The 72089-nt window shown below is 38.8% G+C and overlaps 1 protein-coding gene and 1 pseudogene across 2 annotated transcripts; both read right to left on the bottom strand.

Moving 5' to 3' along the window:
• Positions 1-26864: 26864 nt before the first annotated feature.
• On the bottom strand, positions 26865-32729 carry LOC133712972 (replication protein A 32 kDa subunit B). Of its 2 annotated transcripts, XM_062139085.1 has the most exons (9): positions 32569-32729; positions 32342-32452; positions 32153-32250; positions 32027-32068; positions 31732-31809; positions 29148-29226; positions 28948-29007; positions 28779-28858; positions 26865-27233 (listed from the first exon to the last, which is right to left on the bottom strand). In XM_062139085.1, exons 1-9 carry the CDS (start codon positions 32668-32670, stop codon positions 27083-27085), a joined length of 801 nt encoding a protein of 266 aa, XP_061995069.1. In that variant the 5' UTR covers positions 32671-32729; the 3' UTR covers positions 26865-27082. The 2 variants fall into 2 exon arrangements, with proteins under 2 accessions (XP_061995069.1, XP_061995070.1); XM_062139086.1 differs by lacking the exon at positions 26865-27233 and having other exon boundaries at positions 28775-28858.
• A 20751-nt stretch (positions 32730-53480) lies between these two features.
• Positions 53481-66318, bottom strand: LOC133711654 (cell division control protein 48 homolog C-like; annotated as a pseudogene).
• Positions 66319-72089: the final 5771 nt, after the last annotated feature.

The following is a 72089-nucleotide window of genomic DNA, read 5'->3' as shown; positions in this document are numbered from 1 at the left end:
AGCACAACTAACTCTGTAATCTTCGCTTAACAAGTAGAAACTTTTATGAGTTAACAAATAACAAAAGGGTGCGGCTATTGTCACCCTACCATTTTCTTTGTTCACCGTACTTACTCATTATACCCTACATTTTAATTTCAAATATTAAATTTACTTATTTAACCTATTTCTCTTTCCAAAAATATCCTTATATGACATATCCATAGAAAATAAATATTTTTAACGAAAATCTCTCATTTAATGTATACTCATAAAAAATTAAAATTTATTAAAGTTTCCTAATAAAATCATAATCTGATTTACGCCTTTTTTTTTCTTTCTTTCAATTTCAATGTTTTTTTTTTTTTTTTTATCAGGAATTTCAATGTTCTCTATTTCAATCTATGTAAAAAGATTAATAAATTTACAACTATGATCACTTCATTGATTGAATTTTTTTTTTTCTTGGTGTTTTAAATTTTTACTTTCGGTGTTCACAAAGATTATTGCAAAGATTTTGATGAAGTCAAAGGTAATAGTTTTGTAAATTAACAAATTAACAATAAGGAGGCAACAAAAAGACAAAAAAATAGTAATAAATTCAAATTTGGGTTGAGAAGATAAAGATGAATGTTATCTAATGAGAAATTAAAGTAGTATTTGTATTTAATTAATTACTTATATATTTATTTTTTCTTACATATTTGAATTTTAGAAAATTAGTGTACTTATTAGTCATTTTGCACTTGGGTAATATAGGCTTTCAATAATTCAAATATTTGTAGAGTGAACTAAGAAAATGGTAGGGTGGCAACATCCGCGTTCCCCTGGTCAGCTACTGACCAGGGATGATTTGGTCACTCACCGTCCGATTGAAATCGGACGGTTGACAGGTAATGTAATACCCCGAAAAATCCAAATTAAATTCCATGGATTTTAGAAATGATTTCACGATAGTAGGAGCGAGTACGAAGCTTGGAGAAGTTGTGGAATTAGTTCGAACGATTTTATTTTCGAAAACGAACGTTTTTAGGGGGTCAACAAAGTTGACTTTTTATACGTCCAAAATTTGGGAAAACTTCCTTCATGAAAGTTGTAGAGCTCGTCGATACGAGTTCGTGGACATGTGGAACGCATTATTCGGAGTTCGTATGATTAAGTTATGAATTTTCGAAAATTGGGAATTTTCTATAAATAGGAAATTTTCTGATTTTATTTTCATTTAAGGACGAAAAAAGTTCTTTTTGCGGAAAAGCCCCCAGCTCTCTCCGTTCTCTCTCCTCTGTTTCTCGTCAGACCCGGCGGGTCGTGTTCGACCCGACCCGGCTGGTTCTCTTCCCTCCGGCCTCCTCCGGCCCCGGACCCGGACTCCCCCGTGATCGCCGCTCCACGCCCAGCCGTCCCCTCCCATCGCTTCGTCGAGCCGCTGCCCCCAGACCTGGATCGAAGATGCTCAGCCAAACGGATTCGGACCCGACCGGATCTCCTACTTCCGGCGACTACCCGGCAGATTTCTTCGACTTTTTGGGTTGTCCTCCTTCCCCTGATCATCCCCATATAAGCCTTGCATGACGATTTTGAGTGTAGACCGCTAGATCAAGGTTTGACTTTTTGGACGCCTCTGATTCAATCTAGGATCTGATCGTGCGGCCGAGATTAATCCAACTTCAACGCTTGATCTAGGACGATCTAGACCTTGTCTCAGGAAAAGTCAGGTATTAAAGTGGTTCAATTCTGTATTTTGAAGAAGTTTGTAGTTGACAACTTTAGCATCTGAGGTGGTTGGCCGGCGTTGACCGCCGCGTTGACCGCCGTCTGACCTCCGCATGTGGCGGCGCGTCGGACCATATTTTGAGTTTATATTATCTGTACGATGATCTATGCATCCATACGAGCGTTTTGGTATATTACAAGGTTATGTTAGAAAAAGTTGGTAAATAGTGAATTTACGTTTTGACGTTACTATTTAACGTTTTTACGTTTATCTTCGGTTTACGATCTGCGAAGATCAGACCATCGGTTTTACTTCAAATTTTAATATGTTGATCGTATGACTGTCCCGGTGACTTTGTGTGGTCATGGGCGAAGATCCGACCGTTGGATCTTCGTATAAATGCAAAACAGTGATTAGGGAGGCGATTCGTGAGAATCCGTCCGTCGGATTTTCGTATAAATTTGTGAAGATGTTAGTAAGGACGATTCAGGAAGATCCGACCGTTGGATCTTCGTGACGATTTTTGGAGGGTAATCCTAAGGGCGATCCGTGAGGATCCGACCGTTGGATCATCATTTAATTTCGATCCGACCGTTGGATTGTCGTTTGAATATGTTTTTGAGTTATTGGCTAAGTTAAGGTCATGTGTGATTAGGTGATTGACGGTCTCCCTTGGGTGAGCGATTTCGGTGTGTATTGTGTTAAATTGAAGACGCAGCGGGAATATCGAGGTGAGTAAATCGCACATGGTTCATTCACGAACCGAAATTCGGTGATTTTATTTAATTGAGAAATTGTGGAAATTGTTTTACGAAAATAAATATTTGTTTTAAATTATATGGACTTGATCGACTACGGTCCATAGGTAAGTAAAATGTATTTAAACTATAAAAATGAATTTCTAGATTTTATTGCATGTGAACTATAGTTGGTATTAGTGGTCACTCTTGTGTGGGTGACTACGTATATATATATTTACGTGGAATATATATTGGATGGTGTGATTTACTGAGTTATATTTTGAGCATTACCCTTGGAATATGTGATTTATCTTAGATGTTGTGTTGTCTATGATAATGGGTAATTGAGTAAAGTGCGATAGTTGAGTCGTTGAGATGAATTAAATGAGGAGTCGAGTGAATTGAGAAAAGCAGTCATTCGTAAGGTGAACCTTGGCCCAGGTGACACTTTACGATACAGTTAGAGCTCTAGTCTGTCTGCCGTCATACTGCTTGGGGGATAAACGAGTTATCATATGCCCTTGGGTATGACATGACATACTGAATGGGGTGATTAATATAATTAATCATAAGCCTGTAAGTATGATATACTGAATGGGGTGATTAATATAATTAATCATAAGCCTGTAAGTATAATATACTGCATGGGATGATTTATATAAATAAATCATAAGCCTGTGAGTATATATTGAGTAAGAAGTTGTTTATTATTGAGTAGTCATGATGAGATGTGAGTTGATTGATGCTTGAAGTGATGTTGTACACTTCAATTCTTATGCAAAACAAAATTAAAATGTGCTTGAGTTGATTGTGTTACTTTAAATCGTGCAATCCTTTCATTTACTCATACGAGCTTTGCAAAAAGCTTACCGGGTTTGTATTGTTGCAATCCCGGTACACTATTCAAACGGTGTAGCGGGTAATCCTGCAGGTCAGGAGAATCAGGACGGTGATCGTGCGGGTTAGAGAATTTGTTTTAGTTTTACAGCAATTGTAATTGTGAGGTGAGTTATGCTCATTTGAGCCTTACAATATAATTTGGTGAGAGTGTGCTGTAATAAACAAATTTGAGATTTGGTTTATGTAATATCGAGCGATGTGAGGTGTGGTTGTTTTGAGAAAAAAATTCAGGTTGTATTTATGTGAGTTGTATTAATTCATGTTTCGGATTTGGATTTGTTATTCAAAATCCGGGGCGTGACAGTTTGGTATCAGAGCGTAAGGTGCATATTTGGTGATGTGTCAATACCTTCCGAGTGATGGCCCGGCTGCAGCGGATCCCCATCGTGTGCTCTTCGGTATTGGCTAAGTCATTGGGTATGCGTGAGTGTTGGGAGTTGTTTAGGCCGCTAGGTCGTTTTAGGAACGTGAATACCTTCCCTATAGTATTGACTTGGTTAATATGAATTTGTATTTGACTTATACTGTGTTTTAAGTGTTATACAAGTATTAGCCAAGCATACTATACTCCTTAGGTGATGGATATTCGAAGGGGTTGTACTCAGAACCTTACAGTTGTCTTGTAGGTTCGTATGGGAATAAGTTCAGTGGCCGCGAGTTACAATCCTTGAGGAATAGGAACCTCTTGATTCAACTCTGTTAAGTCAACGAGGATTGTTTTATGGAAATGAGGTTCTTTTGATTGTTGAAGTGTTTGGTTGAAGGCATGATGTGGATCTATGCACGTACCTAGGTTGGATACGAGTATAAATTGATAGAGATTTTTCCTTCTTAAGTTGGATATACAAATGTTTTTGGATGGGATGTACGTATCAAGGATTAAATATCTTGTTTTGTAATGAGATGTCCTTGTGGAGTTGGTTAGTAGGGTTGAGGTTAGGGAAGAAATTATTGCGGTTACTTCTTCCTTGTGCTTGTAAGTTGTTAAGCAGGGTTTAAGGTGCGAGACAAGAATTTTATTTTGTGCTCGATGGTTAGAGATGAGAGACCATTGTTTTGGGTTGCCGTTGAGTACTATAATTCCTTCAGAATTAAGATTGTCGGTAGAATTGGAATTAGTAGTAGTTTTGGTGATTCGGAATTTGAATTGAGTTCGCGAGATGTGTTTTATATACGTGGTTGATGTTGCTTGCATCATTTTGGAACGATACGTTACGATTCACAAGGAAAACTGAATTTGAAATTTATTCATTTGAACACCATGGGTTGATGACCTGACCGTGACTTGTGAATATAGTTTTGTTCAAGTGAATGAAATTAAATTTTGAGGCCTATGTATGGTGCAGGAAGAAGCATGGAGGACATGTTAGAGTCAGGCAAGGGTTTGCCTTTGGTGATTGATTTTAGGTGATATAGTTAAACGCAATTTCAGATATTGATTTTAGTGACTTTGTTAGGTATCCATAGTGGTTCAAGTGAATTACTATGTGATATGGAGTTTGATTCGATTTCTGAATCGCTAAATGTTAGGGATTGAATTGTGGTGAGTTTTTGTTGAAGCAATTGATAGATGGAATTATCGAGATTCTATAAGAGTTGTAAGAGTAACTCTAAAGACGTGGGTTTTTCCTAGCTAACTCAGGATGTGTTTAGCTTTATAAATCCCTAATCCTATCGATGAAATTGTTTGTGTTTGGTTTGACTCAGAGGATACTAGCTAGACCTCGATGCGACTTATTTGATTGTTGGATTCTTTTTGAGTGATTGTTTTTATTGCATCATTATGAAAGAAGTGTGCAGTAGAGTTGTTTATGGTTTTGAAAATAGTATTGGGTGACCAAGGTTCGATCCTTGGTGTTGTTGTTGGTTAAACAAAAAGAAAAGAAAACATGCACACCATCTTATTGATTTTATATTACAAAAAAAAAAAAAAAAAAAAAAAAAAAAAAAAAACGAGGACTATGCTATACTAAGCCTAGTCAGCAGCTCCGGATGGATTTAGGCTGAGCTCAAGAGAAACGTTTGAGCCACTGTGGTAACCGCCTGAGCCACCAGAATAGTAACCAAAAGCGCTACCTTCCTCGGAAGTAGCCTTCAGGTTACCAAAGACGTCCTCGCCGTGCACAGGGAACAGAGGAAGAGTTTGAACCTCCTGGTGATCTCCTCCTCGTTGTTGCAGGGATGTTTGTCCTCCTGTTGTGCCAAAAGAGTTGTACTGGTATTAGTGTTGAAGTGTGAGGAAGAATACGAAACAAAATTTAAGTAAATAAATCCTTCATTACCAGTAGAATAGGTGGAACCAAAGTTGAGATCAATGGATCTACCATCATCAGTAGAACTAGTGGACCCAAAATTGATGTCAATGGATCCACCAGCTGGCCCAAAATTGATGTCGATGGATCCACCAGCACCAGTAGAACCAGTGGACCCAAAATTGAGATCAATGGATCCACCAGTACCAAAAGAACTAGTTTCCATGGGCACTGGAGCAGCCTGATTACACCTATTCATCTGCTTCTCTCGAGCCCTGACGTTCTGGAACCAAAAGTAAATGTTCTTACCCTCAACATGTCCATACTGGTTCAGCTGGAGGCAGATCTCGTGAATGTGCTCTGAAGTTGGGCACTTAAATCCCTTGACGTAGTAAAGATCCTTGAGGATTCTTATTTGTTCTGGAGTAGGAATCCACCTGGTACGGCTTCGCCAGAAATCCATGTTGGCACTACTTCCAGCTGCTTGGGTGTTTCCTCCCTCCTCTGTTGGTTGCTGTTGTTGTGGTTCCATTTGTTGCGGGGTTTGGAGCTCCATTAGTTGCAGAGTTCGTGGCTCTTGGGTCATGGAGTGAGAGGATGTGAAAATCGAGGAATACATGGTTTAGTGTTTGAGGGAGATTTTGTTAGAAGGATTGGAGTTGTTGAACTGGTGATTGGAGATCTGAGATTCTCAGAGGAAAGATGAGATCGAATCTTCAAATGGAAGAAACGATCTGAGAAAGAAGGATTGAAGATTTGGAGGAAAAGATTGAAGATCTGAGAGTGAAAAACTGGGGATTTGAGAAGAGAAAGGCTGAAGAGTTGAGAGAGAAAGGCTTGAGCTCGGAAGAAAATTTCTTTTCCTTTGGAGTGAACAGTCGCGTCTCCAGAATGCACCTATTTATAGAACAAGGTGAGCAGATCTCCACCGTTGGATGAACGATCTCAGAATTTGAATCCACGCGTTGGATTAAAGTCGCCCCGAAACCCGGAAAAGCTGTTGGCGCGTGGAGAGCGTGTAAGGGGACCGAGGGAATCTCGAGGCGCTGTGGCAGACAGCTGTAGCCGAAAGCAGATTTGACTGCCGTAAATCACGGAAGGGATAAGCCGTGACACAAGTGGGCCGTACTTGGGCCTGTCTCGGATCAAGGCATCACTGTAGCTGTGGGTGGAGGCCTGATGGGTCGAGTTTCAGAAACAGTTTTGGACATGATGGGCCGAGTTTCTGAAACAGTTTTGGATGAGTTGGGCCGGATTTCTGTAACAGTTTTGGATACGTTGGGCTGGGTTTCTGCAACAGTCTTGGATGTTTGGGCCGAATTGTTGAAACAGTTGAAACAGTTGGTTTAAATAAAAGGATTGGTATGGATAATAACGTGAGCAGCCGTGCTCGAGTGGTTGAGTGTAAAGTTCGTGTACAAGAGGTCTGAGGTTCGAACCTCGCCTCTCGTTTATTTTTATTATGTTCGTTTATGACATAATAAGTATAAAATTTGTACACATTATATTAAGCACAGCTTGTGCTCCAGTGGCTGGGGACAAAAGTTTTGTGCAGCAGGTTGAGGTTTCGAACCTTGCCTTCCCCGTTATTTTATTTATGTCGCTTATGACATAATAAATATAACACGTGGGCATATATTAATGAAGGCAGCTCTTGCTTCAGTGGTTGGGAGCAAAACCTTCGTGTTCGAGGTCGGGAGTTCGAACCTTACCTCTTACAAATATTTTTGGATCTCGTATATGCTTGATATACGGACGTATATACGGCATGTACGGTATACATACGTATATACGGTCTGTATGGTATGCATACGTATATACGGTATACCTATGGTATGTACAATTTCATACCGTAGCCGAGCTAAAAAGTTGTGGGCCAAATAGTAAGCCCAAATGTTAGGCCCGATTAGTAGGCCCAAATGTTAAACCCAAATTGGTTTGGGCCGGTTCGAAATGTGGATGGTCCGATTTCTTCAGGCTCAATTGGCCAGCCCTAGTGCTTAGCCCAGGGATTGAGCAAGCCCAAGTCATCATCATTGGGTGACATAATTTATTGGCGTGCTTTTGGGGATGATTTGTTTTGAGTGATGCATCTCTATGGTTGTGTAGAATAGTGCATGCTTAAGTTTTACTATAGAGATTTACCGTGATGCTAATGGAGTAGCGAAACGCTTTGTGGGAGTGTTTACTGTGCTTGTATGCCAGTACAGAGTGATGATCTATGTGAAGATCTATGTGATGATCTATGTGAAGATCTATGTAAGGATCTATGAGATGATCCATGTGATGATTTTGTGTAATTGATATGGAGTGATGTTGAGCAGTTGTGTTGTGCGTTCACGTTTGTGATGAAAGGATTTAGTGGCCATAGGAATGTATTTTTATACAAAGGATTGTGGCTTTGTAGATTACTACAGATTTGGAAAAGATGGAGATTTTATGATTAGGTCAACCTTAATCGAGAGGAATTGACTTACGCTCAAATTTCGGGACGAAATTTCTTTAAGGAGGGTAGATTGTAATACCCCGAAAAATCCAAATTAAATTCCATGGATTTTAGAAATGATTTCACGATAGTAGGAGCGAGTACGAAGCTTGGAGAAGTTGTGGAATTAGTTCGAACGATTTTATTTTCGAAAACGAACGTTTTTAGGGGGTCAACAAAGTTGACTTTTTATACGTCCAAAATTTGGGAAAACTTCCTTCATGAAAGTTGTAGAGCTCGTCGATACGAGTTCGTGGACATGTGGAACGCATTATTCGGAGTTCGTATGATTAAGTTATGAATTTTCGAAAATTGGGAATTTTCTATAAATAGGAAATTTTCTGATTTTATTTTCATTTAAGGACGAAAAAAGTTCTTTTTGCGGAAAAGCCCCCAGCTCTCTCCGTTCTCTCTCCTCTGTTTCTCGTCAGACCCGGCGGGTCGTGTTCGACCCGACCCGGCTGGTTCTCTTCCCTCCGGCCTCCTCCGGCCCCGGACCCGGACTCCCCCGTGATCGCCGCTCCACGCCCAGCCGTCCCCTCCCATCGCTTCGTCGAGCCGCTGCCCCCAGACCTGGATCGAAGATGCTCAGCCAAACGGATTCGGACCCGACCGGATCTCCTACTTCCGGCGACTACCCGGCAGATTTCTTCGACTTTTTGGGTTGTCCTCCTTCCCCTGATCATCCCCATATAAGCCTTGCATGACGATTTTGAGTGTAGACCGCTAGATCAAGGTTTGACTTTTTGGACGCCTCTGATTCAATCTAGGATCTGATCGTGCGGCCGAGATTAATCCAACTTCAACGCTTGATCTAGGACGATCTAGACCTTGTCTCAGGAAAAGTCAGGTATTAAAGTGGTTCAATTCTGTATTTTGAAGAAGTTTGTAGTTGACAACTTTAGCATCTGAGGTGGTTGGCCGGCGTTGACCGCCGCGTTGACCGCCGTCTGACCTCCGCATGTGGCGGCGCGTCGGACCATATTTTGAGTTTATATTATCTGTACGATGATCTATGCATCCATACGAGCGTTTTGGTATATTACAAGGTTATGTTAGAAAAAGTTGGTAAATAGTGAATTTACGTTTTGACGTTACTATTTAACGTTTTTACGTTTATCTTCGGTTTACGATCTGCGAAGATCAGACCATCGGTTTTACTTCAAATTTTAATATGTTGATCGTATGACTGTCCCGGTGACTTTGTGTGGTCATGGGCGAAGATCCGACCGTTGGATCTTCGTATAAATGCAAAACAGTGATTAGGGAGGCGATTCGTGAGAATCCGTCCGTCGGATTTTCGTATAAATTTGTGAAGATGTTAGTAAGGACGATTCAGGAAGATCCGACCGTTGGATCTTCGTGACGATTTTTGGAGGGTAATCCTAAGGGCGATCCGTGAGGATCCGACCGTTGGATCATCATTTAATTTCGATCCGACCGTTGGATTGTCGTTTGAATATGTTTTTGAGTTATTGGCTAAGTTAAGGTCATGTGTGATTAGGTGATTGACGGTCTCCCTTGGGTGAGCGATTTCGGTGTGTATTGTGTTAAATTGAAGACGCAGCGGGAATATCGAGGTGAGTAAATCGCACATGGTTCATTCACGAACCGAAATTCGGTGATTTTATTTAATTGAGAAATTGTGGAAATTGTTTTACGAAAATAAATATTTGTTTTAAATTATATGGACTTGATCGACTACGGTCCATAGGTAAGTAAAATGTATTTAAACTATAAAAATGAATTTCTAGATTTTATTGCATGTGAACTATAGTTGGTATTAGTGGTCACTCTTGTGTGGGTGACTACGTATATATATATTTACGTGGAATATATATTGGATGGTGTGATTTACTGAGTTATATTTTGAGCATTACCCTTGGAATATGTGATTTATCTTAGATGTTGTGTTGTCTATGATAATGGGTAATTGAGTAAAGTGCGATAGTTGAGTCGTTGAGATGAATTAAATGAGGAGTCGAGTGAATTGAGAAAAGCAGTCATTCGTAAGGTGAACCTTGGCCCAGGTGACACTTTACGATACAGTTAGAGCTCTAGTCTGTCTGCCGTCATACTGCTTGGGGGATAAACGAGTTATCATATGCCCTTGGGTATGACATGACATACTGAATGGGGTGATTAATATAATTAATCATAAGCCTGTAAGTATGATATACTGAATGGGGTGATTAATATAATTAATCATAAGCCTGTAAGTATAATATACTGCATGGGATGATTTATATAAATAAATCATAAGCCTGTGAGTATATATTGAGTAAGAAGTTGTTTATTATTGAGTAGTCATGATGAGATGTGAGTTGATTGATGCTTGAAGTGATGTTGTACACTTCAATTCTTATGCAAAACAAAATTAAAATGTGCTTGAGTTGATTGTGTTACTTTAAATCGTGCAATCCTTTCATTTACTCATACGAGCTTTGCAAAAAGCTTACCGGGTTTGTATTGTTGCAATCCCGGTACACTATTCAAACGGTGTAGCGGGTAATCCTGCAGGTCAGGAGAATCAGGACGGTGATCGTGCGGGTTAGAGAATTTGTTTTAGTTTTACAGCAATTGTAATTGTGAGGTGAGTTATGCTCATTTGAGCCTTACAATATAATTTGGTGAGAGTGTGCTGTAATAAACAAATTTGAGATTTGGTTTATGTAATATCGAGCGATGTGAGGTGTGGTTGTTTTGAGAAAAAAATTCAGGTTGTATTTATGTGAGTTGTATTAATTCATGTTTCGGATTTGGATTTGTTATTCAAAATCCGGGGCGTGACAGGTAAGTGATGAGATTTGGGATGAGATCTGTCAATCGTCCGATTTCAATCAGACGGTGAGTGACCAAATCATCCCTAGTCAGCTACTGACCAGGGGAACGGGACTGAGGGTGGCAATAGCTGCACCCATAACAAAAAAGATTGAAACCCTAAAAAAATTAGAAAATAAAATATTATGTCGCCACGAGACGCGTCCCACCTCCATGAATCCTACACTAGCTTGTCCGCAAGTCCTTCAAATACAGCTGCCACTGCCAAAAATTGATAGACACCACTTCTACGAACCAAAAAAAAAAAAGACAATTTGTCCAATTCCGATGATACAAAGAGATACCAGTAAACCGCAGGCATGGAAGTCCAGGAGGAGGCTGGTGCATATATTGCAATTTATTTCGATGTGATTAATTATCCCCAAATTTAATTTAATTTTCTAATCCTTAGTTTGTTAATCTTGCACTTTGAAATTAGAAACCCAATTGTTCGTGGATCTCTCTAGTCGTTTTACGGTTTCTAATTTCAAACTGCAATATTTTTTTTTTTCATGGAATAATGGAGAGAAGACGACTAGAATCATATAAAAAAAAGTCATTAGTGGTCCAAATTAAATAAAATCCCTCCATCGTTGTCAACCTCCTGTGGATTAGAAGTTTAGAATGGATCTTCCTCTTGCTCTTCGTGGATGACATTCAAGAGGCCAGGATACAAATTATATAGAGGCATAGATTGACATTCATACTTGAAATGAATCAACAACAGCGTAGTTTATAACAAAATGAAATAATAAATATATTGTATTTCTTCTTTCTATTACAAGTGGGATTCTCACAGTACAATAATGTATAACAACTGAAACTAAATGTTTACACCTTTGAATTGAATTGAAATGTGTACAAAGAATAAATGATTTATAAATGCAAATGTAATATGTTTATATAGCCCACACACATATGGTAACAATTTATTTATTTTTTGGCTACCAAGAATCAAAGTATGTTTGATCAACTTACATATATCTACACACACATGCACGACAGAAGTAACAAGAACAGGCTACAGAGACCTGAAAACATGGCGTAATTGCCATGCCTGGTTTTCGTTTTCATTTTCATTTGCCCCGTACCTGTTGACCAGATGGTGGAGAACAGACACTACCGTTTCCTGAGCTACCTTGTACCTTCGAACCCTTGTCAAACATGTCCTGAGCGGAAGGCATGCTTAACTGTAAACTTAGTTTTGTGATTTAAGCTGTGTCTTAACTCAAAAGGATGTTGGTTTTGGAGATAAATAACTCTCTCTCCGATATGTGATCGATATTTATAGCTAATCGAGGGTTGCTAGTAACTGGCCGGCATGGGGGATTAGTTCAAGAACTTGAGGGGAAACTTTACTATAATGAGTAAACCTAATGAACAGAAAGTTCAATTTGCTTTTACGATAGCGAGTTTTAATAATGAACGTACCCAAACAGTCATAACAACCAGTTTTCAAGAGATATGGTTAGTTATCTGGTTTTCAACAGTTGAATGCAAATTATACAGAATTACATAATTTCTTGAAAAACTGCTTCTCTTAATGGTGCCCGCTTTCCTTCTTACTTCTCATAATCTTCCTTGGGAAGATCAGTTATTTGAATTTCCTTTCAAAACTAGTTGAATTGGTTGATAAAGATGACCGGAAAATACGGATTAGCCCACAGCTGCACTGCACACGAATCCATCCTTGATCAAATCCACAAGTACAAGGTAGGGAATTGATTGGGACATACTAAACTAATGAGATCTCAAATGACGTACAGAAGAAATGTTGAAGAGCGACCGACCAAAGAGAGTGCAGCAAGTTCTTTCTACTCGACTACCCTTCACAGACCCAGAAACATATTCATAAAAGACTCGGGAAAATCTATAGTAGTTCTTGCAGGAATTGCTATGCGATTCGGAGGAACTTGCATAACTTTGCTCAGATAAATTCTAAACCGCGTTTAAGCCGCAAGGTTTGACGGGTCTGAATCTCATTTTCATTGCCTCCTAATGGTGTGCAGAGCTTGCTTGGTATCGTATATATGGCCTGCAGATTTCGTGTCCCAATTGTTCATTGTTTTCTTATTTATTTTATTTCACTCGGGCAACTCTTGAGACCAAGATCGAACACCTGCGACGTTTCCTTGAATATTTCTGATAGTCTTCTGTTAAAGCTGTTTCGGGGAAATATTTGAGGAAATTTTGCACCAATTTTTCAGACGGTGGTTGAGTCACTTGAGTGCTGTTCACGCAAGCAAGACCGTCATAAACTGCCCCATAAGATGGAGCGCTATATTTTTGTACACGTATTTCTATTTTAAAAAGTCTTCGATTCTCAAGGCCTAGTGGCTACTATAGTGGGCTTGGGACTCATGTTTAAGTGAGCTTTTAGCCTACATTCTATGAAGCATTTTTTAGGGTTTTTTACCATTTACCCTAATTCTAAGGATTTTTTTATCCCTTACACTACTTACTTATTTTTCTTTCTCATTTACCCATAATAACTCTAACAAGTTGTTCTCTAAGAGAGCCCTTCTAATGAGGACCACTAAAATGAGGACTAGTTAGGGGATCCACTTTTCGATTACATTCCGGCAAATTAATCGTTAGATGTTTATGTATATATGTGTAGATCACTTCTGAAAACTTTCCACCAAATTACTAATCGTTAAGGTACTGAACTAGATCAAATCAATGGACGAACTAAATCTATCAAACATGAACCGTTCATTGTCATAATTGATAAATCATGATTATGAATATCTTAACTATTTTCAATTTGGTTGAAAATTTTCAAAAATGATTTCCACATAAATATCTAAACATCTAACGGTTGATTTGCCGAAATATGATCGAAAAGTGGGTTTAACACAAAGTCCTCAACTAGTCCTCATTTTAGTGGTCCTCATTAGAAGGGCTTCTTGTTCCTTAATACCAAATTAATTTTAAATTTTTTTAAGACTATTTTGCCCTCAATCTTTTGTCATATAGAGACAGAAAATGGAAGAGAGAGAAGTCATAGGAGACTTCGTCAGAATCCGATCACCGGAGACTTTTATTACCCTCTAATAAACGTTTATTGCCCCCCAATAAAAGAAAACTTTTATTGGGCAGCAATAAACGTTTATTGGGGGTAATAAAGGTTTATAAGGGAGTATGGGGACTAATTTTCCTAAAATTAGATAAATAAAAATTTGTTTGAGGTCGAAAATAAGGAGATTACTGCAATTCAAATTGTTTTGTTGGGAGTCAATAAATGTTAATTGGGGGCCAATAAAAATTTATTGACCCCAATAAATTTTTTATTGAGAGTCAATAATCAGTTAAAAATATCACCAACCAAATTTGACATATTCCATAATCCAACATTCGCTTAAATGTACAAAAATCCTTACTGTTTGCAAAATTCTTCACAAACCCATATATAACCGGAAAAGAAATGATTGAATTCTTGCATGACAGATTATACCAAATAGAACAACCACGTGGTTACCGTTCTGGGTTTTTCAAGTCATTTTTCACATGAAAATGAAACTCATGTGTCAAATTAAGATCTCCCATGCATGCTTTGATTTGGTAGCTCTAATCAAGGATACAAAACAATACAAGATGAGTACGTTTTAACAACAAATTTAAGCAAGCAAACACAAGAACATGCACACATCAGCATCTGTTCATTTAGTAACAAATGACCATCTTCCATGGACAAAGCCTAAGACTTTCTACCGATTTAAGCGAAGGTCTAAATGAACAGATTAAGCATCAACATCTTTTCATTCATTAAGCAAGTCAAATTTCAAACTTGAGATTACTGACGAAAGTGCCTGCTTATCTCTATTTACACTGCTTATATATTAACAGCGGAAATTAATTACATGTAAAGCATGCAGCAAATAACCTCCAACAAAAGAACTATGCTTTGAAGGGCAATTAATGTACTGCTAAATGCCCACAAACAGCCAAAGCAACTCCTTCAAAAGAAAGGAGAATGATGTCGCTTGGGATGTTCCGGAGAGGATGTAGGTAAGCTCCAGCAGCTGAAGCAACAAGTGCCAAAAAGATCTGATGGAAGTGAAAGCATCCCATCGTTGAAGGAGGTGTGGCCGTTGGAGGCAATGGTAGAGGCGGAGGTGTTCGCCGGTCTTTGGTGGTAGAGGCGGTGGTTCATGGAATCGTAGTGATCACTGGACATGCTCCTCCGACCCAATTTACCGGGCAAGCTCCTCCACGGTTCCAACGATTCTAGAAGGCTCGACGCCAAGACCGGAATCATCTTCACGAGACCGGAATTGGGTCTCAACAATTTTAGAAGCTCCTCCACGGCTTCACGGGACAGGAAACAGATTTTGGGGAGAGAGAGAGACCGGATCGAAGGCATGAGAGACAGAGTGGCATAATGCAGTTCTTTAATTAGGCTGAGGGAAAATTGTCATTTTATGTTTAAATTGGGTAAATGGGAATAAGAATAGGGGGGTGAAATTTGCACACCCCTAATTGCAAATGGCACACCCTTTCAATTTTTTAATATTATTTCATCTCACAATTTTTGTCACTTCCTAAAATACCCTAAAATCAGATTTCTTTTTTTTTTTCTTCCTCTCTCTCTCTCTCTCTCTCTCTCTCTTCCAAAACCACGACCATCTTCTCTCTTTCTTTGTAATACCCGAAAAATTTAAATTAATGTCCGATGACATTTTGGAAATGATTTCGTAGGCGTGGGCACGAATACGAAGCTTGAAGGAGTTGTGGAATTAGTTCGAACGATTTTATTTCGAAAACGAACGTTATTTAGGGGGTCTTGAAAAGTGACTTCTTATACGTACAGAATTTGGGAAAACTTTCTTCATGAAAGTTGTAGAGCTCGTCGATACGATCTCGTGCATATGTGGAACGCAATATTCGGAGTTCGTATGAATAAGTTATGAATATTTGAAAATTGGAAATTTTCTATAAATATCAAAAAAATGTTGACTTTTTTCATTAAGGACGAAAACATGTTGAAATTGCGGAATAGTCCCCGCGTTTCCTCTCCGTTCTCTCTCTCGTGCGTCCCTCAGACCCGACGGGTCGCGACCGACCCGACCCGGTCGGAACGGTCACTTCCCGGACGCCACCGCCACCGGACCCGCACCAGACCGGCACGCCGTGCCGAGTGTAGCTGTTCTGTGGCCTCGCCCCGCCCCGCCGCTGCCTCCAAGCCGAGATCAAAGCCCGACCCAAGTGCAAAACGGACCCAGCCGGAAAACCAATTTTCCGACATCACCTCGGCCGATCCTCCCCATTTTCGTGATCTCCTCTTCCTTCTGATCATCCCCATATAAGCCTTGCATGACGATTTTGAGTGTAGACCGCTAGATCAAGGTTTGACTTTTTGGACGCCTCTGATTCAATCTAGGATCTGATCATGCGGCCGAGATTAATCCAACTTCAACGCTTGATCTAGGACGATCTAAACCTTGTCTCAGAAAAAGTCAGGTATTAAAGTGGTTCAATTCTGTATTTTGAAGAAGTTTGTAGTTGACAACTTTAGCATCTGAGGTGGTTGGCCGGCGTTGACCGCCGCGTTGACCGCCGTCTGACCTCCGCATGTGGCGGCGCGTCGGACCATATTTTGAGTTTATATTATCTGGACGGTGATCTATGCATCCATACGAGCGTTTTGATATATTACAAGGTTATGTTAGAAAAAGTTGGTAAATAGTGGATTTACGTTTTTACGTTACTATTTACGGTTTTTACGTTTTATCTTCGGTTTACGATCTACGAAGATCAGACCATCGGTTTTACTTCAAATTTTAATATGTTGATCGTATGACTGTCCCGGTGACTTTGTGAGGTCACGGGCGAGGATCCGACCGTTGGATCTTCGTATATTTGAGAAATAGTGATTCGGAAGGCGATTCGTGAGAATCCGACCGTCGGATTTTCATATAATTTTGTGGAGATGTTAGTAAGGGCGATTCAGGAAGATCTGACCGTTGGATCTTCGTGATAATTTTGGAGGATGATCCTAAGGGCGATCCGTGAGGATCCGACCGTTGGATCGTCATATAAATTTGATCTGACCGTTGGATCATCATTAAATTAGAATCCGACCGTTGGATTTCTGTATATGTGTGGTCTATGAATGATTTCTAAGTTAAGATCGTGTTTGACTAGGTGGTTGATGGATTGATTGGTGAACGATTTCGGATCGTTGTTTTTGAGCTGTTAAGAAGACGCAGCGGGAATTTAGAGGTGAGTAAACCTCACGTGGTTCATATTACGAACCGAATAAATTTAATTACCTTATTTTGTCGTAATTGCGTGAAAATATTTATGAAATAAATATTTGTTTTAAAATCATATGGACTTGATCAACTACGGTCCATGGGTAAGTAAAATGATTTTTATTATACAAAATGAATTTCACGATTTTCTTGTGTGAACTATAGTTGGTATTAGTGGTCATTCCTGAGTGGGTGATTACGTATATATATATTTACGTGATTATATGTGGAATGGTGTGACATTGAAGAGTGTGGAATTTGGGATGATTAAAATACTATGAATTGAAATTTGACTTATCATATTTATATGTGATGATCATGATTGATGAGTTCTTGTTAATATTCATGATTTACATTGGAGTATGTATAGAGTTGGAGAATGTAGGATTCTGAGGACGAGGTGTCCGAAGTTTGACGGTTATGGATAACCGGAGTGTTTGTGTACTGAGGACGGGGATGTCCAAAGTGCGACGGTTTATTATTAACCGAAGTTGTGTACCGAGGACGGGGATGTCCAAAGTGCGACGGTTTATTATTAACCGAAGTATATGGTGCTGAGGACGGGGATGTCCAAAGCGCGACGGTTATAGTGTTAACCGAAGTATTTTGCCGTTGCTTGACCCTAGGCCAAGGTGTCAGAGGTAACGAGGCAGTTAGAGCTCTAACGTGTTATTGGGATGGACCAGAGTGGTGTTATGTGGGTTGGGTGTTTACAGGACCAGTGTGGTGTATTGTGATTTGAGGATTGTGAAAATGTATTCCTTGTGGTTTTCCATGAGTGGGTTGTTGTCTCTTTGCAGACGTAATACTGTTGAATTTTACTTGAATTGTAATTTAATAAATCAACAGTTCTTTCTTGTTTACTCATACTGGCTGTAAAAAGCTTACCGGGTTTTGTGTTGTTGCAACTCCCGGTACACTATTCAAATTGTGTAGCGGGTAATCCTACAGGACAGGAGAACCAGGACGGTGATCGTGCGGTTAGAGCAATGGTTATAGTTTTACAGCAATTGTAATAGTGAGGCGAGTTAAGCTCATTTGAGCCTTACAATTTGATTTGGTGGGAGTGTGCTGTAATAAATAACTTGAGGATTTGGGTTATTGTAAATTTGAGAGTTGTGAAGTGTGGTTGTTTGTGAGAAAAAAATTCAGGATGTTAGTTGTAATTTGTTATTATTCATGTTTCGGATTTGAATTGATTATTCAAAATTCGGGGCGTGACATTCTTCTCCATGTACATCCTCCTCACACTCCCTCACCACCTCCCCCAGCCGCCGTAGACCTGTCAAGGCCGCAGCCTGGTTGCTCCGGTAAGCCGCATTGGCCGGCGACAAAGCAATTGCCCGATCATAAAAGCTCAAAGCCTCTGCAAAATTGCCTCTTTTGTAGTGCTCATTCCCAACTCTCCACCTCTTCTGGATCCACACTCCCCATTCCTCTCTTCAACTCTCCGCCGCCGCTTGTTCTGGAGCTCACGACCTCCGCCGCACCGACACTTTTGGCCGCCGCGCCGCCCCACATTATGCTCCCGTGGCCTTAACAGCCCGTCCCGGAGCCCAAAAGGTCGGTTCTGGAGCTCCAATTCGGAACCATACCCGCCTTGAGGATTTTTCCAGGTGGGCATATGTTCCCGATGGGCAGAACATTCGATCTCGGCGACGAGTTCACGGTGGAGGAGCTCTGACCCTAGTAAATTAACTGCTGGCCAGAGCCGGAATTGGATCTCGTATGACCCGTTTTGGAGCTATTCCGGGTATTTGTAGGACTGCTCTCGCTGGACCCGGAGAGCTCGCCGGAGTGATTGTTGTTGTTGTTGGGCCCCGAACGGGACCTCTTCACATTAACCGCACCGATCCGGACGAACTGAAGCTGCTGCTGATGGTTTTACAGAGACTCAGCAATGTGAGCCGGCCAGCGAGGTCACTCCAAGAGCAACAATGGGTGCAAGCAGAGACGGACAGACACAAACCCAGAAGAAGAAGAGGCAGAGGTGAGGGAGAGAAGGAGTCGGGTGCAAAGAGAGGATTCGAGGTGTCCAAATCAACTTTCTTGGTACGCTACCGGTGATCAGAGTCTGGTCCTATTCGTCGGAGTTGGGACGGTCGGAGTCCGAAGAGGAAACCGATGTCGTCCGCGTCGACGTTTTGGTCTGGATTTTTCCGATCTCTGAAGCTCTGAGCCCAAAAGGAGAAGAGAGAGAGTAGAAAGTGAAGAAGAAAAAAAAATCTGATTTTAGGGTATTTTAGGAAGTGTCAAAAATTGTGAGATGAAATAATATTAAAAAATTAAAAAGGTGTGCCATTTGCAATTAGGGGTGTGCAAATTTCACCCCCCTAAGAATATGTTGGTGGTGTAAGTAGGAATATCTTGGCCCAATTTGTGCATTGGGTCAAGGCCTCTAATTTTTACACTTGGTTTAAGTGAATCTCTGAGTATCACAATTATTCCATTGATAAAGGTATACATTTTTAATTTTAATCTTGTATAAGAAGACTAGCCATGATCTTTCTCTTTGAATAAGTGCGCATTAATGTTCTAGGAATGGTATTGGTTTAAACTACTTGCCCATTAATGTAGGACACAACTATATGATGCTATTCTATGTGTTATACAATTAGCCTATAGATTAATGAATTCTTCTGTTTATTAAAAAAAAAAAAAACGAAGCTCAAGTTGTTCATTAGTTTGCTCCCACGTATTCTTGGAGTTTATTTCAACTCAACTAATGGGTAGAGTCTTCAATAAGGTCTTTATTTGGTTCACATAAAATGAAACTTTGGTGTGTTTAATGAGTTGAATATATATGCAAAATGAAAATTTTAATCGCACATCTTCAACTACTATTAATACACATCTATATGCCTTTTTTGTTCTTTTATCTCCATGACTTCCTATTTTACTACTGGTAATAACTAAATATACACCTCCATCCATTTAGTGGCAGCTTTGCATCCACTACCACCACACTCCTTCATCAGCCCACTCTACCTAACTTCGTCACAACTCCATCACTCAATTTCCGTAGCACAGGAACTTGGTTCCAAGAACAAAAACCCCCTAGTTTGAAGGGCAAGGAGAAAATTCAAGTTTTATTTTCTTTTCAGACTTAGCCTATTTACTATGTTATTTCATAGCTCACAGGCTTACTTTAATAAGTGAACATTTGATGTTTTAATGAGTGGTGCCTTTTATATGCCATTTTTCTTATTTGCCTGTGTTCATTGCAATAGAAAGGTATGTAATTTTGTTAATATAATATTAATAGACATCAGTCCAGAACGGATGTAAAACTAAAATTAGACCTATGTCTTAGTGGGTGTAGAGAAAGATCAAAATTTTTACACATTGGTTTTTAGCCGATGTCCAAATTAAGTCTATGCATCAGTAGCATACGTAATAGTGATGTCCATTCTTATTAAACACTTCACTTTTCATTGAAGTTCACATGTTATGTATGTGAATGTATTCATATTCTCCACATAACTACACTTTGAAATCAAATTGAATAAGCTATTTTTCTCAAAAAACCGATTTAGTTCTCTTGTTATAACATCACTTTCATATTACCTATCAATTTCCATTTGGATATTTGACATCAGTGTTTGGTAAAAAATCGATGTTAGGATTCTTTTCAGACATCAGTTTATAAGGGTACAAGTGTTTTCTTTTCCATTTCATACTTCAGTTTTTAGTTTAAGATCGAATTCCTTTCAATCTACACATGTTAGTTCCAAGTCAGAAGTTGCAGTAGTTGTCAAACCGAGAACACTAATACTTATTCAATTCATTTCTCACAGTGCATACACAACAACATTCATAGGAGAATACAATTATTTCTCACTAGCATCCATTAAAGAAACATGTCCTAAACGACTTTCCAGCTTCTCCTTCTTAGGATGAAGCATTGTTCCTCTGCCAAAAGAGCTATCCTACTTGTGGTTTACAAAATCTAGAACTTGTTAACATCTTTGTGATCGTCAGAATTTCCAGAACAGACAAACTTCGACTGTTTTTTATCTGATAGGATCACAAAATCACAGGTCACATAGTCAATCTCATTCAAGTAAACCAGCCATCTCCTGCCATTTTTATCCTTTATGTTCGAAATGGTCATGCATGTTTCTAACCACATACTGAGCTTGGCATTCTGTTTTGACAATACATCCAGCCTGTTACACAAGAAACACTAGTTTTAGCAAAGCAAGTTAGATTAAGATTTAAACAAGAACATCTACCGACATCTAAATGGATATTATTTTATATTATTTCCTAAAATGCTACAATATTCTGAAGCAGAAAGGCCAACGTTGACTTGTATCATTTTAGCCTTTATCGCCCTAGTTTCTAAAAATGGTATGTAGCATCCAAGTAAATAACAATAACAATATCATTTTCATAGGTAACCTCAACCTCTGGACTAATAATGGCAGAAGAAGTTTTGATATCCAATAACTACAGGTCTACACTATTCATGGATATATTAGATAACAAGTAAAAGACTTAAGACATGCATGGATTGCTGAGACTAGATAATTTTTGTAGTCGAACTTTTGGCGTTAGGGCAAGTTCACCTGTTGGGTCACCAGGTCACCCACTATTCACTACTTTTTAGTGTTAATTTCGTGCCCTAGGTCACGAGCACAGTGTATTTTGTGCCCTGGGTCACCCTGTACAGTGTTCTGGGTCACCATGGTGACCTGCACAGTGTATTTCGTGCCCTGGGTCACGAGCATAGTGTATTTCGTGACCCAGAGAATGAAAATATACACTAAAAAGCAGTGAATAGTAGGTGACCCGGTGACCCAACGGGTGAACTTGCTCTTATAAGGACATCCAGAAAGACAGTTTACATAGGCTAAGCAACCACCCATCTGTGGACATTTCATTCCATTTGTTGTTTCAATGTCAAAATTCACACTAAGCTTTATTGAAGTGTCAAATGTTTCTCCAGCTTCTTCCAAAAAATTTCACGGAAGGAAACTTGACGGGAATGCTTTGTATTCTCAACATGTCTACAGCAGAAGCCTCACAACTACCCCAATGCCTTTCCCATTCCTTGGCCATTTTGGATTCCGTCTAGCATGAACTGGTGCTGGCATCATAACTCTGGCATTCACTAATGAACCTCCACGGCTCCACCAAGCCTACAAGCCACTGTTGCTAGAGAATCATTTTGCTCATACATCTATAGTAACAAATGCATATTAATTCATCTCACTCACAAATATGTAGTCATTTGTCTCTATATTTTGACATATGAGTCACAAGGTTTATGGTTTTGGGAAGACTGTTACATATTTCTAGTACAACTATCTAGTATATCTATAATGGTAAGCATTAAGAAAAGAGTAAAAGACACAGTGAAATACAATAATAATTGCAACAGATATATCCCAAGAACTATGGCTTAAAAGAAATACATGAAGAGAGATTAACCTGAAACAAAGCATCTTTTGGTCCATAGCTAACACCTAGGTTTGGTTCTCCATCCTAACAACCGAAAAGATTTTGAAGTGGTCAATTGGGAAGTCCTGAGCTTCCCATTTCTGACCTTTTTAAAGTAGACACACCCTTACGCCTGCCATAGCTAGCCGACAAGCAGCAACATAACCGCCATAAACAGACCCCATAACAAGTACATTATAATTAACTTTCCTGTCCAGAACTACCATCATCATCTGTGTCAAACTTTCAGATTATCACCACTTGTTACCAGTATTCATTAGCAGTATGCGAGACTTGCACAAATGCGAATCTTAAGTAAAATTTGCCTAATTACATAATTATAATTAGGGAAATAAATTAATTGAATATACTTGGGGGAAACTATCAAACCTAGAGCTCCGAATCTCCAAAGAGGTCGCGATTGGAATGGGTTTCCAAATAAGGGACTCTCTCCCACTGTCGTCGATCTTGGACTACAGCTGTTGACTCACTGCAGCCACCATCTTCTTGGCCGGACAACGTCCAGCGACGCCTGGAAGCATCACCGCACACACCTCTGGGAGCCTATAAGCTACCCTACCCCGACTCCAACCTCGACTGCACGGCCTAGTTAAAACCCACATCCAACGCTAAACTTGAACGGCGATAGAAGAAACCCTAAATCTAGATGACCTAGTGGCCTCCAACTTTGACGCTTAATTAGGTAGGTCATATCAAGACGAAGAGGGAGAAGAAACAACACTGTGAAGAAGGGAGAAGGGAGATAGTGTAATACCCCGGAAATTTGTTATTAATTTCTTGAAATTTTATGGAATTAATAAAGTGTTTATTAGTACGATTTCGTGGTTTGAGGGTGGAGCGAAAATGTTTTGGACGACTAATTACTCGAAAACGTATTATTTCGAGGGGTAAAAAGGTTGACTTTTTATTCATTGAGTTTCTCCGAAAACTTCCTTCACGAAATCGTAGAGCGCGTCGATACGAGTCCGTTTCCATGAATATGTGGTACGCGAAAATCGAAGATCATATGAAGAAGTTATGGTCAGCGGAAGTCATTTCCAATTTAGGAAATTTTGGTATAAACAGAAAATAAATTCACTTTCCAATTTTAGAAAGTTTTCGAAAAATTCCAGAACTTTTGGTCTCTTAGCCAAACCCTCGACCCGTCGGCGAAGAGCCCGACCCAACCCAGAATTATCTTCCGATTCCGGCGTCCTCCAGCTGTGCCACCACCTCCAACTGGCTCAAAATTTCCTCCTCTCCTTCCCCCAGCCACTAGCTTGCTCCGAGTTGCATCGGAGATGAGAGATCGAACGACAAAAATGGAGGCAGCGACGGACCTGGAGCGATCTCCCTCTTCAGGCCACGGCGACGACTGAAACAGGTCATGGTTTGAAGCTCTCTTCATCCTCGTTCGATCCATGCAGGCCTTATCGATCGATTCGAAGTGTGGAGTGAGAAATCACAGTTTGAAGTTCAACGGTGGAGATTTTTCGGGCTTGATTTAACTCGATCTAGGCTGAATCGGCCTTTGTGCTAGTTATGAAAGTTGTTCCTCGTGTTGTGATCTTCAAGTTGGGTGGAGTTGACCTTCGTGATTTTGAAGTCGGGCCGGCGGCACATGGGCTTCAAGTGCAGCCGCCGGTGGATGAGCATTCGGCCATTCTAGGGGCAGTTCTTTGCTCCGTCAATTCCTCGTGCAATCCCTCAATTCCTATTTAGTTCTTTTGGTCATGATTTTTCTGGATGTACTACTTACCGGTTTTTGCTTAGTTTTGGTTGGTTTTCTATTTGTCTATTATATGTATGGGAGTGGTTAAGGTCTAGTCCCCCACCTCTCACTCTGTATCTTTTGATTCATTCTTAATAAATATACTAATGAGGGACGGGCGGTGGGCTCCCGGTTGTAATAGTCCCCTTCGTGGTTGTGTGGGTACCTTGGTGCCCCTTTCAGACCGTTACAGAGGAGCTAATATCGCATAATCCTCATTAGTTTTGAAAAAAAAAAAATTACATATTTGATTACATCCATAGATCTATTTTTTCCCTATGAGTTCAAGTCTCAATGAGAAGTCTAGTTCTTACTGTTCATATGTTACGATATGAATACACTCCGCTAATTCATTATGTATGGATGATCAGATTTACATTGATATAGAGTCAATTTCAATAGACCTATTGGAGGGTCCCATTGATGTGCATCATGTAGGAATTGAACTATGTGCTTTAACTTTTTCCCTAAACTTTGCCAATTATGAGCTATGTACTTTAACCAATCAGCTATGGATGCTCAGTGGGATCTTTGTACATGGCGAATAATCGAATTCTAATTGAAATGAAATCTTTAGGAGAAATCAATTGAATTTAGGATGACTAAATGAAAAGACATTAATTCAAATCCTGGTTTTTTGAATTAAGAGAGATATTGAGATGTGGTGGTCCCACCAATGAGAAGTCGACATGTGGTAAACTGGTAAAATATTGCAAGACTCTGTTAGTCGTTTCTGATCAATGATATAGAATGAAGACTTGCAATTTTGAAAGTAGAGCTCATCGGAGATGGTAGTCAAGAATTGGACTCAAAGGCTCAAAGCCACCACTTCAATTCACGGTATTCAATTATGGGAAATTTGTCTTTTTTATAGTGAGTGTGCCCCAATTGACTTAGAAAGCTACTTTATGGTATGGTCAAAGTTCCAGTTAAGCATCCGGTGGAGGGGAGCATCAAGAAGTAGCACTCAAGTTAGTACAGAAGCAGCACTTAGCAAGGCAGAAGTGAGGGAGGACGCACTTTGATTCAGTACAAACTCCACACCATGATCCGGCAAGAGTGCTGCTCTGTTAGAGGTTAGCTTTGTTCCTTTATTGTTTTCGGTCAACCTACTTTTGATTGACCTTGGGCGACACATTCTTTTGTCTCCGGTAGAGTTACACTTCCAGTCAATGTGTCATCGTCAGTTTTCCGCGATTTCTTTAAGACAAAATCCAAATCGCCCAGTCACTCGTATCCCTTGCTCCTTATCTTCATTGCTCATAGTTCTTTTTCTACGGTTAGGGTTTTCCCTCTTCTTCAGGATGACAGAGGAACATGGCGTATAGAAAAAGAGAGAGCCCATTTCGTTAGGGTATGTAGGATATCTCTTATCTCATTGCTTGGTGTCTTATAGGTTAGAGTTTAATTTTGAATCCACTTGAGTGATGCTTTGATGTATGATATCTCTTACCTTCATTCATATTTTACAGGATGAGCTGGAAAAGAACTTTTTTGTAGAGATATCTAAATAGGAAGCAAAATATGAGTACTACTTTAAGCCTCTCTAAGAAAAGGTATAGGCCGGGTTTGTGCAAGCTCTCATAGCACTGAGTACTAGCTAGTATGTTCAATTTTTGAATTGGCTTAAATGTGTTGTTTCATTTGGTTTTTGTCACTACTGTGTGCAGAGATATGAAATTCTTGCTCGAGGAGATGGACAACTTGTAGGAGATTAGAACTCATCTCTAAATATACAGTCACGTACAACTTGCAAGACGAAATTCAAACCCGGTGTTGTACTAGACAAAGACTCTCCGACGATCAAGTCAGTATAAATTCAAACCATTGGGATAGAGATGGATACGAATTACCAGAGTTGGTGCATTGTGTCATATGTTGGGGTAAGATGTTCTTTCCATAACCTAACCCTATGTGGGTTACTTGTCTTTTCAATATAGGAAATAGAAATTGATTCTACTTTCCTTACCTAAGCAATTTGAGATTCACTCAAATACTACAAGCTTTTAATTGAGGCCAAATAGAGGCCCAACCCATCGATCTTCTCGAGGTGCCCTTCGGGGTACTACTATTACATCAGGATTTTCTTTCCTTCTCGGAGTAATGTATCCGAAACATACAGCATACGGGCTGTGTCCAAGTATAAACTCTGCGAATAGCCTTATCAATGCAGTGGAGGCTAACACTCCGAAGAGGTAAGTCGACTTTGTAATTTATCCGGTACATGAGCTTTAGTAGCTGTGGAATCAATAAACTCTATCCGGCACGCCCAGATTAGCTATTGAGGTACAGCCTTAGCTATTTCACCTGCCAAGTGAGGATGAACATTGGATGTAGATCCAATGAGATTGATGTAATTTCCTCTGCTATCAATTGATAGATGTCTTCTTCTGATGATAATTATAAAAAAAAAACAGTAACTAATTTTATTCGTCCATTTTGATAAGAGTACTATCCGCAATCTTAAACCAGCTGACTGGTGCAGAATCTAATGGAGGATAGATGAAGAAACAGAAAGTATCAACAACTTCAACATACAGATTGACACTGAGTTGGAGATGAAATGACCCGACTAATAATAACTCAGGTGTCCAAGTGCTAATACTTACTGAAATATACAATCATCTGTATCTCAAGTTTGTAGTTTACCTTCAGGGCTTTACATAACAAAGTAAAAGAGCACAAAATCGAGGCTAAGACTATTTTCTGTTAGCTTTGCTCAACCATTGGCAAGAGATTTATAGTGCAACGTATCGATCTCGTAAATACTGCCTACATGAGCAAGATTACTAGCAGCATGTATGACATCTTTCACTGGTACTTTCAGTTGTTGGGCAATATCCTCAGCTTTTGCTCCCGCATCCCTTGAACTGAAATAAGAGCTAGTTAATAAATGGGGAACAGGAATGTATACATGAAAAAGTTGACAGATTTCACTACAAGAGAAGCAATTTACCAATAATACAATATCATACAACTATGTTCAGAGATGAGTACATCAATAATCTGCATGCCAAAGAATGTCGTAACTATGACAAATTTTTTGTTCCTCTTATATCCCACTGGCTGAGTTTACACAACCCATAAAACCCTCTCATCCCTGCCTGGTGTCAAACCTTGCATGATACTGCAAGAAAGCCTACACCAGACCATTTTCAATCCAAAGACTGAGTTACACTAGAGGGGAAGGCTCATCCCAGTCATTGCATACACTGAGGACTTGAAACACTTTCTTGCAAGATATACAAGAAGGCCTATGCCAAACAATCTTTTAATCCAGTCGCTGAGTTACAGAAGAGAAAACTTTCCCTTAAAACCCCTTAACGTCCGTTGCCTAGATTCAAACTGAAGATTTGAAGACTTCCTTGCTTACAAGAAAGCCTATGAAATTAGGCCATGCATTATACAAGACGAGGTAATATAGGCAACTCAACCAAAAAAAAAAAACTCGAAAATTGAGGATGGAGTATCAAAATAACAAGGATCGCACCAAAAACAAAAAAGAATAATTATTAAAAGCCTAAAACAAAGTTCCTCCTATTCTAAGAATTTAGCAGAGGATTTAATTATTGCCTCTGGTAATGACCTAGAATCAACTATCAAGTATAAACAGAAGGCTGTTGTGTGAGTTAGAACACATTAATTATTTAATTTATTTAACACTATAAATGACATATGAACATTCTTTTGTGGCGGAGAACAAATATTACCAAAATCTTGTCAAAACTCAGCAACTTCCAAAACAATGGAACAAAGTGCATTTAACATATGATCCTATTATCATTACTACGCCTTTACCATTTCTCAACATAAGATGGGTTCTTGAGGAAAAGCATATACGCAAACATCTCTCTTAGTTTAACAGATTAATAGAGAAGTAAACAATCTGATCCAGGGGATCTTTTCTTCACCCTGTCTTTAACTATCTTCTCATTGGCTGTCTAATTCTTGTTCAACCAATTGTCATTCTCATTTATTCAGGCTATATACATTGATGATTTTAATTTTTCTGTTATCACTTATTTTGTCCCAATAGAACCGGTGCTGTAGTTGTGAAAAAGATAATCAGTGCTGCCAAATTAAATGGGTTACTAGCAAAATAGCCATTAGTCATGTTATAAAATCAAAACAGGCCATCTATAGCATGCTTAAAATTTTGTCCTCGATTGTCAACAAAGACCCATACAATGTAAATATTGGTTTCTTCATTATTGATGGACAGAAGAACATGGTCTCATGTTCAACAATTAGATAAATACCAAGTCCATGTGACACATGAGAATGAGACTGTGTTCCAGTAAGACAACACCTTGAGAATCTAGATTAACAGTCAGCTGAACATTGAGGCCGTTTTGCTAATTCACAGAAGTATTCTTATACATATAGATGATTGTTTGAAGGACATAGGTACTCACAGGTATAAAGGCTGGTTCAAAACTTGTAAGACCCTTTCTTCAATGCTCCTCTGTCCATAGAGGCTATGTTGTCCAGATACCTGAGGGAAAAAATGAAGTGGATCAGTAAAGGAGACGAGAAGAAATACAACAGAAACACAACAGACTAAAGTCTCTAAATGAATCTGACCTGATTTGGTGGAATTGTCATATATGGCTGAGTTGTGACACCTACACCAACCTGTGGTTTCTGTCATCACAAGTGCAGAGGCAGACAAAAAAATATTTAAAAAACAAAAAAAACAAAAAACAGAGCATAATGTTCCACATCGATGTATTCTTGTGTGCAGTAACAAGACACAATCGCATTATAAGTAGTTAGACAAATACCGGTAACTTGCTGTTGAAGAAATGTACGTACATACACTCGATAAAGTGGCTTGCAATCTCATTATAGTCATCCACAGGCCTGAAATTACACCAGCTTCATCAATGGTGAAATGTCAACATAAATTATACCAGATATTGTAATTTGGTCAGTGAACTGGAGTGCAGGAAGTCATCCAATGGTAATCCAACTATTACGAAGGACAAACAGTTGGATGACTTAATGAGTCATATCAAAATATAACAACCAAAGCTAGTGAAATAATGCTATTGTAGTGGTAAGTGGTTTAACTAGGGCTGTTACCATTACTAAATGGCACTTAGGGACACTGGTTACATAGTATTCTCGCACATTAAAATAATCTTCTCTCCAAAAATAAAATTGACTGCTCCAAACTGTTGGCCCTTACTATTTCTGAAAAATAAAAATTCTTTTGCATAAGAACTTTGCTGTTACCTTTTTTGTCTTACACAACAATACCTGGGAAAAAAAGATTGTATTTACAAAAGAACAAAGGACATAAATTGATCATCACATTGCAGGGGGTTTTTTGTTTCTAGGAAGGTAATATGAACAACACAGGGTAGACTTCAAATTCCAGCTACTGTACAGCCTTCCAATCAGAGAAAAACTCAAGATCTAATATACACAAGTAAAACCATGCAGATTAACAGAAGTCTTCCTTTCAACTGTACAAGAAACATCAAATCTCCTTTGAAGCTCCATTTCATAACAATAACTATGTGATACACGTGAACTGTGATAGACTTTATTTGTTTTTAAGAGAAAGAAAAAATTTAGTGATCGCAACGAATGATGCAATACAAGTGGACAAGAGGTCCACAACAGAGAAAAAACAGCAAACCCAGAAAGCTATACCAAATACAAGTAGTTAAACTACAAAACACCCAAGTGACTGTAATCTTAGAGTTTGGCTGCCTTCCAGTCAAGCAAAATATAAGAAAGGCTTCACTTTCTAAAGCCTATCGATAAAACTGACTGTGATCTTAGATTTTGCCTGCCTTCCAAGCAAAATATAAGAAAGGCCTATTGATAAAAAGCCCATAAAGCTTAAAAACTTGGTCTATGCCAGCTCCTCCAATCCTGCAGCTCTAATCTTCAAAGATCTTCTATTTCTTTTCATCCAAACCACCCAAACCCAGAGAATTTTAGTCTTTTATCTTTTGCAAAAACCAAGATGTCATGAACTTATTAGAGACAGAAACCCCACTGGTTCTCCCATCTCAATCCAGCCTCCATATACAACTTCTCCCAGAACAGTAAGGCAACTTCACACAGCAAAAAAAAGAGGCACAAAGATACTACACTCAATCCAGCCTCCATGCACAACTTCTCCCACAAATGTGAGGCAACTTCAGACTGCTCAACATGACACACCAATGAGAAGAACTCGGCCTTCTTTGTTGAAGCATATGTCAGTTCTTAACCCTTCCATGCGCCACATACCACCCTAAAGTCTTGATCTTGAGCGGAACCTGGGTATACCATATAAAACTTGCAGACAAGAAAATGGATCTGAATCATCAGCAATCATAAATCTATAAAAAAGATTTGACAAGATAAAGCTACAAAAGACTCCAGCTTCTGTCTCGTCAAATCCCACTTGGAGTCTTCCAATTTGACTCTTTCCTATAACGCCAACAGCAAAGATACCTTGCCTGTTCATCATTTGAGTTTCTTCTAGAAACAAAATCCCAGCTCAAGAGGAAAGGGATTGGAATGGCTAAACTATCTTATTCTGGACATAAGGAATCTTGATAATCTGCATATTCTAGGAAAAGATTGGTTTAATGGTTGGGCCCCCCATCAAGACTTCTTCCCAAAATCTCGCCTGTCCCTCATTACCAAACACCAGCGGAAATCTTCTATTACAACTTTAGTTGCTTAACCAATAATATTCTCATCAAATTGTCTTAATTAAAGAGATCAGACACTACCTCCAAAAGGCAATAGGTAGTTGATGGTAAAAATCAGCAGTTGTATTTATGTCTCACTTGCAAAAGGGTGTGAAACACTTCCTGATGTTGAATTCCAAAAACCAGCAAAGGTCTAGCTTGGAGTCTATGTTGTAGGTCCGGTCAACTGCCCAGCCACCGCTTTAGCTCATCTCTTGTCAATGACAAACCAAATTTTACCTCAAGAAGATACTAGATACCAGTTTTCTTGCTAGAGACTTTAATTGTTCATTTGCAATTTATTAAACCAATCATTGTAGCTTCTGTCTGGTTTCAATAGATTTGCTTGACTCATTACATTAATGCTTGAGGGACTATTCGTCTCAAAATTTTAATTGCTAAAAATGCTATGATTCTATGAACAATTTTCAAGTCTATAATCTCTCTCCAGCAGCAAATAAACATTCAACAGTAGTGACATTCATGAAGTCAAAAGAAAATAAATACAAACAATAACACAAGACAACTAACAAAAGCAAAGAAAATGCTAACAATAACCCAAAAGACAAAGAATTCACTATCACATCACCTTTACCCTGTGACTGAAAAACAAAATTATTCCTCTCAAGTAGGAGCTATTGAATTGCGAAACAGAGAAATCAAAATGTACCTAACAGAGAACACTTGTATGGTCTTCTTCCCTTGAAAGGTTTTCAAGCGCCCATGAACCCGAACGTACATTCCGTTCCTAATATTTGATATGAAGATGATGCAATAAATTAAGAATGTCAAGCAAAACATCTTGAAAAACGGAAGAAACACAACCTCAAATATGAATGCCTTTGCATCTAAACATAACTTGAAAATAAGAGAAGGAAAGTGATACACATTATTGTTCGAATCAAAAACAAAGTTACTAGTTAATGTAAAGAGGGGACAATTGGTTAGCCAAGAAAGAAACGTACGAGATTTCTTCGATTTCGGCAGTGTCTATTTGCTCCTGACACCTACACACAAACAGAACAAGTCCGAATAAACACAGAATCACGAAATTCACTAACAACAAAAGAAGATGAGTTGACAAAACTCACCATCGGTTGCATTCAATCCGGCCGGTCCCGTCATCAAGAGTGAAAGTAGCATCTGTACATCTTCCAACAAACTCCTGCACTACTCCCACAAGCTTAACCTGAAACAAAACAAAACTCAGAAGCTTTTCGAAAAGCCGAAAACCACGAAAAGCTATTCGAAAAGGATAAAAAAAAAAAAAAAAAACTCACAGTGGACACATCGACGCCGTCAATAGAGAAATCGCTTTTACCATTTTCGCCGGCAATGGCGTCGCTGATCTGCTTAAGGGTCACTGGAAGCAGTGCTTGGACGTCGCGATTCTGCGAGAGAATCACGAAAGTGTTAAATACTACAGCCTAATTGAGGAATCGCATCTAAGAAATCAGAAACCAACCACAGCCCCAATTGGTGGATTGAAAGCGTTTAGTGGAATAACCTTGGAAGGAAAGAAAGAGTGTTCGGGGGTTGGGTTGGCGGCGGGGGGCATGAAGCCACCGCCGTGGAAGGCGGCGCTTCCGTCGAACTGGCTCACGTTCATCGTTTTATCTGATCTCTCTGAAACCCTAAGACCAGTGATTCGCCTCACTATCTTCTATTTATTCTTTTATTACTAAAAACATTTCTTTCTTTTTTTTTCTTTTTTTCCTTTTTTCGTTCTTTTTTTTTTTTTTTTAAGCACAATAAAATTGGATTCCCGCGTCGTTTGTTTTAAATAAAGATGATAAATTCCCGCCACATTAAGAGAGCTTTTCAATTGCCCTTATTTCAAAAAAAAAAAAAAAAAAAAGAAGCTCGTCGTCTCCTCAGTCCTCAAAGCCAGAAGTGGCTCTTCTTTACCTTTTGGAGTTGTCTCCTCCGCTTTGGCTTCCGATAGCTAGTAAATTTTGTGTCACCTTATCAATCATTATTTTATGGCTTTGTATGGGTGTTATTTTTTAGGAGATAAAAACTTTAACAACGTACAAAGCCATGCACATTGTGATCGACTTATAAGGTGGAGGTAGCTTGTCTGAATTTATTGGGTTAGATTGATAAATTTCTAGGTGGGATATATGCCCATTCCACTCAGAGAGTGTCACATCATCGAAAAGAACCCCAATAAATTTATGTTAATTCATGAGCTGATGATTAAGAGCATGCCACATCCTAAAAAATGCATGGGCTCAATAGCATGCCACATTTTTGTTCAAGGATAAAGAAAGGAATGAGCCTGCGCAGAAGAATCAAATGATGCTCGGCCCGGATAGATGGCTCTCTCACTCCCTCTGTCCTTGCAACTGTGGCTCACTCAACTTGGCTGTCTTTGTACTACCACGAGGTGATGTTATATAGTTGATTTTCTTGATACGTTAATGACATATTTGATAATCTCCGTCGATCATTCAATTTCGGATGATGTTCTGATAACACAATAATCAATATCAAACAACAATTAGCTCTGCTTAAGCCTGAGATACACCTGTTTTTTATGAGGGTCTTGATGCTATCTCGGGCTCTGCTCAAACAGTTGTATCTAGGAATAGAGCATAGTTAATTGTTGTTTCATAAACTTGACCAACATTATTCATTATTAAGTTGACAGACCCGGTACCTAATTAACTCGCTAAACAATTTGGAATCATGTTATGACAGCCACGAATAGATCAAGTAGATGGTGCTAGCTCAAAAATTGGGTTCATGGAATTGAAGGAAGCATGGCAATTTTCTCTTGTCGATATCTCTTGCATTCGAAACTTAACTATAAAATTATTCTAAATCAAGCAACATGTCACAAAAATGATGTAGCGTATGTCCTCCAGTAGCGTGAGTAGTGTGAAACATACAACAAAATTGAGCCAGGGAATACATATGTCATATATATAATGAGATAATCCATAGGCAATAAATGGTTTTATTTAAACAGGTACATAAAAAGAACTAATTAACCATGTTGATAACTTCATGTGTGTGTGTGTGCCTACTCGCTTCTGGCTTAGATTGTGCAACTATGATATGTTTATGCCTCGATTTCCCTATATCAATTATATATATATAACGTTATTCTTGGTAGTAATAATATTAATTATAGGCTATGAATAGTGAGATTTTCCCCAGAAACATGCAGATCTATAAATCTATAATATGGAAAGTTTAAACTGCAGCTCGCCTCGGCGCCCTCTTGCGTGGTCTCTGTCTCTTTGTATGCACTGCAGGCTCTTCAAAATCAAGAACTAGTTCTTCTTCAACAGAATTGATGGGTTCTTCGGCTTCAGCTGATTTCTGATGCCTCCGGCTGCTCTCCTTCAGATCACTGTTATTGTTACAGTACTCATGATCCTCATGATCTTTCGCATTACCTTTCCTTGGCCTTCCTCTCTTTTTCATTATCATGTGTTGGTTCCTCAAATTTACAGTGCTACTATTATCTTCGACGCTGTTTGCACTCTCTTCCTTCTGCACGTCCATATCGATCGATCTATGTATATAACTATTAGCAGTCTAGCTAAGTCTCTTAAGACATATAAAGTGTATATATGATCAACATCGGTCAGAGATGAAGTTACTCTAGCTAGCTACAAAGGCTAGAGGCAGTTGAGAGCTGTAAATGTTACAGCTTGCAAAGCCCCAAAACTGGAAAAAGAAGAGCTTTTGCTTATGGGAAATGGGAATTAATTAAGTACATACTTTTTCTCCACTCCATTAATCAGATGTGTGCATAGTTTAGCTATCTTACCAAAAATAAAAAAGATGTGTATGTGTTTATAGGGAAAGATAGAAAACCAAGGATGATGGTCATGCGCTATAAATTAAATGGTGGGTCGAAAATGCTATCTATGAATACAGATATACAGGTAAGCTATTAATTATTATCGCTGAGAGAGTACTGATCGTTTGGTTTGGACCTCGATTTGGTTTGTATCTACACCATTATCTGCACTCCTTCTGCAGACCCTGTAAAAAGAAAGAGGACAAGGACATGCATTTGTTTGCATTCACCTAAATATCCTGTTTACATGTCACCACAATAAATTTGATATAAAATGTTCATTTATGTATTTAGTAATGACTCAAACCCTACTTTTTGTATCACCACACCACCGACAAAATTATTCGTATGAGAGTGGTTGATTTTTATTGCTGAGATGATTTTGTTAATGCTTTTTAATGTGCATATGTGGTGAAAGTTTTTTCTCTCAAAAAAAAAAAAAATGTGGTGAAAGTTTTTATGATGTCTACGTGGCAAATATCTTTCAAATTTTTATATGCGAGTACAGAAAGCAAATGACCTCATTTTTATTTCTTACACCGAGCCTCCTCTCTCTCGGTCTCTCAGCTAATTTCAACTCAAAGCTTGATGACTGGAGCACCAAAGTTCTACTACGGGAAGAAAACTCATGTCCCTCTTTTTGTTGTCTTCTTCGGTTTCATCCTTATTTTCTACGAAAGCTAAAAAATCACTATACCATCGGGTATTTTCCTTAGTAATTTGTTTCTTTGTAGTATCTTTTGGAAGGGTAAATCTACGGTATGTTAATATTTCTCATACATCAGCTATTTTTATCACTTTGAGGACTCATTTTACCACCTTGAGGACTCATTTTACCACCTTAAGGACTTATTTTACTACTTGAGGACTCATGTGATAACTAAGAAAATTTACCACTTTAACGACTCATGTTACCACTTTGAGGACTAATATTACTATTTTGATGACTCATTTTACCACTTTATGGCAATTGTATGAATGTCATACGTTAACACATTGTATAATATCCCCTTTTGGAAAGAGAGTCTGGTAGTTAGTTCTCTAATCAATTCTCATTTATTAATTAGTCGATCATCTTCTTCTCGCTGACCCTTATTTTCAGTAAAAATGATAGATCTACATATCATTGGTATTTTTATTTTTTTTTATTTTTTATAGCATCCTCTGGAAGAGAATCATGTATCGCTGAGTATTTTTCTCCAACCAATTATGGTTCAACCGTAGTTGGTTCAGTTAGATGGAATTCAATACCAGATTTTTCTCTCTCGTATTGTACGTAATAAAAATAGTCTGAGTTTTCAAAACTATAATTTAGTGAAAAATTTGTTTCAGATTGTTCATACTTTCTGACGTTAACTCTTAGGTGTCCCTACATTTTGTAATTTTGAGAAAATTAGATATAAACCCAAAAATTTAAGCTTCTATTGAGAAAAACCCATACATATTTTTCTTTTAGTTTACACCCATTCCACATAAGCAAACCTTTCATTTAGAGTGTATGTCTATAATTAACAGCTTTCCTCATTTTTTTTATATATCTAATATACCCTTCCGATTGTAGAAAGTCAAATTAAGTATCTTCCTAATTAATCTTAGCATCTATTTGAATTTAAAATATTAAACTAAAAATCGGTTTGTTTTAACTTTACATAATCAATTACATCCCTGACTTCTTCCTTGCTCTATATTGTTATTACTAACTTGAGTATATATTATATATGCTCATTATAAAAGTATTCTATTTGTAACACAAACTGTTAGTTCTTTTTTTCCTTACACATGTAGGTATTTTCTTTCCAATAGAATTTCAAATATTTTTTCCTTGATCAATTATTGTTTTAAAAGATGGAATGAGACTCTGACTCGAACACAGAGAGAGAATGGTTTTCCTGCTTTAAAGAAAGGGCTGGGGCAAACATGCATGGTACTTCTCGAACATGTCTCCGATGGACAATTGATGAAATGTTTTGAAAGAAAAGAAAGGAGTTATAGGCATTCCTTGTTTGAATTTTGGAGAGGTTCAAGATTTTTATTTTGAACAAGTATACATATAATTAAGAACTAATTAGCAGGCATGGTCATGCATGTGTGTGTATGTGTGGCTACTCATTTCTGGCTTAAATTGTGTAGGTATAAGGTTTATACTTAATGTGTTGGCATCCCTATACAAAGCACTGAAGAAGCCTACAAAGTTCATCAAAACTGATCTAAGAGAATTTCAAGTAATTGCATATCATGCACAATCACGGGATTGCAACATGTGTTGCAATCCCCAAGTCTGCCCGAGTCAGTCCTAGTCAACCCTACGTTTTTTGGAGTCCAATTTTGGAAAGTATCTTTTGGTTTTTAGATTTTATTTTACAAAGATATTTTTCAACTGATAAAATCATGCTTTTGAAGTCCTAGGTGATTTAGGATTTGTTTATTTTAATTGGATATCTTTTATTAAAAGATCTTTCCTAGTAGGAGTCCAATTAGGGTTAAGTCTTAATTGTTGAGAATTTATTTTCTCATCAATATATTCAGAAAAGTAGCGTTGATTGTGTAGGGATTTTGATGCAAGAATTATTGTGTGTCTTGCTTGCTGAGAAAGAGTTCCATTTTTTTTTTTTGGATATGTCCATGAAACACTTGTTCCGTGTCTAAGTGTTTCATTGTTCATTCATATACATGCATTGATTCTCTCGAGATCAGTAGAGAAGATTGGTGGTGCAAGTGGAGAGATATTTGCAGATCGTTCAAGTGAAGAAGAAGGTCAAGATTCAAGACAAGCACCTCTCTAGTGAGTATAGAGATTATAGCCGCGTAGAGAGCTATATGTGCTTGTAAAGAACCATATCCTTCATCAATAAGTTGATTGATTTTATTTGGATTCTCAAGAGTAAGAGCCTCACAGTGTTTTTAATCTCAAAATTGAGGTTTTCACTGCGTAACCAAAATTGTGCTTTCTGTGTGAATTTTTTGATTTCTGCCCAGTAAGGATTGCAACGTGTCTATCAATCCTCGAAACCCAGAAAAATGTTTCATCCAAGTATTTTTACTTGGCATCAGAGCAGGTTCTAAAGCTTTTTAGTAGATCCGAGGACAAGATGGAACGTGAATTTGATAGAGCTGCTAGTTCGATAAATTGTCCCCCATGTTTTGATGGTGGAGATTACTCGCAATGGAAGATCATGATGATGAGGTTCAAGCTCAAGAAAAAGGTACAAAATGTTGCTTTCTCTTCTGTTAAAATGAAAGAAGTAGATGATAGTGGTTCTGTGGATTTGGCTTTACTAACCAAAGAATTTAAAAAATCCTTTGGTAGTACTTCAGAAAGTATATCTGAATCAAAAAGTGGGCAATTATCTGAAAAACGTTTTGACAAAAACACCAAAGTCAATAATTTTGATCAAGAGAAAAGTGTTGTTGAAAAACTGAAATGTTATGAATGTGGTGGTATTGGTCATATCTCTTCTGATTGTGGAAACAGAAAATATAGCTCACAAAATAACAGGGCTCTTAAGTCAACTTGGAGTGACAGCGATGAAGGCTCTCAATCTGAGAATGAAGAGGTAAATCTTGCTCTTACTTCCTCTCTTAATATTGATTTTTTTGATGACTCTGACTTGGAAGATGATACTCTTGATGAAGAAACAAATGAAAAGTGTAAGCAATTGTATAATGCTTCAAAAATTGTTCTTCGAAAAAATAACAAACTTGAAGAAGAACTTGAATCTTTAAGAGTGGAAAAGATGAAAATTGAGCACAAATTTGATACTTCTTTAAAAGAATGGGAAGAAGAATGTACTGATCTTGTTGATAAGATTAAAGTTTTGCAGAGTGAGGTCAAATCTCAAGATTGGGACAAGGAGCATGATGAGCTTATTAACAAAATCAAAATTTTGCAGGTTGAAGTCAAGGCTCAGTCCACTCTAAATGTTTCACTAACCCTTGAAAATGAGAAATTGCAGGATGAGCTATTGAAAGTCAAGGAAAGCTTCAACAAGTTTTCTATAGGGTCTGAAAAGGTCTCTAAGATGATTGGATTTGGTAAATCTCATTGCAACAAAGAAAGTTTAGGGTATGAAGGTGAGTCTTGCAAGCCCTTGACCTTTGTAAAAGGTGTTGAATGTGGAAATTCGTTGGGACAGCCACAAGCTTCAAATGACAATGATTCTGGTCCCAAGTTGCCCAAAATATCATAACCTAAAATGGCCCTTAAAACCCATCAGAAAGTTGCTCAGGTAAGTTCTAACAGTCACACATCTGCGTCAGCCCAGGTACGTTCATAACACTAAAAGCTTCATTCCCACTTGTCACTATTGCGGAAAATTGGGACATATACGTCCTAGGTGTAATATACTTTGCAGGGTCACTCAAAATCAGAGGAAAACATCAAAAAGTAGCCCAACTGCATCGCTGCAAGCTGAGCTGAAAGAGCATCTGAAGTTGATTAGCAGGATTGCAGAGCGTATTGCAATCCCCAAAGAGCAAAATTTGAAGCAGAAGCAAATCTGGATTAAAAAAGGTTCAAATAATCGTTTTTCTGCTCATATGGATAATCTTGATAATATGCTTGAGCTTGCTTTTGTTCCTACTGAACACAAATTGGCTAATTCGTTTACTAGGCCTTTAGACATAACTCAATTTGAATCACTTAGAAGCACCGTTGGTGGATTCTCTAAGTATTGATACTCTCACTTTGCTTGATCCATTTTGCATGCATTCATATTGTATGTTCTCATCGTAATATAGGTGCATTATTATCTTTATCATAGTATAGCTAGGTGCATTATTATTTTTATCTTTGCAGTTTTAAGTTCAGTTTCTGGAGATTCAGGATTGCAAGTGTGATTTGTATCCCTACGTGTCTGACAGCAATCGAATTGAACTTAGATTGACAAGTGTTTTGATACTTTCCTTAAATATGATTGTGATGAGTCGAATAACATGTTTTGAATGGGTTCTTGCATCACTTTGTACTCTTGAGCATGAACAACATATTCTTTATCACTTTGTATTCTCACATGCACACATACTCCTTTGTGGTGGTACGTATCCTCTTGGTTGATTTGATTTTAGTTCACATATACTAAGTGAGTGAATATTGTTGTTGCTCCCTGTTTAAAAAGTACAAATATTGGAGCAAGTCCAGGCTATTCCCAAAGTAAACAAGCCTTGGTCGTGGTGAACGATATGAGGTTTGGGAAGAAAAGGGAATGGTTTGGTCACCCCGGTGGATTGTGAAACTATTGACTCGAGTTGATATGTCCTTTGGGATGTCCTTGTTATATCTAGTACCCTAAAGTCAACTGACTTGGGAGTTGCTGGCATAAAACTTGTTACATGAGTCTTAGTTTTCTTGAAAAAAAAAATATGAAAAGCTTCATGGTGTGTGAAAGGCAAAAGGAAAAATTATTATGCCCACACAGTGTCATAAGGGGATATTTGAGTTGATTGTGATTATCTTTTTCACTTCTTATGTGTGTTCTACTTTCTCTGATTCTGAGATTCTTACAAACCCCACTTTGAGCTATGTTCACTTACACAACAAAGGTACAGAATACTCGATCATCTTCTTGCTTACTTTGTTGTTGTCAAAATCTCTTCATTCATGTGACCTTAACTTATTACTTTCATGTTTGAGGATCGGTGCTAACACTCTTGTCTAAAAGCAATGCTTTTGTCTCTGTCATTTGTACAAGGATACAAACTCACTCATTGTGTGTTTACATTTCATTCTTGCATCTTTCATAACATGATCACACTTAGGGGGAGTATTGATACTTGGACTATATCCAACTGATTGATTCTACAGTTGGATATACTTGCTTTCTACAAGGTGTGTTGATAAGTGTTTTGATTGTTTAAATATTTTGATATTGATCTTGAAATTGTATTGACACTCTTATGCCTTAGGAGTCCATAGGAGTTCCATAGGAGTCCATGAAACACTTGTTCCATGTCTAAGTGTTTCATTGTTCATTCATATACATGCATTGATTCTCTCAAGATCAGTAGAGAAGATTGGTGGTGCAAGTGGAGCGATATTTGCAGATCGTTCAAGTGAAGAAGAAGGTCAAGATTCAAGACAACCACCTCTCTAGTGAGTATAGAGATTATAGCCGCGTAGAGAGCTATATGTGCTTGTAAAGAACCATATCCTTCATCAATAAGTTGATTGATTTTATTTGGATTCTCAAGAGTAAGAGCCCTGCAATGTTTTTAATCTCAAAATTGAGGTTTTCACTGTGTAACCAAAATTGTGCTTTCTGTGTGAATTTTTTGATTTCTGCTCAGTAAGGATTGCAACGTGTCTATCATCCTCGAAACCCAGAAAAACGTTTCATCCAAGTATTTTCAAATTGTGCAACTATGATGATGAGGAAATTTATAAGAACATGCCTTGATTTCCCTAGATCGATTATGTATATATATAACGTCATTCTTGGTATTAATACTAAGATTATAGGCTATGAAGTGAGACTTTCCCAAGAAACATAAGATCTATAAATCTATAGTATGGAAGGTTTAAACTGCAGCTTCCCTCGGTGTCCTCTTGCGTGGTCTATGTCTCTTTGTATGCACTGCAGGCTCCTCATAATCAAGTTTCAACAGAATTGATGGATTTTTCAGCTTCGGCTGATTTCTGATGCCTCTGGCCTCTCTCGTTTTGATTATTAATGTTGTTGTTATAGTACTGATGATCCTCATGCTCTTTCCATTACATTTCCTTGGCCTTCCTCTCTTTTTCATGATCATGGGTTGGACGTTCCCTGAATTTACAGTGCTACTATAATCTTCGACGCTGTTTGGACTCTCTTCCTTCTGCTCGTCCATATCGATCGATCTTTGTATATAATTATGAGTCTAGCAGCTAGCTAAGTCTTTAAGACATATAAAGTGGATATATGATCGAGAGATTATTAGGTAAGGCATGCGTGTTACGTGGCAGTATGCACAGACAATCAGTGCATATGCATGAGTTGTTTTTGGTATTTCATTTTAATTAAAAAACATGTGTAGTTTTGGAATACAATTAAATAATATATAGAAAAACTGTATTTTTCTAAAACTCGGCCGCCCAGGCCGCCTAGGCGCTGGGCGGCGGCTCTCCGACTCGATTAATGCAAAATCGGTGAGGTTGGGCGGGCTGGGTTCGGGCGGCCGCCTAGAAGGGCTGAGCGGCCGACTAGTCTCCTGGGCGGGTGAGCAGTTGGGCGCTAGGCGGGTTTCTGAGTTTCTATATAATTTTTTTTCTTGGCCGCGAGACGCAATCTGCCTCTCTTAGTCTCTCTCAATCCAAAACTCACAGGTCTGCCTCTCTCTCAATCGACCACCATAGCGATCGCAACTCCGCCAATCGACCACAGCGAGCCTCTCTCTCTCCTTCGCTCTCTGACTCCTCTCCAACACTGCTCCTCTCTCACCGCGTACTGCTAACTCTCTTCTCAATCATTAGATTCAATTCTTCATGTGCCAAATTGACATACATGTGATTGGGTTTATTGATTGGTTTTCTGAAATTGATGTTTCTTATTGATTGGGTATATGAAATCAATGTTTGGGTTTATCGATTAGATGGATACTAGCTTGCTGCAAATCCTGCAATTACTATTGTTTGGAACTGATGGTTGTTTGATATTTATTCAAACAGTTGATGATTGTTTGATTGTTTGGAAAATCCAGTGGAGGATCTTTTTGTGGGGGGGGAGAGAAACCTTGTGGAAAATCCAAATATAGAATAGGGTGGTGTTTTGATCCTGTTTGAATTGAAAGTTGAAGACTTTGTTTCTAATTAAGTGTCGCCTCTTAGTGTCAGAATATGAATAATTGAATATCATTCTATAATCTTTGCAATATGGCGAAAGTATTTGGAAGAATGTCATATCTTAAGCAGCTGTAGAGATTTCCTTGATTTTCATCTTCTGCCCATCTAGTTTGGTTGTTTCTAAGTGAGCAAGTGTACTCTGTAGCAGTGTGGTGTTTTGTTCTTTCTATTGTTATCTTCATCTTCACTGAATTGGTTCAGCGTTCAGAGTAGTTTTTGAGTCTGAGTACTGCGAGTCTGGAAAAAGAGGGGAAGTTTTTCCCCATTTTGTTTAGCCAGGTTGTTAGATCATCTAGTTATGCACCACTGCATGTTAAGTTTTCACTTTTTGGGTCGATTGGCAAAGTTTGCCTCTTTAAGTGAAGTTTTGTTTAGGTTGTTTTATGTTGCAAGTTCAAGTATTTTGACTATTTTAAATATTTTAATTCAATTTTATTACTTTTAGGTCTTTATATATTCTTGAGTATATAAATAAAAATTACAAAAATAAAATTAAAATTAAAAAAATACAAAATCGCCTAGGCGTCTAGACGCTAGTCCCTTGGTCACCGCCCGACTAGCGCCTAGCGATTTTTAGAACCTTGAAAAAACATGATTGGTTGGGCGTACCAGCCACATGGCATGTCTGCCCTACCTAAGAATTTCTCTATATGATCAATGTCAGTCACATATGAACTTATTCTAGCTAGCTACAAGGGCTAGAGGCAGTTGAAAGCTGTAAATGTTACAGCTTGCAAAACTCCAAAACTAGAAAATGAAGAGCTTTGCTTATGGGAAATGGGAATTTAAGTACATTTTTTTCCCCACTCCATTAATTAATGTGTCATAGTTTGATTATCTTACTAAAAATAAAAAAGGGAAAAATTCACTAACGGTGTCTGGACACTTAGGGGACTTTCAGAATGATACCTGAACTTACAAAGTTATCAATGTGATTCCTGGACTCATTTTTTCATATCAACGTCGTACCTACGACCAATTTCAGTCACGGAGCCGTTAAAATTTTGCACGTGCGATGCACGTGAGTCACTTAATGAAGACAAAAAGACCGATTTACCCCCGGGAAAAATTCACCAACGGTGTCTGGACACTTAGGGGACATTCAGAATGATACCTGAACTTACAAAGTTATCAATGTGATACTTGGGCTCATTTTTTCATATCACGTTGATAACTTTGTAAGTTCAGGTGTCATTCTGAAAGTCCCCTAAGTGTCTAGACACCGTTGGTAAATTTTTCCCTAAAACAAACTGAGGGCAGAATGTCTTTTTTGCCCTCATTTTTGGGCTCACGTGAGTCACACGTGCTCACAATTGACGGAGACATGACGGAAGTTCGCTAGAGGTACGACGATAATACGAAAAGTAAAGTCTAGGTATCACATTGATAACATTTAGAGTTCAGGTATCATTCTGAAAGTCACCAAAGTGTCCAGACACCGTTGGTGAATTTTTCCCAATAAAAAAAGATGTGTATAGATCCCTATATAGAAAACCAAGGATGATGGTCATGCGTTTTATAGGGGTTTTGTCTATTTACACTAATTTTATGGATTTTTTCCCCTTACACCACTCACTTATTTTTTTTCCCACTTACCCAGAATGACTCTTATAAGTTGTTACCTAATACCTAATTGAGTTTTTTTTTTTTTTTTTTTTTTTTTTTTTTAAGACTATTTTTCCCTCACCCCTTTATCACATAGAGAGAGAAGACATAGGAGACTTCACCGGAGGTCGCCGGTCGCCGGAATTCGACTCCGGTCACCTAGTACCGAAATCCGAATCTGGTCACCGGTAGCTGGAATCCGAATACGGTCACGGACTAAACCGAAAACATCACCGGAGGTCACTAGAGGTCCCCGAAGAGGTCGTTAGAGACTTTTATTGCCCTCCAATAAACATTTATTGCCCACTTTTTATTGTGGGCTAATAAATGTTTATTGGGGAGAAAGGGAACTAATCTCCCTAAAATTAGACAAATGAAACTTTGATTGAGGAAGAATATCAAAAGATTACATCAATATGACACTTTTTTATTTTATTTGGGGCAATAAAAGTTTATTGGAATGTAATAAAAGTTTATTTGGGGAAATAAAAAAAATTTATCCATACAAACCCATTAAAACCAAAAATGCATTGTTCAAAAAAAAAAATTCAAAACCAAAAATGCAACGCAACACTGCAACCAAAACCCACTTGAGCTTGCAATTTTCATCTGAGCTTCGTTCATTTTGTTCATTAATTCCAGGTTGGCACTATGACCTTGCAAGCCCAGATCTAAAGTCAAATTGTTTACACTTGAGGCTTGCGAGCTATTCTTACCCAATTCCTCAGGTTCTTGCTTCTTGACTTGATCAGTGTTTGACTTCCCATACATCTTCTCACTCAGCACTGGTCTCACTCACTAGTGTTCTCCACATCCTCCATGTCCTCAATCCTTTTCTCAACTGCCTTCCTCTGCTCCTCTATCAAAACAACAGCCTTGTAGCGAAACTTCTAGCGGGGCAGCTCCTCATTAGAGCTGGGTTCGACAGTTGCGGAGTTAGGTGCCGTTGAAATTAGGGACCAGCGGCAAAGCAGAAGGCAAAAGCTATTGTTGTTGTTTCGGCCATTGGATTGGGAGCGAGAGCTAAAGGAGGACGGTGATGGCAACACCATCTGGTTTGAAGAACTGGTGCGTGGTGTACGTCGCCTGGTTCTCGTAGTTGTCTACGTGGCTATCATACATGATTCTCTTTATTAGGAAATGCAGCTCCGACGGCTTGCAAAAGGCATCGTATTCCAGGTTCAGTTTTCCGGTGAGGTTCGGCTCACCGAGCCCTAGAGTGTGCGGACAGCTCCGCATCTCGCACTCGATCGAGTAGAGGATCTTATGCAGAGGGGAGAGGGAGGGGGGGGGGGGGAGAGAGAGAGAGAGGCATGGATGTAGTTTTATTAGTTAGGTTAAGGGCAAAATTGACATTTTATTTTAAATTGGGTTAGTGGGAATTAATATATGTTGGTGGGGTAAGTGTGCTAATTTTAGCTCATTCTTGGGCTTTGGGTCAAGGCCCCTAAAATATATGGTGGATCAAAAATGTTGTGATTGCTATCTATGAATACAGATATACAACTAAACTATTAATTATTATAGCCGAGACTTCGAGAGAGTACTCAGTTTGGTTTGAAATTTTAAAATGACGCATTGTTACAAAGTAATTGACATTGTTAATGTAATTGACATGTCCCGCTACAAAGTTTCTCCTCAAATCTCGTTTATTATAGCCGAGACTTCGAGAGAGTACTCAGTGTGTAAATGAATCTCTCTGGAATAAACTGAATCAGTTTCTCTCATTGAATAACAAGAATTGTTTTCTTCATAAAATAAATCTTTCTTCATCAAGGATCATGGCATCATTCAAAAGGAATTTTAAAATGACGCATTGTTAGGCGGTTCTTTATAAAAGGCTAACGTAAGGGGAGTGAAATTTGCATTCTCCTTTTTGCATTCTGCACTACCACTCATGTTTTGGAACTTGAGTTTCCAAATTTGCCCTAAAAACAATAACGTTCAACACCAAAATGGAGAGAGTACAACAAACCTTCACCAAAATCTTCTACCGAAGAGAAGGGGAGTGTTGGTCCTCGAAACTTGTCGCCATATTCTCTTGGTTAACAATGGTTATATACAAATTAAATGCAATTGAAGATTCGCACAGAGAGAGGTCTTTCTTCTTCTTATGTTTTGAATTTTTTGACTCTCTTCTTCTGGGTTGTTTCACACAAGGAATCTCTTGCAGAGAGAACCTCTCTTAATTTCCAGCTTTGTAAATTTCATTTGATCTATTGGGTTTACAAGATTCAAGCTTTTATTGCATCAATGAGTTGGAGCTTTGAAAAACTGTAGATTGGACTGAGATTTAGCTGAAAGTAAGAAAGATTGAGTTGTGATTTGAAAAATTAATTGGGGTTTTCTGTGTTTGTGTCATATTGCGTACCAAGTTACCAATTGGGAAAGGGAATCAAGGAATGGGTTTCATACCAAAAAGAAACTGAACCCAAAACCAAGTTCTTGCCTTTTAACTTCAAACAAACTATTCTCTCCTCTTCTGTCTCTTTTCTGATCTCATTTCCCTTAGAAAGCAACCCATCTGGAAGACAGGCGACTTCTTCCCTCTTCCTATTTCTTCTTCTTTTCTTTCTTTCTAATCTTCTCTCTGTCATCCATCTTTCCCATCTCCTCTTCTCTTTGTTTCTGTCTTTTTTTTTTTTTTCCTTCTCTATCTTTCTTCTTCGTTCTCTTCTTTTCTCAACCTTCCTCTGTTCTCTTGCCTCTCATCTCTTTCCCGTTTAGATCAGTTTACTTTATTCGTACTAGAATTAAAAGCTTAACTTCTTTGGTTTCAAAAAGTCAATTGATCAAGGTTTGAGATAATAATAGTCTTTAGATCTGCATAATGCTCAAAAACCCACTTTAATCTGCACAAGCTAGTGTAACGTACGCTGTGATCTAATACTCTTCTATCTCAAAGAACGGATTTTACGAAGAAGAAGATGGCAGAAGACCAGAACTTGAGAGTGAAGAAAGAGAAGCATTGCACAGTTGTTGGGCCAAAAGTGGAATTTCACACAATAAAATAATATAAATTGAAGTGGGAGTGCAGAATGCAGAATGCAATTTCATTCCCCTAATGTAATTGACATATTCCACTACTTCAAATCCCATCGATTTGAAATTCATTTTTAAACAAACGGTGTACGTACTTTATAGATTGGGATTTACAAGGCCCACCAAATTGTCATATCCCACCAACACATTCCTTACCCAAATAGTGCCTTTAGGTTTCAGGCCCTTTCACGCTGATAACAGGATTGTATACGAAAAATTATAATTGTAGTGATTAAATAAAAGGACAAATCCCCGTCCCAAATAGTTTCCCTAAATTACAACCCTCAGTGCTATATACACACTCACTTGCGTGTGTGTGAGCCACACTCAGACAAGTGTCAACTTCTCATAGCTTTCTACTATTTAATTACACAATAACAATTAATGCTACTTTGAATTTATTTTTTTCCATCTCTACCCATGTTTTGGAAAAAAGAGAGACCCTCCTTCTACTTTCCATTCCTGCCACAAGCCAATTAAAGCTTCTATTTTCCCGCGCACCAGAAGGCTTAATTACCTCAAAGTAAACTTTTGAGATCCCTGATTTAGAAAGAAAAAAGAACAAGTACACGTGGCTTAATCCCTCAAAGTAAATTATTACATGGTCCCGGGTGATATTATTGACTCATATGACTCGTAATAATTTATGATTGGTCTCTTAAATTAATTTTTCTTTTCTTTTTTAACCCCTCTGCATGGTCCTCACCATATTCGAGTGATATTATTGGTTGGGACCATCACATGGCAGTGCCACGTGGTACTCCAGGACTACATAATAATTCCCCGCTTCGAAGATGCAATTTCCAGCTATCTTAGTTACTTTCGTGGGTTGCCTTTTACATTGAGGTAAGATTCTTAATCAATTTATGCAATTTTTGTGTTCGTAGGTGGTACTGATATATACTCATGATGGTCCCTAATTAAATCGGTACTCTATTATGAGGTAATTCTTACTCTTATATACCTGATTTCCTTTTTTATTTGACGTGATTGTAGGAAATCAGTAGCTTGATTGTAGGGAATTATTTATATATATGATCTGTTTCCCTACAGCGTGATTAATGCTTCCTTATTCATATATAAATCTGTGTTGTTTGTTTCCTTATTTATATATAAATCAAGTAATCAACAATAGCTTGATCAAAGGGTCTGCATTATATTCTTGCCAAAAAAAATAAAGGTCTGCATTATATATAGGATATGTGCACTCTATTCTATTAAACATGTTGTTTGTTTCCTTATTCATATATAAATCAAGTAATCAACAATAGCTTGATCAAAGGGTCTGCATTATACAGAGGATCTATGCACTTTATTCTATTAAACACAGTTCTTTTGACGCACTCATTGCAGGTAAATTATATTACATTGAACTATGTCTTCGATAATTTTGATTGTATGTGTGCTTTTGGTGATTGATTTAGGGAACCATGAGCCTAAACATTGATTTAAACTTAAATGCTGAAGACTCTGATGTAATTTTGGATAAAGGTTCCATAGATGGTGAAGAGAATGAAAAGGCAGAACCTTGCATTGGTATGGTATTTGTTTCACTTGAAGATGCAAGATCATATTATTTGGCAAAATCTGTAGAATTTGGTGTTTCTGTTAAACACAGTCGTCGATCAACGGCATCTAGCTAGAGAATTCATTGATGCAGTCTTTGCTTGTACAAGGTACGGGAAAAGACAAGATAGTAAGGCCACTAACCCCCGACCTAGTTATAACTGTGAAGCGATTTTGCACGTGAGAAAGAAAGACGGAAAATGGATTGTCCAAAATTTTGTCAAGGAACACAACCATGAACTCTTTCCTAAATATGCACACTATTTTCCATGTGATAGAAACATTTCATCTCTTGACATGAGCACAATTAATGATTTTCAAACAAGTAAAATATATGCTGCAATGGCCAAAGTGCGGCCTTTAGAGCTAGCTGTAGGGATGCTAATGCTATGCTTAATTGACCTTTTTATGCACATGCAAGAAGAGAATCCAATTTTTTTTTTTATGCAATGGAGTAATGGACTTGGATGAGGACTAATGTTTGAGAAATGTTTTTTGGGTTGATGCAAAAGGTCGTGAAGATTATAAGATTTTTGGATATGTTGTTTCTTTTGATACTACATATATCACAAACAAGTACAAGATGCCATTTGCTCCGTTTATTGGTGTGAACAACCATTTTCAGTCTACACTACTTGGATGTGCGTTGCTTGCAGGAGAGACTACGTCAACTTTTGTTTGGTTAATGCAAACATGGTTGAGAGCAATGGGAGGAAAACCGTCGGGTGCTATATTAACTGATCAAGACAAAGCCATGAAATCAGCCATTGCAGAGGTATTTCCAAATTCTCGACTTCACTTTTGTTTATGGCATATATTAATGAAAATCCCTCAAAAACTTGGTCAAGTAATCAAAGAGAATGAAGATTTTATGGAGATATTTGATAAATGCATTTACAATTCATGGACTAGTGAAGAGTTTGAGAAAGGATGGTGGGATATGATTGACAGATTTGAGCTCCAAGACAATGAAAGGTTTGCATCTTTGTTTGAAGATCGTTCATATTGGATTCCTACTTACATGAGAGACACATTTTTTGCTGGAATGTCTACCACCCAACGTTCTGAAAGCATCAATTCTTTCTTTGATAAATACGTGGGTAAGAAGACTACTTTGAAAGAGTTTGTTGGACAATACAATATGGCTCTACAGGATAGACAAGAACAAGAAGCTCAAGCTGATATCAGAACTTGGCACACACTACCTGCTTTCATGTCTTCTTCACCTTTTGAGAGAAAAATGTCCAAAGTTTACACGCATCAAGTTTTTAAGAAGTTTCAAGTAGAGGTTTTAGGAGCTGGAGGATGCTATCCTAAAGAATTGAAGGAAGACAATATGACTAAAACATTTGAAGTTCAAGATTTTCAGAAGAAATATGATTTCAAGGTGGAATGGGATGCAAGGTTTCTTTGTAGACATGCATCTTGTTGTGTTCCACTCTTTGGGAGTTTTTGACATTCCATCTCATTATATATTAGAGCGTGGGACAAAGAATGTGAAGACCATATATAGCAGTACCATAAAGCAAACTCAAAAAGAAGTGAAGTACATAAAAGATTGTTTTGACGAATTGTTTCGAGAAGCTACAAAACCGAGTAAGGAAGGATCAATGTCTGAAGAGAGTTTTGATATTGCATATCTTGGACTGAAAGAAACCTTGAAAAAGTGTGCAGTGGTCAACCAATCTCTCAAAACCTCATAATCCCAGTGAAGATGTGATGAGGATAAAAATTTTAGTTGTAATACGCAACAAACAACAGTTCTTGACCCTCAAGTGTTGAAGACAAAAGGAGCTCCAAAGAGAAGTATAAAGCCTGGAACGAACAAGTGTAATAAAAGACATTGCAACAAGTCAAAGGAGGTTAACACAAAGGCATTGTCCAATTTGTTTCTTCGCTGGTTCTTTTTTTATAGGTCCCTCTTTGTGCAGCTAAGACCTGTATTCTCTATATTTTGTGATTGCAGTATTTAGTGTTCTTGCCTTTTGCAATTACCTTGCTTACAAATAGTATCTTCCTTTGAAATTTTGTAGGTTCAAAAGAATGATGAAGTGACAACTAATCAAGTAGAAAGCTCATCATAAAGAATGGTCAATATGTTCTAAAATATTATCAATTTTCATCACTTGACAAGCTTATTATAAGTTATTTTTTCTTAGTATACATGTCAACTACTTCAAAATAACTCTAAACTAATACTGAATTTTCTGATGTTATAGGGACACACAAAATCATCAACTAGAGCACCTCTATTTGATAAGGAGACGCATCCAGTTGCATCAACTATTGGTCTCCCTCTTTAAGGCCTACAAGGATCAGAAACAAATTATAGTCGTCTGGGTCAATTAACACAACTACCCATAGAAAATGGCAATATATATATAAATCAGAAAGTTCATTGTTTCCACATATATATTAAAGTCTTTAGACTTTAGAGTAACTAAGGTTATGAATTTTATTTTGAGTTTAGGTACAGGGGGATATCAGCTTTGCGACTCACACACATTTTGTTATACTACCTTGTTTTTGGATTCCGATTTGAATGATTTTCAAAACTATGGACTTGTTCTATAAATATTGGAACTCAGAATCACTCAAGCTACAATGGTCACATTACTCACATATCTTTGGATTCAAGTTTGGATGCTAATCAATCCTACGACCTTATGAATATGGAAAGTAGTGGGAATCAAGCGAATCATATTAATTCCATGTTTTGGAATCCCTTTTAAGGTGTGCAAATATATAGTTGACCTGTTATCATTTATATTGTCCAATTAGCCTTGTTTCATTTCTCAGGTAGTGAAAATTGATTGAACAATAGATTTTTTGCTGATGTAATTTTGCAAAACATTAATGGAAAGAATGATTTGTTATTTTATTTTTTGTTGATGGAAAATTTTATTCACACATTGCTAAATACTAGATACACATCCCCTACTTAATACACCACCTATTAACTTTTTTATTTTAAAATTTTACTAGAAGCTCAACCCCAAACTTCTTAAACTATCCCCATTCACAATACACCATACATATTCAGTAAATTCACAGATTCAAATCTTGTGTCCCACACTCCTAATCAATTATCGACACCTTTTCTTTTTCTTATGAAATTAAACTCCTTAATTAAAAGAACTGTGTTTTTCGCTCCATCAAGTTCGTCCTCTGTCCCATCTGCTTCATGATTCACTATCAAATATCAAACAACATGGATCGTGAGCGGTCATGAGCAATCTTCCATGGAATGAGACAAGCAATATGTATACTTCTCTATTTGACTATATTCAATCCATGAAATCCCTTATCTATGATATCACTTTTGTGAGTCTTGATTTCAAGCAAACTCCAACAACCCAGATGATAGTTGCATGTGGCCATATGGGCATAAGAGGAAAAGCAATCTGGAAACGAAAATCAATATATTAAGCTCTTCACATCTACAACTTTTATGATTCTTCTACCATGAGCAGAAGGTGAAGAAAGAGAAGGACCTATTGTTATGCATAAGTGCTTTAGAGATCAAAAACTCAGAATTCATTTGACAATGTTTGTATGGTGTTGTAGATGAGTTGTTAACTATTTGTAACTAGGGCTCTAAGTTTGCATCTTCATTCATGTAGTGGAGATTTTGAGCTAGTAAAAACCAACTATGTTTCTTTAATTTTGATATAAATGTCTCTTTTGGTAATTTGATGTACCCATAAAATCTGATGTTGGATGTTTGAAAAAAGGGATGTGTATTTAGTATCTAGAGGTGTGTGAATAAAATTTCTCTTTGTTGATCTCAATGGTTGAAGAAAAAAGAATCTTTTTTTTTCTTTTTGGTGATTTTTTGCAATACGTTACCAACCAGGTTTGCTAAATGTTAGTCATTGAAAAGTAATAAACTACCTAGCTGCTATTATTAATGGATGGAGCACCATTGTAGCCGAATAATTCAAGAATGGAGAGGCTAGTTTGTTTGATTATATGGGGTTTTATAATGCTCGTAATAGGCTATTAAGTGATAGACATTTTTTGTTATAAGCATATTCACAATCACATGGGTTTTGATTAAATGGGATCTAGCCATTCAGTCGTTCTATCTAGAAAAGGATAGTGGAGAGAAAGTAGAAAATGGAGGGAGAAATATGGTTAGGGGTAGAGATGGAAAAAAATAAATTCAAAGTTGTTTAAGTAAATCCAAATTGTGTCTGGCCCAAACTCTAGGTTACTTGACCTAGTGGTAATAGGATTTTAATTAGAGATAATCTCGGAGAATATCTTAGAGATGTTCATTTATTGTATGATTACCTTTCCTTGTACAATTCAAATTCTATGCATTGTAATTTTCTATATAAATAGGCCCCTATTATCAATGAGAACACACAACAATTCTCTCTCAAATATCGTTTCCCTAAAACAAAAGTAACATTAATTGTTATTGTGTAATTAAATAGTAGAAAGCCATGAGAAGTTGACACTTGTCTGAGTATGGTTCACACACACACTCAAGTGAGTGTGTATATAGCACTCCTCATTTCATGATACCCTTTCCAAATTTCAAGTAGCGCCCGAGTTGCTGCTCAGAAAATTATTTTGAACATTCTTTTAAACCCGGCCAGCCTAGGTGGGGCCTAGGCGGCCGCCCAAAGGGATTGTCAGAACACTGTTCACGCCCCTTTCCAAATTTCAAGTAGCGCTCGAGTTGCTGTTTCGGACAAACAAAAAAGATACACTTCGTTAGCAGGTTAAGCGTTTGAGCAGTCTTATCATCAAAGAACAAAAACAAAACAGAAACAATTCTTCGTCGAAAGGTATTAGGAATGTGCATCAAACAGATGCTACCTTATTAGTTACAGATGGTGAGATTTTAGCAACGGATTGGACTTCTTAATAGTCTGTGTATATGAACCCACACTCACATCAGTTGATGTTGATCCCTCTTCAAGAGCAGCCATAGCAGCTTCATTCATCTGGCATGAATAGATGGATGAATGCATGTTAGTATCCCAAGGTAAAACGCCTTCGCCCTTTCTTTTTGCTCCCACTAGAAACAGGAACGGAGACAACAAGGGGTACAGTAGCACAATCCAAGACGCAAACAAACAAAAATTAAAACATTCTAAAGTATATACAATTGACATACCATTGCAGAGAGATCAGCTCCACTAAAATTTTCAAGAGCCTTCCATCGACCGATCTCATTGAGATCTACACCGGGATCTATAGGCTTCTTCCTTGCAAGAGCTTTTAGGATCAAACAGCGCTCATCTCTACTCGGCAGGGAGACATAAATATGTTTACCAAACCTGCCCGGCCGTAAAACAGCAGGATCCATCGCATCAGGTCTGCCATGCATATAACAAATTGTTGGAAGGCATAATTAATCATTAGCGTAAAACTGAAAAAATAATGATGTGTTTTACCTATTGGTAGCACCAATACCAAATACACCCTGTTGCTGATCTCCACCATCTAACTCTGCAAGTAACTGCAATTGCAGGCAGTTAGTTCTATCCCTGGTTTTGTTTGGCTCCAATTTTGTTGCAGCTGGTCAACAGTCTCTTTTCAGCGCGGGCGTGCCAGCACCGTTCGGGTGCGGTCGTCGGGGGTGTCCCTTGACCTGACTTCTGTTGAGCGATTGTAGACGAGGAGAGCACCAACCTCGTCATGGGATTCTTTCTGCCTCGTGGTGAGGACTTTTGCTGAGCTTCTTGAAAATCACCAAATCGATACTCGATGTTGTAGATCGAGCAGAGCGAGAACCACCGGGAAGTGAGGAGAACTTGCTAAAGCGTGACTTTAGCTTGGCTGGGTTGCTAGGGCGTTGAATCAGCACTCCTCTTATAATGTCGTTGCTCCAAAGCCACTTGTATTGGCTTGACTAAAATTACTTGAACAGTAGCCTCTCTCCCTCTTAATTATACATAGTGAGCATACATATATTAATCGTCAGTCTTCCTTCGCGAACCATCCTTTGCGAGGCCATGTAATTAAAACCACTTCGCTGCCAACAATTCGCAACCCAGCTTTCGCCACAATTATTGGCAAAAATATTGATTTGACCTCCTCCACTGCTAATACCATACTAGGCATATTAAATGCCTCTTGTATATGTGCCCAGACCAATACCAATGGCCTCTTAAGTATATTAGCAAGTTCCAGCCACTATTAGGCAAGAACACAATTTTTTGCATCCTCTGCGACGCACAAATTTGAAACTCTTTTTGTATTTTTGTGTTTTTGTATTTTTTTATTATTATTATTTTTTTTTTTTTAATTTTAATAAGACATTGTGAATCAAGGTTTAGACATGCGGCCCAAGTATAGTCGTCTAGACACAAATTTTCTTTCAAATCCTTTGGACAACCTTACTGAAATGGCCAGGTGGGGGAGGGCGAACAAGAGAGGCAGAATCCATTTTGGCATGAGCTACTCCCACATAGTGGTTTAGGCCCATTTGCACGCACTTCTGGATTCAAGAACCTGTCATGAACGTTGTCCCCTTTCTAGACACCATTTCACATAGGCTATACTTACTAAGATGAGAAAGGTCATAAGTGTGAAGACAGTTCAACAAGTGTTAATAAAAGCCGCCCTTAACCTTAAGGGACCTGAACTAGGCACCAATAAGGAGTTTAGGCCAATATTAACAAAAGAGACTTCACCTATTCCTTTATGATTCACAAATGACGAAAATAAAAATGAAAACTGAAAATTGACAGGAAATTTAAAAACAAAGAAGGAAGTTAGCAGCACTATATTTGGCTAACCTCCAGAAGGCCACGGGGGAGGCCATCTATGCTTCACTCCAAGCTCCGATGTATCAAAATTTGTAGGGTAAAAATCCCTCCTATGAGAGCTTGTAGAAAAAGAACAAATATACTTCTCGTTGAAGAATTTGGAGGAATTTGGCTCGTGAGAGGGGTATTCTTGCCCCCCAAGTATCTTTGTTGGTTGACGAGACATGATCTCCAATTGTAATTTGGAAGATGACGGTGTCCCAAGATCGGCTTTGTCGCCAACTGTCGCCAACTTCTCTTGATCAAAGGGATGATCATGGGTCATATCTTGCCCCCCATGCATCTGATCAGTAGCCACATATTTGGCTTGATCAGTGGAGACATCAGATATTTGTTCAGAGACAATTTTCTTGTCTGAAGAACAATCTTGTTGATGACGTTCTCCATAAGTAGCCTCTATGTAAGGCTGTGATTCACCAGTGAGGCCATTAGGTTGATTGCCACCTATAGGCAAATCAGCCTCATAAATGACCTCTTCTCGAGCGTTCTGCTCAATTTCTAGGTCCCAATCGCGAAACCTCTGCTTTGTTTTTGCGATCAAAATGGCCATGTCCCTGGCTTGCTTTTCTTTATTCCTCTCGATGTTGGCCATGATGATCGCGAGCTGTTCATCAATGCTTGCCCCCTCTGGGATGGGAATAGGCATAAACTCATCATTAATGGCGGTATCGCCAATGGTGGCAACATTGTCCATCAATTCACTTTAGGAATTTCTTTTGGTAAAGATTTTCCCCTGGCATCTCAATGATGACGAAAAAAGACTCTAGTATAGTCCCACCGGGCGTGCCAAAATGTTTGTTTTGAAGCCCGGTGGTTGAATGCGCTTCAAGAGAAAAAAATTCTTATGTGGTCCCACCGGGTGTGCCAAAATGTTTGAAAATGTTTTGAAGCCCGGTGGTTGAATGTGCTTCAAGAGAAAAGCTTCTGATGTCGTCCCACTGGGCGTGCCAAAATGTTTGGCTCCAATTTTGTTGCAGCTGGTCAACAGTCTCTTTTCTGTGCTGCGTGCCAGCACCGTTCGGGTGCGGTCGTCGGGGGTGTCCCTTGACCTGAATTCTGTTGAGCGATTGTAGACGAGGAGAGCACCAACCTCGTCGTGGGATTCTTTCTGCCTCGTGGTGAGGACTTTGCTGAAGTTTCTTCTTGTTAACACAATCGATACTCAATATTGTAGATCGAGCAGAGCGACATCACCGGGAAGTATTGAGATCTTGCTAAAGCGTGACTTTAGCTTGGCTGGGTTGCTAGGGCGTTACCCTTGCTTGGCTGGTTCTGTAACCGTTGTGGTCGCGGCACTACCGTCGGCTCCCGAGGAGACTAGGACCGAAGCACGTTGACAGAGGGTTTGGTGGCACTGAAAGTCGGCTTCTGAGAAGACTAGGACTAGGAGTGTGATCACCGGTAAGAGAAAGAGAAAGAGAGGGAGAGGAGTTGCTCTTAGAGAGGTTTGCTCTAGAGAGAACTTAGATCATCTTAGAGATGTTGTTGTTGTTGTGTGAATGTGTGTCTTAGAATGAGAGGAGAAGGTGTTTATATAGGGAAGAAAAAGAAGAGTGAAATGATGAGTGGAAGAAAAATAATGAAAGTAGATCTAAGTTCACTTGTAAAATATGGAAAAGATAGAGAAAAGATGAAATGAAAGCAAAGCATGAAGGTGCAGCAATATGGAAGTGGTGATGATCTATTAAAGAGATTGTAGAAGAAAAATATATCCAAGGAAAAAGAGAAAAGCATCTAGCTTTCTTCATGTGGGTAGGAAACATGAACATGTGAATATTGAGCTGGTTTTAGGTCAGTTTCTGCCCCTTTATTCCTTCAATTATTTCTCCAACAAGACTTCATTATATGCCTTCGACTTCTTCATATGAAATGTTCCACTATGAGTGTAGATCATCCTGACAAATTTTCAGATTTTTATTCCATGTGGTTGGGCCGAAAATACTGCTGGACCTCTTACAGGTCCAGTTTTCCAGTTTTGCTTCTGTAGAAAATTGGGCTGATTGTTTGAAGGCCTTCCACTCAAAAAAAGCTCTGGCACTCTTCATAAGAAATGATCCTTGGGCTGTCTAGAATGGATCTGCAGAGTTTCAACTCATTTCAAGTTCATTTGGTCAGTTTTCTGCCCCTCCTTCCTTGTTTAGCTCGGTTTCTCCTAGCCGAAGTAGGAAAATGTGCTAAAGTTGACTTTTCATGTTTCCATGCTTCCATGCTTTCATAGTAGGCTTTATTTAGCCTCTAAATATATATTTCGAACTTGTCGACAATATATAGCTTGAGCCACTGACATTGGCTCAATTTCTCCAAGACACGCCTTGTCAGGCCAAAATGCTTATTTTGGGTCCAAACAGGTTTAAAATCCACACGTGTTATCATTTCTACGACATTTCTACCTGGTTCAGTAGCCGCTCAACAACCCATCCCCCTTGTCTGCCCCGCTTTGTTGTCAAAGCATCCACCTGTCATTAGTTGAGGGTAAAAAATTTTATAGCCATCATTTGTACAACACTTCTTCCTCAAAAACAAAAATAAAGTTATAATATACACTGCAATGTCAAGCACCTCTAGACATAAAACCAACATTTTACACAGGATTTGATTTTTCTGACTTGGATTAGTACGAGACCTTACATTAATTACTAGGGATCTATGCCATTGATCAGAGTGGCAACCTGCCATTAATAATCTCACCCTCAGATTTGGAAAATCATGTTTCTCCCAGGATGAACACAACAACACGCTAAGGTCTACTTTACAAACAATTCAATCTACATGGTTATATAACGCCTAACAATACAGACTTTCAGGCAACTTTATTCTCGTCCTTGGCCTAGGCAACTTCATATAATTTACCATTCAAACCAAATGATAGCAGTAATAAAAAAGTATCAATAGAGAAAACCACAAACCTCATCAAAGAAAATAATGCATGGCGAGCACGTCCTTGCACGGCTAAACAAGGTTCGGACTGCCAGTTCACTTTCTCCAACATATTTATTTAGAAGTTCAGCACCCTGTTGGAAAATAAACCAAGCTTATTTTAATTGTCTCTCTTTCTGATAGTTGCCTAGTTAAGTGTGGTAGTGTGATGGTGTGTCTAGAGTGCTCTGACTAGGTGGAGTCTTCTAGGTTGCTGTCTCTTTGGCGTGAAGTAATTTTAGCATGCTGTGTCTTCGGCCTCAGAGCCATTGTTGTTTTCAAAAACCCTTTGTTGTTGTTGCACACGCATATAAGGCTGTGCCTCTTGTATTTCGGCATTGTAGTAGCAGTGTTTGGGATATCAAAATCCTCTTCCTAAAATTCTCTCTCGGTTAGTTAGATTTGTGTGAGTTATTCTTGTTTCCATTTGTTGTTGCAAACATATTCCCCGCAGCTATTTGCTGCAGTTATTTCTGGTATTCTACATCTGGTATCAGAGCTCAGAGGTTGAAGAGCTGCTGGTGGTTCAAGGATGGCCAACAGGGTCGAGTTCTCGCAGTGCCCAGTCGGTAAATTTGACGGGAAGGGCAATTTTCAACATTGGAGAGCCCAGATGGAGCTTTTCTTCAAGGTGATGGAATACACAGAAGTTGTAATCAGTGGATTCAGAGATCCGGGAGATCAAGCTAATCTCACACAGAACCAGAGAGAGGAGTTAATCAAGAATCGGAAGAAAGATATATAGCAGAGCCCTGATGTATATCTATGGAGCCATTGATTCAGAGATTTATGAGAAGATTGCACATGCTGCTACAGCGAAGGAGGCTTGGGATTGTCTCATTAATAGCTATGTGGGACAAGATAAGGTGAAAAAGGTTCGGCTCTAGACTTTACGGCGGCAGTTTGAGCTTCTTCAGATGGAGAAAAGGGAGAGCATCTCTGATTACTTTTCACGCACCTTAGCAATTGTGAATCAGATGAGAGCCAACGGAGAGATTATAGCAGATTTACAAGTCGTGGAGAAAATTCTTCAGACTTTGACAGAACGGTTCGAAGGTAAAGTCACAGCAATAGAGGAGTCAAGAGATCTCACTGCCGTGACGGTGGATGAGCTTATGGGTTCTCTCCAAGCCTATGAGCAGAGGCTAAATGAGAAGTCAGAGGTTGCAATCGAAGAAGCATTAGAGACTCAATTGAATTTGAAGAAGGAGAGAAATTTGACGCACCGCAGTGAAGGAGGTTACCACGGTGAGGGAGGCTACCGCCGTGAAATAAGAAACCAGAATTCAAGCTACAAGAGAGGATCGAATCACCGATTTGGAGCAAGAAGAGGAAGAAGAAGAGGCTACACTTGGAGCCAACCACGTGATAAGTCCAGGGTTCAGTGTTTTAATTGCAGGGAGTATGGCCACTACAAAACAGAGTGCAATCAGAAAAGGAGGTCAGAGAGTCATGAGTTCCATGCCAAGATTGCAGAGAATGATGCTGATAGTGAATAGAATTTGCTGCTGGCTTTTAATGCTGTGAATGGTCGAGAAAAAACTAAGTGGTTCTTGGATACAGGTTGTAGCAACCATATGTGTGGTCATAAGGACTTGTTTGCTGAACTAAACGAGTCCATAACATCAGAAATCACATTTGGCAATGCAGCAAAGATGCCGGTGAATGGGAAAGGCAAAGTGTCTATCAAGTTAAAAGAAGGGCAGAACAATAGCATATCTGATGTGTATTATGTACCTGGTCTTCGCCACAATTTGCTAAGTGTGGGGCAGCTGTCTGAGAAGGGATATGATATGAGGATCTACAGAGGGGTCTTCACCATCAAAGACCCACAGCAAAGGCTATTAGCTAAGGTAAACATGACCCCAAATCGTTTGTTTCCTTTATATGTTGGTTGTGAGAATTTACCTTGATTTAGCTCTTCTACTGCTGGAGATAATTGGTTATGGCATATGCGTTTTGGGCATTTAAATTTCAATAGCCTAAACTTGCTTGCTCGAAATAATTTAGTCTCTGGTTTGCCTCCAATTTCTATTCCAAATCAAGTATGTGAGACTTGTGTGATCGGGAAGAAGCACAGAGATCCTTTTCCTAAAAGGAAGGTCTATAGAGCAAAAATGCCGCTGGAGATTATTCATTCTGATTTGTGCAGTGTTGAAGTCCCTTCTCATCGTGGTGGAAAGTACTTTGTCACTTTCATTGACAATTTCAGCAGGAAGACCTAGGTGTACATATTGAAGAATAAATCGGAGGCATGTGATACATTCAAGAGCTTTAATGCTTATGTTGAAAAACAGAGTGGGGAGAAAATCAAAGTGCTGAGAACTGATAGAGGGCAGGAATATATTGTGTGTGATGATTTCTTGCAGAAGAATGGAATTAAGCATCAATTGACTGCCCGGTACACACCGCAGCAAAATGGCGTAGCGGAGAGAAAGAACAGAACCATCATGGATATGGTAAGATGTATGCTGAAACTTAAAAGTTTGCCAAAGTATTTGTGGGCGGAAGCCGTCGCTTGTGCAGTATATATTCTGAACAGATCTCCCAGCAGCAGTGTTGATGGAAGAACTCCTTATGAAGTATGGAGTGGAAGGAGGCCAAATATCCAACATATGAGGGTGTTTGGATGCATTGCATATGCACATGTACCTGATCATATTCGAAAGAAGCTTGATGACAAGGCCGAAAAATGCATCTTCATTGGCTACAGCAATGTTACAAAGGGGTACAAGCTGTATAATCCCAAGACGGAGAAAGTGATTGTCAGTCGTGATGTTATCTTTGATGAGCAGAGCAAGTGGGATTGGTCTTCAAAAGAAAGCACAACAGGAGCATTTATTCCAATCGATGACGAATTTCAAGTCCAGCAAGAAGATGTCCCAGCAGTTCAATCTCCAGGAGTTACTGCTGTTCAAATCCCCGCAGTACAATCTTCAGTTCAAGTCCCCGCAGCTCAAACATCTCATGAAGGAGAATCTGGTCGCCCACGACGTAATCACCGATTGCCAGCACATCTCCAAGACTATCACATCAGTAATGACAATGAAGCATCTGATGAAGAAATTGTGAATTTTGCTCTTTATGCTGATTGTGATCCCCTCACATTTGATGAAGCCTACCAGCATCAACATTGGTTGAAGGCGATGGATGAAGAAATACATTCCATTGAGAAAAAATGATACGTGGGAGCTGACTTCTCTTCCTGAGGGAAAAACACCCATTGGAGTTAAGTGGGTATACAAGACAAAGTACAAGCCAGATGGAGAAGTAGATCGTTTCAAGGCGAGATTGGTGGTGAAAGGCTACAAACAAAAGCCAGGTATTGATTATCTTGAAGTTTTTGCTCCAGTTGCTAGACTTGATACTGTGAGAATGATTGTTGCTCTTGCTGCTCAAAATTCTTGGAAAATATTCCAAATGGATGTTAAGTCTGCCTTTTTGAATGGAAATCTTGAAGAAGAGGTGTATGTTGAGCAGCCTACAGGATATGTAAAGGAAGGCCAAGCTGACATGGTCTATAAGTTGAAAAAGGCTTTATATGGCCTGAAGCAAGCACCACGGGCATGGTACACTAGAATTGATTCTTATTTTATGGAGCATGATTTTCTCAGGTGTCCTTATGAGCACACCTTGTATGTCAAAACTAACCCGCAGGGAGAAGTTGTCATTGTGTGTTTGTACGTAGATGATCTCATAATTACCGGCAGCAACACAAACTTGATAGCTGAATTCAGGGAGGCCTTGACTTCTCAATTTGAGATGACTGACATGGGTCTAATGTCTTACTTTCTTGGTATTGAGGTGTTGCAAACCGAGCAGGGAATCTTTATTTCACAGAGGAAGTATGCAAGAGATGTTCTCAGAAGGTTCAAGATGGAGTCTTGCAATCCAGCTCTCACTCCAGTTCAAGAAAGATTAAAGTTGGAAAAGGATGGCTCTGGAGAACTTGTGAATCCTACTCACTACAAGCAGTTGGTTGGAAGTCTGCGTTATCTGACTAGCACTAGACCAGATATTACATTTGGTGTTGGGCTTATTAGTAGATTCATGGAGTCACCGCGGCAATCTCATTTGATGGCAGCAAAAAGGATCTTGAAGTATATCAAAGGCACTCAAGGTGATGGTATCTTTTACTCTGCAAATTGTCCAATTGAGCTTGTTGGTTATACAGATAGTGATTGGGGTGGTGATTCTGAGGATGCAAAAAGCACTTCAGGATATTGTTTTCACATTGGTTCTGGAGTTTTCTCTTGGTCATCAAAGAAGCAACAAGTGGTGACTCTTTCTACTGCAGAAGCAGAATACACCGCAGCAACGAGTTGTGCTACTCAAGCAGTATGGCTGCGTCGAATGCTTAGCTTCCTACAGCAGGAACAAGAATTTCCTACAAAGATCTTTTGTGACAACAAGGCATCTATTGCACTGTCAAAGGACCCAGTGTTTCATGGAAGAACCAAGCATATTCATGTGAAGTTTCATTATATTCGTGACTTGGTGAATGAGAAACAGGTTGAAGTTCACTTTTGTCGATCCAAAGATCAAGCTGCTGATATCTTCACAAAGTCCCTTAAAGCAGATGCCTTTCTGAAGCTTAAGAGAATAATGGTAATGATGAAGTACAATGAGCTTGGTTTAAGGGAGGCTGTTGGAAAATAAACCAAGCTTATTTTAATTGTCTCTCTTTCTGATAGTTGCCTAGTTAAGTGTGGTAGTGTGATGGTGTGTCTAGAGTGCTCTGACTAGGTGGAGTCTTCTAGGTTGTTGTCTCTTTGGCGTGAAGTAATTTTAGCATGCTGTGTCTTTGGCCTCAGAGCCATTGTTGTTTTCAAAAACCCTTTGTTGTTGTTGCACACGCATATAAGGCTGTGCCTCTTGTATTTCGGCATTGTAGTAGCAGTGTTTGGGATATCAAAATCCTCTTCCTAAAATTCTCTCTCGGTTAGTTAGATTTGTGTGAGTTATTCTTGTTTCCATTTGTTGTTGCAAACATATTCCCCGCAGCTATTTGCCGCAGTTATTTCTGGTATTCTACACACCCTAACCAGACAAGACAATAAATATCAAATAGATTCTATCAAATAATGAAACACACAGACGCAACTACTTAATGTGCCAGAGACCAAATTAATCACATCAACCAAATAAAACAAAATAAAAAAAAATCAACACAAAAAAAAAATGACTAACCTTGACGTATATAAAATTAGCTCCTGCCTCACTTGCAACAGCCTTTGCAATCAGGGTTTTGCCACATCCTGGAGGCCCGTAGAGCAAAAATCCCGTCTCTAAATCTAATCCGAAATTCTGAGAACATACATCATTTCAAGATTGCAATTACCCACTAAATAAATAGAGGTGGACGCAGCTTTTATCTAACACAGAAGAAGCACTCATCTAACACATGATGGATACTGAACATACGATGACACACGTGATATACTGAGCATATAATATATAAATCCCAAAAGTTAATCAAAAATGAATAAAACAATAGCTTCCAAGATAGTCAGAGAACTCATTTTGGCATTCTATTTTCAAGATGTATCCCGACCCAAACGGGCACAACAAAGAAAGACACCAACTGAGACAAGCTCAAAGAGATATGCTCGGAATACAAAATGCAAAAGTAATTACCCACATAGGTAAAAAAAAAAAAAAAATCTTCTGTCAATATTCAACTGCCTCAAAATACAAATCCCACAAAAAGTAAGTGGCAGTTGATGTGGAATCGAGGAATAAAAATTTCTGATTCTCACACTCGAACATTATGGGTAAAGAATACTGTCCATAGATGGTCATGCTTTGGTATTGACATGCTCTTCGGCTAATGTCATATGAGGATAGGAGAGGGATGAGAAATATGATTACCTTATAGATGTCTGGATGTTTAATACGCCTAACTATGGAACGGTAAAGGTCCTCCCTTAAAGAATCTAGGCCGCCAACGTCTTCCCATTTCACATTAGGTATTGCAGCGAATCCTTCTCTTTTTAAGGAGGGTTGGACTGCTTTAACTGCGTCCTGAGAAATGTCAACAATAATCAGACCAGCTTCTCCCAGAGATTTTATAGGTAAAAGCAGACCGACAGAAATTAAGTACAGTATTTCAAGAAGACAAGACGAGTTGAATATAAGAGTAGGAACAAGGTGGGGAAAATATAGAAAAGTAAGAGAATTCAAGTTGGAACAAAGAGTAGAGAGGGAGGGAACAAGAAGACATGCATAGAAAACAGGTAGGTGAGGCAGCATGCGGGTTTAAAATCAGTCGGCACCTGAGGAGATACTAAGGGATGGTAAATGAGCAGCACTAACTGCCCTGGCCGATACTTGGACACGTAAAGGATGCATTTAAGAATGCAAACGGCATATGAAATAAGAGCAAAAGAAACAGAAATTCAAGTAGAGATCAATAACCTCAAAATCAGCCATAGTGAGTACTTGAGGCCCAGAATCTTGATTGCACTTGGGAGACGCAGAATGAATGGAGACATCAGCAGCAACCATGTTGTTTACGATCCTTTCCAGTGCAATGGAACCAGCCCTGTTGACCAAGGCGGTCAAATCAGCTCCGACAAACCCGTAGGTAGACCTGGCTATTTTGAGAAGATCAAAGGAACCACTTTGTAATGTGAGATTGCGAGTGAGCAAAGAGAGAATCTGGAGCCTCGCACTTTCATCTGGAGGGCCTAAAAAAATCTCAAGTTCAAAGCGTCCAGGCCTCCTTAGAGCAGAGTCAATAACATCAGGCCTATTGGTAGCTCCAATGACGAGAACATGGGGATATTTCTGATCTGAAGATTGCGAGTTGGAATTTGGATCATCATGAGCAGCTGGTAATACAGTAGGTCTGTGAGATTCATCCATGGAAGTCATGAGTTGTGTCACGATCGGCCCCTCCATTGCACGTTGCACATCCTCTCTTTTTGTAGCGATTGCATCAATTTCGTCAATAAATACAATTGAAGGGGCCGTTCTATAAGCTTTGGAAAAAAGGTCTCGTATATTCTCTTCGGATGAACCTAATAACCCAAGAGAGAGAGAAAAAAAAAAAGAATGAATATGATATACTAGAAGATAGCAGAACCTAGTAGTAAGCAACCTATTCCTGTTAAATTGATAAATGCAATCCGACTTGTTCATAAATCACAAACCCAATCATTGTTTCTATAAAAGTGGATATGAATCCTAAAAATGTGAGACAGATACCTGTCACACTAGAGACGAGCTGGGTAGCAGAAATCTTATAAAAAGGAATGCCGAGTTCATTGGCAATGGCGTGGGCCTATTTGGTCTTCCCACAACCTGGTGGTCCGTGCAAGAGAACCCCAGATACTGGCTTGACTCCAAGCGATATCGCCAGCTCCGGATGTCGAAATGGCAACATCACAAACCTCTCCAGCTCGTTTTGCGCTTCTCCATCCCACCTAAGTCACTGAACCTCACATCCCCTCCAATCCCCGAATTCAACTGAACAACTCTCGGACTAAAACCAAAAGAACTCAACATGTTGTTGGGTATGTTGGGTATGGCGTACTCCAAGCAGCAGACGGCCAAGCCCGGATCCTCCTTGCCCGAATCCTCCTCGCCTGAATCCTCCTCGCTCTCACTGGCAGCATAGTTCAGCCGACGCCTTTTGTGGAAATTTCCTTGACCAATTTCTTCTTCTTCTTCTTGTTCTATGCTTCTGATACGCGGTTGTTTGGCCATTGACTGCTGCTTAACGGAAAGCGACGCTAGGGTTTTCTCGACTTTCGTGGTGAAAATAGGGAGCTTGATGCGTTGGTAAAAAGATGGGTACGTAGAGCGAAGTCGGTTCACAATATCGTCCAGACAAAGGTTCTTCAAGGGATCCAGATGACGGATAAGCCGCTCCTGCTCAGATATCCTCTTTCTTCCCTTCTTCATCTCCTCTTCCCAACACTCCAACACTGAAGCCTGAAGGCGTTGATCTGACGGGGGCGTTTTTTTTTTTTTTTAAATATGGTCTCAACTCTCAAGTCTGGGTCAGCCGAACTCTGCCCTTATTACAATTACAGCCCCCAAGTCGGGTTCAAAGTATGGCTCTCTGATGTACTTCAAGCTTATGTATCTATCATTCTATCTAATGTTTATTCTTCTCAAAAAAAAAAGTCGGGTTATTAACACTATATTAGTTCTATCAAGAATAGGACTTGCATGTGCCCAACTTGCAATAGGTTTATCACATGTAAATATTCGTTTCCAGGAAAAACCCTAAGCGCTGCTCTCTGACCTCGACGCCCTATCAGCACACCTGCAGGTGTGCCAAGTAGTGCTCGTCCGGCAGTGGCTTGTGTCAGCGTCGGCCTCTGGCCACGCGGATTACGATGCGGCTGCCGGACGGGTGTCCAAGTCCTCCTTGTGGTTCATTAGGATTGCAGGTTTGGGGTTTCTAGAGGAGGCGGATCGGGGCAATTCACTAGCGAGATGGATGGATAGAGGAGGTCTGGTCTCCTAGAGCATTGATGGCGGCTCTCTCGGTGATGATGGCACTCAACGGAGCAGCTTCGGGTCGTCGGGGCACGCAAGTGCTGTGTCTTTGGGTGGTGTCGTCGGGGGAGGCTTGCGTGTGGCTCTGGATTGGTGGCGATGGAGGTCGTTGCCGGAGCTGGGATCGTGGTCGCTGGTGGGGTGAGTTGGATCGGGCCTGCCTTGTTGGGGCCTTAGGCTACAAATCTGTCTTGGGCTGCTCTCTTTAGGATTTTTCCAATAGATAGTTTTTATACTTTCTAATAATTCCCTAAGGTTTTAGGGAACTATGCACTTTATGTGTCTATAGTACCTCTGGAGTAGTACTTAAGGAGGATTTACGCTATTTTCTACGAATTTGATGTATAATGAGTGGACCTATTTCTATGTACCACCATGGGTACTACCACACCTTCTTGATCTGTCTAGTTGAAGGCAGCAGAAGGGTATGTAATTAATGACCATTCTGGCATGTGATGAATGATATTGGCACCCGATTTGGGTTTGATTCAAAAAAAAAGAATAGGACTTGCATTTTTTTTTTTAATAACAACCCAACTAAATCTTATTTTAAATTATATTACCTATATATAAATTTGACTCCTTTTACCATTACACAGAAATTGCCTTCACACCTGATGTATTTGTTCTAAGATAGTTATATCTTAACTCACTCGGGTCCAGAATAATATTGGGGGATCAAGGTCTCCCCTCTCAATTCGCTCGGGGTAAGGGTAACAATTGTTCCCTTAACCTCACATATGTGTCACACGTGGCCAATTCTGGTTCTTATTTCATTTTCGTGATGGGCAATAATTCCAGCGACTCGAAATGAGGCGACTCTTTGCTTTTTCTAAAGAGAAATTGATTGCTCGATCTAGAAATGTGCATAATTCAAGACAATTTTTTTACTTAAATTTATTTTGTTCTGATATCAAATTGCCCCACACTTAACTTTATTTTGACTCTTGGTTGTGTGCTAATCTTGATGATATGAAAGTAAGAGATTTATGAGACAACAATGTTGAAGACATAGTAATGTTTTGTTTGTTTTGAGTCTTTGTTTTTGATTTTGTTAAGGGACTAGCAAAAACTAAGTGTGGGGGAATTTGATAGGAGCATAAAATGCGACAATTATAATATTCAATCCTTTACATTTTGCTTGGCTATTTCCTTAAATGTTTGTTTTAAGTCTGTTATCTTTTTAGGTAATTTGTGAAGCAATTCAAGAGAAAATGAAGCCTTAATAGAGGGAATTAAGGCACCAAACATGAAGTACAGATGCAAAAGATGAGGTTTGGTCACTCCTTTGGTCGAAAATAAAAAAGGAAGCTCACAGAAATTATCATGCAAAACAGTTGCTGCAAAGCTTAAAACTGGAATTCCAGAATCAGCTTCTCTGATTGAGTTTTGGAGAGCTTTTATTGCAACCTTTCGAGGACTCTTACAGAAAGGGCTGGCATTCCTTTAAGATAAGATGTTTTACTACAACATGAGCCCAAGAGTTGGTCAGAAACGTCAACAAGGCAGTAGAAATTAATGCTCAGAAAAGGCTTCCTGAGAAGGCAGAAACATACAGCTTTTTCACAAAGCATTTCGGGAGATCTTTTTTGGGGCTTTATTTGGAGTTTTTCTCAAAGGTGATTGATCATTCTAGAAGACATGATGTCATAGAGCATAGAGGAGTCAAGAACCATCCAAAGACATCGCAATAGCAAGTCAATCCTAGTCCAAGAATGAAGCTTCAGAAGCAGAAAAACGAATCCTATTCAAAAATTGGGAATTTGGTTGTGAATCTTTTCGGCGGTATTGGTGTGTAGTTTTGGAAGGTTTACGACACCACAAATCATCAAGGAAAACCTCAATCAATTAGGAAAGCAAATTACAAGCAGGGTTGGAGAAGGAAATAAGGCAATGGCGTCCCCTATAAATAGAGGCCTCTACACTGCGGGTGCATAGAAGAATTCTCCCTCTCTGATATGTTTTCCTTGATCAATCCATTATGATGTGTTGGTACCATTGTCTCACATTCGTGATTTTCTTTTCTTTTCTCATCAATTTCACTTCAAGTCTAAAAGCTGCATACATAATGATATGCCTTTAGATCCAAGGGATCTGCAAGGTAATTAAGTGTTTTTAAACTTACTTATATAAAGGGAATTAATGAGAATAAGCAAATACAATTAGGGTGCGGCTATTGTCACCCTGCCATCTACTCTCTTCACCCTACATAAAAAAATATTCCAATCCTAACCTTGTGATTAAGAAATTTTATAAAATAAAAACAAAAAATAAAACTCAAGAGCTAGCGTTTGCAGTGTACTAGGCTACTGCACCTCCCGTTGTGCAGCCCAGATTACTAGCTGCCTCTGCCTTTAACGTACAACTCGATCACCTGCCATCGCACTCTACTTAATTGTGTATTTTTTTTCCTTGGCTCCATGACTTCATCGATCCGATGTTCAATGAGCTCTTGATTTGATGGAATTTCTTTCCACCCACGAATTTTCTCTCTGTCTTTCAATCTCAGTTCACTTTGATTTTGTTTTTCATCAGGCCTTTTGTGCATCTTGATTAACTCCAACCCAGGTCAACAAAGTTCATATGCTCTATGATGAACCGACTAACAATATTAGAAGAAAAAGTGGATATATAGAGAGAGAGAAAAAGGAAGAGATAAAAAGAAAGAGACCAGGACATTTGTACAATGCTGCAAATATGGATTTGCTAATAAACGTACATAAAAATCGTAGTGAGGAAGGAAGCTTAAAAAGAAATTTCAAAAGCCTAAAAAGCAATTGGTCGATGAAGGCATGATTTGTTTTATCGGTGGCTTAATACGGTCCGATTGATACATTTTAAGTTTTATGACAGTAACTAGGAATTTTTGAATTTTTATTCCTTGACATATATTTTTGGTCATGAAAGAATTTAATAATTGCAAGGAGACCCCCGGCGTTTTTTATCTTTCTTATTAGAGGAAGAGAAAAAGGAAGAAATAGAGTTGAAGTGGAGTGTTGTGACCAATTTGCCCTTTTCGTGTTGGCTCAGCAACGGTGTATTTATTTCCATTGTGGATCAGAATCCAGAATGGCGAAAACTTAGGTGGCGTTCGGTAACATTTTCAAGTCATCTTTTTCATTTTATAAAATGAAAATGGCTTGAAAATGCGTTCGTTGGTCTGTTTTCAAAAATACATAAAATAAAAATTGAAAATGATTTTTTATTTTACTCGTAAAACAGGAAAACGACAAATAGACGTTTTCACCTTCTCATTCTCATATTTTAGAAAACACGGAGATATATGTATACATTTTCATTGTTTTTTGTATTTTCATACGGTAGTACCGGACGCGTTTTTGTTGTTTTCGTTTTTGAAAATTGTTTTTGGAATAAACTACCGGACACATTTTCGGATCTCAAAAATCCAATCTTGTTTTCTCGTTTTCATTTTCAAAATCAATTTTTGAAAAATCATTTTTAAAAACGTTACCGGACAGGCCCTTAGGGTTTCTTTTCTTTGGTTCTCCTTCCATTGTTCAACATGGCTCGCCATCACCGTGGCCTACTTCTCCGTCACAAACGGAGCATTGAACTCAAGAGGGATAAGCTCGCCAAGCTGAAGCTCAAAGGCAAAGCTGAGGTACTTTTATGGTTTGTTTTTTGAGTCCTCCCTAATTCCTGTAAATTGGAGTTGTGCATTATCTTTTAGAGTTCATGGGTAGCCAAGTATCTAACTGGTAGTTAAAATTTATGCTTATGATGGAAATGTGCACAAGGTGAAGTGTGATAGTTGTGATGGTGTTAGAAGTTAATGTTGTCTCCATAAACACTTCTGCATTTCCATATTTCCTATTTCCAACACCTGCATTTCATTCCAACACATCTAACTGCAAATTTTTTGTCGGGTCACCGGTTTATTCTTGACTTCTTTCTGACTCCTTCAATCTTCATACGAAGGGACATTGTGGTGGCTTGTTACCCCTACATGTCCGAGATGAGCTTGTCACTTGTTCGCCAGGCTCAATCACAGCGGTAGCGAACAAAAGCACTAGTTTTTTTTTTTTCAATCGTGTCTCTCATACTTCATTGGTTGCATTTTTATTTCAAGTCTATTATTGTTTTATCTCTTGCAGGTATCCTCCACTTGGGTTCGTCCTGCTAAAATCCGCCATTACAACAAGATGCTATTGTCTCCTCCTTTCCTTCAAAGGTTGAGCAAAGGAATATTATCTATCAACAATCATATATGAGGTATTTTACTACTTTTTATTTTTCTTTTGGTGGGTTTAGGGTGAGTGTGACTTTGAGATGCTGTTATGACCAGCATCTGACCATTTATCCCTGCATCTTGCTTTTTTGGGGTCTCAGCTGGCTCCCCTTGAAAAAAAAAAAAAAAAGTAAATATTAGTGATTCAGTAAAAATCTGTGGGTATGGTGTCGATATTGCAACGTTGGTGCATGAATATTGTTTTATTTTTCTTGTTTTGCATTTGTATTACGTTCTTCCCCTTTCCAAGTATTAGCCTTTCATTTCCTTTGGATTGAGGCCTTGAGGGACCCTCGGGCGGGGCGGGGACCCCGGTGGTGATTGTTGTGGTGTCTAGCTATTGCTGCAGGCTATGGCAATACTAATTATTTAGCACATTTACATATCCATATTCCTTATCAAAGTTCTTCTTTTCTTGTCAGGATATCATTGCAACTGGTGGGATTGATAGAAAAGTTGTGATCTTCGATTTAAAGTCAAACAAAGTCATATCTACTCTAACTGGTCATTTCGGCAGGGTCACCAGTGTTAGATTTGTGGGTCGCCATGATCTGATCATATCATATTATATATGGGCCAGCTGACAGGGTGAGTTGCATTTATTTTGTTCTCTTTTGTTTTCATACATTTGTAATACAATTATTTCTTTAGTGCTTTTATTAGCTTTGCATCTCATTCAGTGTGCTCATTCACCTGGCCGCTTATTATTTTGCATATACTT

Source organism: Rosa rugosa, chromosome 5, assembly GCF_958449725.1.
Source record: "Rosa rugosa chromosome 5, drRosRugo1.1, whole genome shotgun sequence".
Classification (NCBI taxonomy): domain Eukaryota; kingdom Viridiplantae; phylum Streptophyta; class Magnoliopsida; order Rosales; family Rosaceae; genus Rosa; species Rosa rugosa.
Note: the sequence above shows the minus strand (reverse complement) of the source record. Positions and strands in the feature narration are given on the sequence as shown.

Coding starts and splice junctions, on each gene's coding strand:
- LOC133712972 (XM_062139085.1), bottom strand. CDS start 32,670: ATGAACGTGAGCCAGTTCGACGGAAGCGCCGCCTTCCACGGCGGTGGC. Junction 31,810..32,026: donor GCCGAAATCGAAGAAATCTC/GTACGTTTCTTT, acceptor ATCAAATATTAG/GAACGGAATGTACGTTCGGG. Junction 29,227..31,731: donor ATACAAGTGTTCTCTGTTAG/GTACATTTTGAT, acceptor GTGTAATTTCAG/GCCTGTGGATGACTATAATG.